The 53,990-nt window shown below is 45.6% G+C and overlaps 5 protein-coding genes and 1 pseudogene across 5 annotated transcripts; all 6 read left to right on the top strand.

The window, feature by feature from the left end:
- The first annotated feature begins 1,306 nt into the window (after positions 1–1,306).
- Positions 1,307–6,008, top strand: LOC134393413 (disintegrin and metalloproteinase domain-containing protein 20-like). The gene is made up of 2 exons (XM_063118441.1): positions 1,307–1,526; positions 3,862–6,008. Exons 1-2 carry the CDS (start codon positions 1,307–1,309, stop codon positions 6,006–6,008), a joined length of 2,367 nt encoding a protein of 788 aa, XP_062974511.1.
- A 1,318-nt stretch (positions 6,009–7,326) lies between these two features.
- LOC134393412 (disintegrin and metalloproteinase domain-containing protein 20-like) lies at positions 7,327–19,618 on the top strand (annotated as a pseudogene).
- A 77-nt stretch (positions 19,619–19,695) lies between these two features.
- SYNJ2BP (synaptojanin 2 binding protein) lies at positions 19,696–29,357 on the top strand. The gene is made up of 4 exons (XM_063117595.1): positions 19,696–19,826; positions 22,347–22,483; positions 23,834–23,929; positions 27,113–29,357. The coding sequence occupies exons 1-4, from the start codon at positions 19,763–19,765 to the stop codon at positions 27,251–27,253; spliced, it is 438 nt and encodes a 145-aa protein (XP_062973665.1). The 5' UTR covers positions 19,696–19,762; the 3' UTR covers positions 27,254–29,357.
- A 3,983-nt stretch (positions 29,358–33,340) lies between these two features.
- On the top strand, positions 33,341–36,332 carry LOC134393762 (disintegrin and metalloproteinase domain-containing protein 21-like). Its single transcript, XM_063118853.1, has one exon. The coding sequence runs from the start codon at positions 34,035–34,037 to the stop codon at positions 36,219–36,221; it is 2,187 nt and encodes a 728-aa protein (XP_062974923.1). The 5' UTR covers positions 33,341–34,034; the 3' UTR covers positions 36,222–36,332.
- A 4,369-nt stretch (positions 36,333–40,701) lies between these two features.
- Positions 40,702–42,897, top strand: LOC134393411 (disintegrin and metalloproteinase domain-containing protein 21-like). The gene has a single exon (XM_063118440.1). It carries the CDS (start codon positions 40,702–40,704, stop codon positions 42,895–42,897), a length of 2,196 nt encoding a protein of 731 aa, XP_062974510.1.
- A 3,530-nt stretch (positions 42,898–46,427) lies between these two features.
- LOC134393410 (disintegrin and metalloproteinase domain-containing protein 21-like) lies at positions 46,428–48,623 on the top strand. The gene has a single exon (XM_063118438.1). It carries the CDS (start codon positions 46,428–46,430, stop codon positions 48,621–48,623), a length of 2,196 nt encoding a protein of 731 aa, XP_062974508.1.
- The last annotated feature ends 5,367 nt before the right edge of the window (positions 48,624–53,990 follow it).

The raw sequence follows: 53,990 nt of genomic DNA, 5'->3' as shown, positions 1-53,990 counted from the left end.
ACAGATCCATCTGTTCGGAGCTGAAAATAGCATTGAGGGTGTGATATGCGGAATGTGTGGGTCCAGAGACCTGTTGGGATTGGCCCATGTTTGTCATGGATGACATGAATTCCCGAGCTGCACCTGCCAAACTGGTCTCGAATGGGATGTTGAAGTCACCCAGGACCAAAAGCCTGGGCGACTCCAACACCAACTCCGAGACCAGTTCCGCGAGGTCAGACAGGGAGTCTGATAGGCAGCGGTGTGGCCAGTACACTAACAGAATCCCCAGTCTATCCCTGGTCTTTAGGCTCAGTTACTCATGGTCGATGTGATTCAATTCCCAGACAGGAATTCTGGTCAGGTTGAGATTGTCTTTGTAGACCACAGCTACTCCGCCACCCCCCATTTCCCTCACCTGTTCACTAACACAGTACACAGCTGGGAGAGCCTGGGCCCATGTTGGGCCACTGTCATCTCCCAGCCAGGTCTCTGTGATGCATGCCAGGTCGGCCTCCTTCTCTATAAGGAGGTCATGGATGATATTTGTTTTGTTTTTAGCTGACCTGGCATTGGATAGGAGCAAGAAAAGGTTCGGGGGGGGGGCTTCGTTCTCCGAATTCCCTGGGGTGGCAGGGGTGTCCCCCCTTCCCCTGCAATGGCATGTCACCTTGCTATCGCCATATCTCCCTCTGCCCTGCACAACACATGTTGCCGCTCCCTTTCCCATGCACATTATGTTCAACTGGGCTCCCGGCCACCCGTAGACCTCTCAGAGGGGCACGGTGGAGGTGGCACTCTGAGCAAGCTGCTGTTGTCCTCCTTCCAGGCCCCTTCCCCCACAGTTCCTGGCAGCCCCACCTGAAGTACTTGGTGTTGCTGGTGGGCGGGCACAGGAACAGATCAGGCTGAGGCGCAGAGTCCACTGGTGCAGCTGGACTGGCAGCTCCTTCCTGGGTGACACTTCCAGGTACCTTCCCCCACAATTCCTGGCACATACCCTTGAGTGGACCACTGCCCTACCCTGAGAATGCTGGAGTAGATTCTGGAAAAAGAAGCAGCAGCCCAGCATGGGCAGCCCAGCAGTCAAAGCACGACCCCATGGTGGCGGAGACATCCTTCTGGGGCTTGCAGGCCAGGCAGGCCAGCAAAGAAGGGGCACTGAGCCTGGCCACTGCAGGGAGGAGCAGAGGCCCAGGCACAGCCCGAGCATAAACCAGGCTGCCTGTGTTCGGGGCAAGCAGCGTGGCGGCTGAGTGCACGACATGAGGCACCAGCCTGGCACTGAATCAACGACCTGGAGGTGAGTGTCATGCCCTGCATGGACATGGAGGAAGGGGATGAGGAAGTGGAGGAACCTGAACCCAGTGCCCAGGAGCCCAGCCCAGGGAGCGTGGAGTCTGGGTCGGCAGAGCTTCCTGCAGAGCCAGAGGGAGAGGAGCTGGACTCAGGCATGCCAGCGGGGGCCTGTGCCCATTCAGATAGCCCTGATGAAGGGACGAGCGTGCCCGCTCCATCGTTTCGGCAGCAGCACGCGGAGAAGGAATGTAGGCGGCGGTCCCACAGGCTTTATCTGAAACGCCGAGCAATTAGGGAACAGCTGGGGGAGAGTGACTCAGCATAAATACGCAGCTGAAAGCCAAGGAACTTTGTCAGAGGTTAACTGAGCTTGCTGGCGAAAGCTTCTGTTCCTGAATCTCTTGACCTCGGCTCCTTGCATCGTGATTCCTGCTTCGTGCTTCCTGTTGTGACTCCGGACCGCTTCGTGACTACCTCTCTCTCTGTTCCTGACTCCTGCTTTGACTTGAACTGGATTGTGACACCGTTGCCTGCTCCTGCCCTGTTGAACCCTTGGACTGCTGTTTGGACTTCGCTGATTGCTGGTTGTGCTGACCCTGGACTGAACTCTCGACTACGTCTCTTGCCAAAGCCCTGGAACTCGGATGGGACAATAACTACGCTCTCTGTCATAAGCCTGGACTGCTGCCTTGTTTTTCCTTCCAGTTGCATCCAAGCCTCTTGCGTTTCCCCTCCTCACCTGCCTGTGTTCTTTGAATAAAACAAACCGTTGCTTTGCTTTCAGTTTCCAGCGTTTATCATTGTCAGCCTTTGGCTGCTTTCCCGGACAGTGAGTAGGAAAAGCGGGGAGGACACATCAAACCATCCGCCGCCACCGATATACTCTAGGGAGCAAAAGATCCCTTTGCTTCTTCTCTCCCTCGCTGCTGTTTCTCGTGCCTCTGACGGGAAGCGAAAGAGCCCAGGGAGCATGCGTTTATAGGCTGTCCCCCAGCCCACGCTTAACACTGTACACATGCCCAATGCACATGCAGCGTTATCTCTTTTTCCTCCCTGCCTGCAAATGCCACCTCCTGCCGGAGTCATGCTGAAAGGGCAGGAATAGAGTTTCTACTGAGAGCAAACACCTTAAACAGTATCTCTAGGATCCAAAGTTCTGGTGATAGCAGATGTCATGTACAATATCTCCAAGGTCCAAGCAAGAGGCCCATGTTTGGATCGCCCAAGATTGTTATTTTTTAAATGAAAGCAGTGACAAGATCCCGCAAATTGGATCTATTTATTATTTATTTTAAAACATTTGCGAACCACTTACCATCTTAAAATGCTGAAGCGCTTCATGACAAACTACAGAACAGTGCATCATCCAATGCATAGCAGCAGTTAGATGGGTTGGGGGTGGGGGAAAGCCAGGGGAAGCAAGTAGGTTTTTACTAACCATCAAAAAAAGCACATGGACATTGGTGCCTGACGTATTGCAGAGGGGAGGTCGTTCCAGAGGGAGGGTGCTACCACAGAGAAGACCGGCTGCTCTGTGGGTGCCAGATGTGGCTCTGCGCAGCGTGGCCTCTCCTGATTATCGCAGTGGCCTAATGGTTGTATGTGGGGGCAGACAACCTTTCAGGTATTTACGTAGGTAGAAGGGATTTTCAGCCTTCATCACAGGCTTATTTCCTGAACTGACCAAGGCAATTGCATGTGTTTTACTGGGAGTCAGTTCACTTGGAGTGGCCAATCACAGAAAAAGGAAAAAGGGAGCTCCAGTCATTGGACGGTATAGAAAGGAAATAAATAATGCTTCTAAAATTGCCGCTCAAGTCATTTTTGACAAGTTGAAAGTATTTCCATACAACTGGACATTTCACATTTACTACTGATGAGCACTAAATCACCTCTTCTCAACCAAAGGAAGGCCAGCAATTGGCACATGCTTTGTGAACTCTGTATCCTAGGTTCAACATGAAATGTCTTACCAAGGGACTTTGAATTTTCTAGTGGCAAGGTCAGAGGAGTATAACTTCACCTTTAAAGGAGATTACTTTTACCTTTAAAATGGGGTTGGGTGAATTCCGGGAGGTGAAGGCTCTCAATGGCTATGTGCTACCTCAAAAATTATATGCAGTAAGCCTTTATATGCCAGTTATTGGGGTACATGAGTGGGAGGGGGCTATTGCATTCATATCCTACTTGTGGGTTCTGGGTCAATAGCTGATTGGCCACTGTGTGAGCGGAGTGCTGGACTAGCTGGACTCTTGGCCTGATCCAGCATGGCTTTTCTGATGTTCTCATGTTCTTACCTAAAAACATCAATGAGGCAGAATACCTTGATAATAAGTTCCCATCCTTTGGTAGCCCTTTTAGCCAGCCACTTCTGGGGGATCATTTCATTCCCACCATAACTCTGCCATTCTGTTCCATTCTTGACCTTCCAAGCTCCTCCCCCATTCCAAAGGAAGCCCATAGATTGTTGCTATGTATAGAATCCTCCTCCTCCTCCTCCTCCTCCACTGCTAACTACAGACAGGCCCCTTCCACATTGTCAACCGCTGCAAGCGGGCTTCCCTTGTGGGGATGTGATGCCAGTGGACGTACATTGGAGGAAAATGACTAGAGGTTTCTCATGTCTACTCATTTGGTTCTTGAGAAATATCCTAGCTGACATGACTGCTCATAACATTCCCCAGGGTTTTAAGTATGCTTCGTATGAGGTGACCATCCCAAGGAAACTGACCCCCAAATATGGAGGATGGGGACCCCAGGATGTCACCTACCTACTACAGCTTGAGGGGGAGGGCCATATGGTGCACCTCAGGCAGAAGAAGGGATTTGTCCCTAAACATCTCCCCGTCTTCACCTATAGTAAGGAGGGGGAACTCCAGGTGGACTATCCTTTCATCAGGGATGACTGTTTCTACCGTGGCTTTGTACAAGGTAAACCCTCCTCTCTGGTCACCCTCAGCACTTGCTCAGGGGGACTCAGGGGTCTCTTTCAATTAGAAAATGGGAGCTACGAAATAGAACCTGTCCAGGCATCTGCTACCTTTCAACATGTGGTGTATCGCTTGGAAGAAAAAGAGGGTGCAGTCCACATGAGGTGTGGGCTAACAAAGGAGAACCAAAGACGTCAAAAAGCCATGATCCAGAACGTAGATAATGTAGCAGCCCAAAGTGTTCCTGAAACAGAGTGGTGGTCACACATCAGGTATGCAGAGGTTGCAATAGTGGTAGAGCATGAGCGATATGTTCAGTTTGGCAAAAATGAAAGCTTTATCACCTTACAAGTTCTGAATGTCATCCATCTTGGAAACTCAATGTATGAGCCACTTTCTCTTCAGTTGACTATAGTTGGTCTGGAGATCTGGTCTGAAAAGAACCTCATAAACATTTCTGACAGCATAGAGGACACACTTATGGCTTTCAATAATTGGAGAAGAGATTCATTACTCATACGTGTAGAGAATGATGCTGGTCACTTGTTTGTATATAAGAGTTATGGTCATAGACTTGGATTAGCATTTGTAGGAACAATTTGTAGTAATTGGGCATCTGCCGTTGAATCATTTATTACTTCCAGTTTGTTCTATTTTGCTGTCACATTTGCCCATGAACTAGGACATGTTCTTGGCATGTCTCATGATGAAAATTACTGTACTTGTAGTCGAAAGAAGTGCATTATGGCTGCAATTCAAGAAAACACAGATAAGTTTAGCAATTGCAGTTATAAGGAGTATTTTGCAAAAAGGAACACCGCTTGCTTGTTAATTCCACCAGACCCTGATAAAAAAATTAAATTCAAATACTGTGGCAACGAAGTTGTGGAACATGGAGAGCAATGTGACTGTGGTTCAAAATGCGAGTCGGATCCCTGTTGCCAATCCAATTGTCAGTTCCGTTCAGGCACCGCTTGCGCTTTTGGACAGTGCTGTGCCAAGTGTCAATATCTCCCAGCACGAACGCTCTGTAGACGGCAGACTGGCGTCTGTGATCTCCCCGAGTACTGCAATGGGACTTCCGAGGAGTGTCCTGAAGATCTTTATGTGCAAGATGGTGCTCCATGCAGTGATGGTGCATACTGTTATCATGGATATTGCACTACTCACAATGGGCAGTGCAAAAAGATCTTTGGCAAGAAAGCGACAGTTGCTTCAAATGCTTGTTTCGAAAAGATGAATGTCCAAGGTGACCGCTTTGGCAACTGTGGCCTTACACATGGGGCTTTCAGGAAATGTGATGCCAAGAACATCCTGTGTGGCCGAATCCAGTGTGAAAATATTGATAAATTGCCTTCTTTGGAGAAACACAATACCGTAATACAAATGACCCTTGGCACTAGGCAGTGTTGGGGTGCAGACTACCAGAGTGGAACGGAGACCACTGATATCGGAGCAGTGAGAGATGGCACTCCTTGTGGCACTGACATGATGTGTATTGATGGACAATGCGCAAATGTGTCCCTTTTGAAGTATGATTGTGATGTCAGAAAGTGCCATAATCACGGAATATGCAACAACCACAAACATTGTCACTGTGATTATGGCTGGACCCCTCCAGACTGTTCAGAAAAAGGCCTTGGGGGCAGCACTGACAGTGGGCCACCTCCGCCAAAGAAGCATACCATGAGTTTTTTCAGAGTAGCAATTATTGCACCAACTGTCTATTTCCTTACTGCTGCTGCTATTAATGTCGGCCTGGCTGTGTACTACAGTCATGGAATAATGCAGCGGTTTTGAAGATACTATCCAGCTGAATCAAACTGGAAAGCAACTCTACAGTAGATCACAAAAGTAAACATTATGGAAAGTGTCAAACATGTATCCAGGAAATAATCAAGAGAAGAGTGCAAAAATGCCTTTGAGTTTGCAAGTTTTTTTCATTATTTTTAAAGCTGCTCTTTTAATGCAACTTGTTTCCAAATTTTGGTTTCATTAATAGGGAATTTGCTTTATGTTGAGAGACTGTGTGTATCTAATGGCTCACAGAAATCTCTGTCTTTAGCTGTCTGGGGGAAAGACATTGTCCTCTCCAATGGAGGACCATAGTCTCTGAGAAAAAGCCCGTTCCCAAAACTGAGTTTATTCCCACCAAACCTACACAAGCAGTGACATTGTTTGAAGGAAGGAGTTCCTATACTCAAGGTTTGCTGGCATTCCAGAGTGAGGGAAGACCCATTGCTCTGTGGGTGCCAGATGTGGCTCTGCAGAGCGTAGCCTCTCCTGATTATCGCAGTGGCCTAATGATTCTATGTGGGGGCAGATAATCTTCAGGTATTTACATAGGTAGAAGGGATTCTCACCCCTCATCTCATGCCTTTTTCCTGGACTGACCAAGTGAATTGCATGTATTTTACTGGCAGTCAGTTCACATGGAGTTGACAACCACATAAAAAGGGAGCTTTGACTATTGGACAGTATAGAAATGTAATAAATGTCTAAATAAACAAATAAATAAAGCTTCTAAATTGCCACTCAAGTCATTTTGAGGGGATTAAAATGGGATCAGCCACATGCCTCCCGAGTACTGACAGCTGAGTGGAAACCATGCACTTCATATAGGAAGTAGCAGAAACAGACATTGTTTAAGTCAGGGATGGCGAATCTCAGGGCTGAGGGCCACATCTGGCTCTCTTGAGGTTCCAATCTCCTCCCCACACACACATGCTTCCTCAGATGCGCATGTTCCATTGCCCCGGCCATCAATTGTCTACCGGCTGGTGTTTTCACAGATTTCGCACAGAGCTGAAATGGCTCGTCTAAGATTTAGTTACTGGCAGTAAACTAAAGTGTGCTGCTAATTTTGATATTTTTTTAGAGAATTGCTTGATTGCTTCAGTTCTGTGTTTTAACAAATTAACACCATTTCAGGGGGGAGGGGAGGGGTCTATATGCTTTGGAAGCCCCAAGATGCTCCACAGTACAGCAGCCACCTCAAAGCCAACATGGGGCTTTCCAGAGAAGCTCTGCGTTTTTAAAATCAGGGACTTATCCTGATTTTTCAGGATGGAGTAAGGTAAACACAGCCCTTCTGCCATCTAACCTCGCTCCATCTTCGATGCGGAGGGATTCCCCGGTGGAAAGCGGGGTTGCCGTCTGCCTGGGCAGAGGGCAGGGCAAGCCAGCAAGCTGAACAGCCACTGGAAACCCCCCCCCCCAACTGCATTCAGCATGGGGATTAGCTGCTGCCGTGGCGCAGCAGCAGCAAAACCACAGGGTTTTGGAAGAAGCAGCGACAACTTGGCGCCGTCAAGGCACCCCTAGGTGACAGGGATTTGTCAGGAGTTAACACATCTTCACAGGGAGGGGAACTTTGCTCAGCCTCCCTTTCAACATAAACTCCACTGACCAGGTCACTCCTGAACAAGTCCATGCCTTGCTGCTAACTTAACCTTTCATCTGTGGACAAATCCATGGTGTGGAACTTGGGGACGAAAGCAGGCATTACTAAGGGCATAGCTGCACTTGTTCTTTTACACAATAGCGTAAGCATACAGCCCCCAATCTGGATTGGGACCCTAGCATGGGGGTAGGGGGCATTTATGCTTAACTGCTGTGGGCCAATCCAGAATGGGCACATCCCCACCTGAAATAAATAGTACCAAATAGTTATCCTTTGAAGCAACTGGATCACTATTTTGCAATAGAAATTGCAGATGTAGGGGACAATCTGGATCAGGCTAATAGCAGGGAGGAAAGGTTAAAGCTGCCCTCTGCCACACACTAGGGTCCCAATCCAGATTGGGGCCTCTGCACTTACACTAAAGTAAAAAAGAAAAATGTTGTAGGTGCTGGCTATGTCTTTAAAGTAGAGGTGTACACATCAACCTTCTTGCATTGACTCAGGCCCTGATTCAATGCTTTGGGAAATGGCACTGCTTCTCCTCAGACCCATTTAGAGAGGGTCCGCTTCATCTTGGTACCAAGCTCAAGCCAAGGTTCAGAAAACCGAGGCTTTCTGCTTCCTATTTCACTAGCATGGGAAATCCATAACTGGCTATAACATCTTTTCTTTTGGTCAGGATTGGATTATAATTGAAGGAACAGCAGTCCTTTAGAAGGGAATGACATCTCTCTAATGTAAAAAAAAAAAAAGTGCAGGATCTTTTACATTTTGATTTATTTTTCAAATGACTGATGACTTTTATATTTCTTGGGAAAGTTGGATGAAAATTGAGAAATTGCTGTCTGTTCTGAGGGGAAAAGTCTATAAACTTTTTTGAATGATAGCCTGCAAGAGCAGCCTTGACATTTTGAGGGAGACCTGCTATTTCCCCTATGTTGCTTGTGGAACACTGCGCTGTAAGTTTCAGAAAGATAGGTGTAGCAGATCATCTAGAAGGGGAGCTCTCCAATTTGTTGGGGTTGGGGAACACATAATTTACTTCTCCTTCCCTCGTCCTGTGGTATTTTGCTCAACTTGTATGAAAATGGCATGCATTCTAGGTGTCCCTAAGCAAGAAACCTGCCAAATTTCAGAAGGATAGATGCAAGTGCAAGAACTCATCGGCATTGGGCCGAAACACTTTCCCTGTGCAGCTCAGTTTTGCCATTTCTGTGACTTTGGTGCAAAACAATCAGGAAACAAAATAACTTTTAAAGAAAATCAAATGGTTTTTTTTATTCACAGCTCCCTAAATTCTGCACCTATCCTTCTGAATTTTTGCAGTAAACTTACCCCAATCTAAGTAATATTTCAGGTTCATGCGAATTGCCCATAAAACCACAGGGAAGAGCACCAATCTTTTAAAAAGAAACCCACCTCAAAATGCCAAGGTGCTTAGCACAACCCCCATCCCCTGCACCTATTTGTGTGAAATAGTCAGCCTTCATCCATTTAGAACAGACTACTACACGGGCAAATTTCATCCTTAAAAAAACAAGGTGAAGCAACCTTCTGCCTCGGATCTTCAGTGAATCACAATTTTAATATGAGGCACTGAGCAACTCCTTATCTGAGACAACATGGTGGGTTCCAAGGTGAATATTTTTTCTGTGCACAAACAACATCAACTCCCAGTATATTCAGAACAATCCCACAGGAGCCTCCCCAAAAATGTGTGCCACACATGGCTACTAAAGCATACCACATACTCCTCTCATGCCACTGCCTCTTTGTTGGATGAGCTTCTATTTCCCTGCCCTCTGCTCCTCAAGTTCCCATCACACCGACCTCTTCTTCTTGTAGCCTCTTCCAGTCTTTGACTTTCTTCTTACCACTTCCTTGGCCATTTGGCCTCCATCCTGTTCCCTCCCTGACTTGCCTAGCCCCGCCCACATTCCAAAGGCAGCCCCACGGATGGTTGCTAGGGTCAGAATCATCTTCCATGTCACTGCCAGGAGCTATAGGGAATTCTGTGATTGGGATGAAAAGCCAGGGCAGAGTGCTCTGGAGGATTCTCTCCTTTATGATGGAAAATGACTAGCAATCTTGCATGGCTGGTGATGTTATGGAACATTCTGTATTGGACTGCTGCCCAGAAATGGCCTCTGCTGATCTTAGGAAATGTCCTGAGAGAGACTAGAGGCCAGATACAACTGTTGGGATTTAGGTATGCCTCTTATGAGGTGACTATCCCAAGGAAACTGATGCCCAGATATGGACAACAAATTTCACAGCATGTCAGTTACCTGCTACAGATTGAGGGGAAGGCCCATCTAGTGCACCTCAGACAGAGGAAGGGATTTGTACCTAAACACTTCCCAGTCTTCACTTATAGTAAGAAGGGTCACCTCCAGGTGGACTTTCCTTTCATTAAGGATGACTGTTTTTACCATGGCTTTGTACAGGACCAGGATTCCTCTATGGTTGCCCTCAGCACTTGCTCAGGAGGACTCAGGGGTCTACTGAGTTTCAGAAACAACACCTATGAAATCGAACCAGTCCAAGAATCTGCTACCTTTCAGCATGTGGTGTATCACTTGCAAAGAAATGAAGGAGGTGTCCTCATGAGGTGTGGGCTAACAGAGGAAGAGCAAAGACGTCAAGAGGCCATCATTCAGAACACTGAGAACATAGCAGCCAAAATTGTATCTGAAGAAGACTGGTGGACACACACTAGATATGTGAAGGTTGCAATTGTGGTGGAACATCAACGATATATCAGGTTTGATAAAAATGAAACTCTTGTTATTTTTCAAGTTCTCGATGTTATCCATATTGCAAATTCATTCTATGACCCACTTCGTGTTCTTGTCACTATAGCTGGACTGGAGATATGGTCTGAAAAGAACCTCATTGTGATTGCTGACAACATAGAGGACCTGCTTAACACTTTCAGGATTTGGAGAATAGACACGCTAGTTAAACGTCTTGAGAATGATGCTGGTCACTTATTTGTCTATAAGAGGTTTGGCGCTAACCTTGGATTAGCTTACGTAGGAGGAATTTGTAGGACTGAATGGGCATCTGCTGTTGAATCATTTGTGACTACTAGTTTGTTCCTTTTTGCTAACACATTTGCCCATGAATTAGGTCATAATCTGGGAATGCAACATGATGACAAACACTGTAGTTGCAGTCGATATCAGTGCATTATGTCTGCACATCAGGCAGTCACTGATAAGTTTAGTAACTGCAGTTATCAGGAGTATTTTGAGAAAAGGAACACTGCTTGCTTGTTAGTTCCACCGGACCCTGATAAAATGTATAAATTTGAATACTGTGGGAACAAAGTCGTGGAAAATGGAGAGCAATGCGACTGTGGTTCAAAAACTCAGTGTGACTCGGATCCCTGTTGCCAATCTAATTGTATGTTGCATTCAAATGCCACTTGTGCTTTTGGACAGTGCTGCGCCAAGTGTCAACATCTTCCAGCTCAATCTATTTGCAGAGAGAAGACTAGCATCTGTGATCTCCCCGAGTACTGCAGTGGGACTTCCGAGGAGTGTCCTGAAGATGTTTATGTTCAAGACGGTGCTCCATGCAGTGACGGTGCATACTGTTATCATGGAAATTGTACCACCCACAATGGGCAGTGCAAAATGATCTTTGGAATGAAAGCAACAGTTGCTTCAAATGCTTGTTTCGAAAAGATGAATATCCAAGGTGATCGCTTTGGCAACTGTGGCCTTACACATGGGGCTTTCAAGAAATGTGATGCCAAGAATATCCTGTGTGGCCGAATCCAATGTGAAAATATTGACAAATTGCCTTCTTTGGAGGAACACAATACCGTAATACAAACGGCCCTTGGCACTAGGCAGTGTTGGGGTACGGACTACCACAGTGGAATGGGAATAGCTGATATCGGAGCAGTGAGAAATGGCACTCCTTGTGGCACTGACATGATGTGTATTGCTGGGCAATGTCAGCATGTGTCCCTCTTGAAGTATGATTGTGATGTCACAAAGTGCCAGAACAGGGGAATATGCAACAACCGCAAACATTGCCATTGTGATTATGGCTGGGCCCCTCCTGACTGTTTAAAGGAAGGCTATGGTGGCAGCCTTGACAGTGGGCCTCCTCCGCCGCAGAATAGAGATGCTAAAGCAGCAGTTATAATTGGAAGTTTCCTTTTCCTTTTTGCTGCTGTTGTGCTTTGCTTTTGTTTTTATTTCAGATACGTACTGATGCAGCACTTGAGAAGATTGAGGGAAAGGTTCCATCCGATGAAATCAAAACAGGAAGGAATCTCAGAGTAGATCACAGTATTATGCAAAATATTTACAAAGTTTTGATTATTTTTAAAGGTGATTTGTAATGGAATTGTCTCCTAGGTATATTGGTTTATAAAACGCTAGTGAATAAATCTGTTTTCACATGGTTTGGAATTAGGGATGTCGGGGGAATCCATCCAGGGGTCAATTTTGTGACACTTTCATCAGCTCGCACCCTCCCTCCCTGATTCCAGCTTGCTTACCCACAAGTTGCCCCAACTTGAGCTCTACTCACATTATATATTGCATAAGATTTTATGGGCTAGGATTAAGGATGGCCATCGTGGGGAAATCAACCCTGTTGGGTCTCGTTGGATTTCCCCAGAGCACCTGCTTGGTTTGCATTGGTGAGTTGAGTCACAGGCTTTCCCCCGAAATCTGGGAACTTGCTTAGGGCTTTTCCCCCTTAAAAGTGCAGTTTACGCTAATTGTGCTTGCACTGTGTGTAATTTATACCAATTTTACCATAATTTGCCTAATTTGCACAAATTGCAGCCAAAATATGCTCAGTTTTGCACAAATTGCTCTAGTAATTTGCACAAATTTCACGCACAATTCATGCAAATTAAGCATATTACAGATACGAATTGCTCAAATTTTGCAAATTGCAACTGAAATTTACGTAAATGACTATTTTGAAGAGAAACTCCCCTTCCTGCCCAAATCCGCAAGCTGGCCCTACTCAGTAGAGCTCAAGAGAGGACAATTTGCTGTACTTTGGAGCTGTTGCTGCCCTGTAACCCTCAGATATATTGTACCTCCCTCTAGCCTACAGTGGGCAGGACAATGTGTGTTGCAAAGTTCCATTGGTAATTGTTAATACTCAGATTTGAGGATTCAAGTATTATTGAATCAAATGGGGAAATATATGGGAACGCTGGGTTGTGGTTTTTTTTTTGTTTGTTTTTTTACAAAGTCTGGCAGTGACTGCGAGAATATACTGAAAAATAATAGGTGCACGTAACTCGAAAGTGTTTTTTTTAAGTCACCAGTGGTATTTTAACCCCATATGCATTAAAATTAAGTTATGGATTCGTGCCTGATAATTAGGTGCATTCCACCATTGGGAAAGTGAGGTGTTTAAACATGTGAGGAGAGGGAGTGCTCCAGCCAATCCTCTACGTGTTGCTTTCATTTCACTGTACATGAGGACAATGAAAGATCTGCAAAGTTTAAGGCTCCCATAAGCATGCTGCTACTTCCTTGTTCTCAGTCGGTCCATTTTGGTTCCATTTTCTAGTTCTTACTCCCCATATGAAGTTTCTCTTCTTTCAGATTTCCCTTGTGGAGCATATCTCTATATGAGACACTATAGACTTCACTCGAGATGGTAACAAATTCTCCTGGAGGTTGATTTCAGGAGCTTATAAAAAGCCCAGCTCTAACAGATTAAATTGAAGGGTATTCTTAGTGTAGGGGCTGTTGAAACCCTATTAGTATAGATACTGGCTAGAATGTAGTGCACCCCAGACTCTTTCCTGTCCTGTTCCACAAGGCGTCAGTGCCCTACCAGAGTCCAAAACGTTGTCAAGTCAATTCCAAGGGTCAGGAGCCAGAAGACTGTGAAGCCAAATGCCACCATCGAGTCAACCCAAAGGTCAGGAGCCAGAAGGTTATGTAGACAAATGTTGAGCCGGTCCAGGTTGTTGAAGGGACTCGTCCAGAAGAATGCCAGGGTTTTAGAAGTCCGAGTTGCCAAGAAGAACACCAGGAAGCCAAAGAGCAAAATGGTTTGTCTTTCCCAACCTTATAGCCTCCAGATGTCTTGGAATGATGGGAGTTGCAGTCCAACATATCTGGAGGATACCAAGTTTGGGAAGGCTGCTCTACAGTTTCTCTTTCCTAAACACATTATAACTTCTCTTCCCTCTCATCCAACTGCCCTCTTTTAACTATGGGTTAATTCCCTCCCTCACATTCTTTCTCATATCCCTAAGTGTTTTTCCCCAGTTGACATATTGAATAAATATTATCCAAAAGAGATTAATGGACTGGTATGTTCTAGCTGTTTTATTTGGGGTAGAGGGTGTTCTTCATGCTTTTATCCTGTTAAGTGCCTTTTACAGTTTTTTCTGGGCAACAGCATTATTGAAGGCATAGTTAAATAAATATTTTAATCCTGTTGCCAAACATCAGTGACAGGAAAACTACATTTGATACCACTTCTGCAATTTACCTGCTACTGCTATTTCTTTCAGTTTTCCCCTCAAGGTAGCTCACACAGTCCTCCTCCTCTCTGTATTCTCCTCACAAACAACACTGTGAAGTAGGTTAGGCTGAGAGTCAATGACTGGCCCAAATTCACCCAGTGAGCTTCCATAGCAAGTGGGGATTAGAGCCGGAGTCCCAGTCCAACACTTTAGTCACTCCATCATACTGGCTCTCAGTCCTATGCGTGTCCCTCAGTGCTACCTGGAAAACATATTAGTAATAAGCGCAATGATGCCGCCTCTGAATGCATGTCACCCAACTCTCTTATGCCACTGACCCTTTCTTGGATGATCTTGCATTCCCCTGCCCTCTGCTCCTCAAGTTCCCATCACACCTACCTCTTCTTCTTGTAGCTCCTTTCAGCCAGCCACCACTCTGACTTTCTTCTTACCACTTCCTTTGCCATTCTCCCTCCATTTTGTTCCATCCCTGACTCGCCTAGCCCCGCCCACATTCCAAAGGTGGCAGTTGCTATTGACTGCATCTCATCTAGAGCCACCTTCCCATTCTGCTTCTGGCCCACCAACAGCTACACAATAGCTGTAAAGCTGTTGTGACTGGTACAAAAAGCCGGGATGGGGAGTTCCAAGCAATTTTTTCCTGTCAGAGAAAATGACACACCGTTTTGTACAGCTGGTGCTACTGATTTTACAGAGTGTGCTTGGTGAGATGGCTGGCCAGAAACTTCCTCTGGGTTTTAGGTATGCCTCATATGAGGTGACCATCCCAAGAAAACTGACCCCCAGGTATGGAGAACAAAAACCTCAAGATGTCAGCTACCAACTTCAGATTGAGGGAAAGAGCCATATAGCGGACCTCATGCAGAAGAAGAACTTTGTCCCTAAACACTTCCCATCTTCACCAATAGTAAAACAGGAGAACTCCAGCTGGACTATCCTTTTATCAGGGATGACTGTTTCTACAATGGTTTCTTTCAGAGCAATCCTCACTCTTTGGTCTCCCTCAGCACTTGCTCAGGGGGACTCAGGGGTCTGTTGCTATTCAAAAATAAGACCTATGAAATTGAACCTGTCCAAGCATCTACTACCTTTCAACATGTAGTGTATCAGTTGGAAGGAAAGATGGATGATGTCCACATGAGATGTGGGCTAACAGAGCAAGAGCAAAGTCACCAAAAAGCCATGATCCAGAACACAGAGAATTTAGCAGCCAAAGATTCTGAAGGAGACTGGTGGACACACACCAGGTATGCAGATGTTGCAATTGTGGTTGAAAATAACGATATCGCAAGTTTGGCAAGAATGAAACTTTAGTTGCTGTACGTGCTCTAGAGATTGTCCACACAGCAAACACATTATATAAACCACTTGGAGTTATTGTGTCCATAGTTGGGATAGAGATATGGTCAGAAAAGAACCTCATACATATTGCTGACAAAATCATTCCAGTGCTTAATTATTTCAATTCTTGGAGGACAGACACACTAAATAAACATTTACCAAATGACGTTGGTCATTTATTTGTACACAAGTATTTTGAACAGGTAGCTGGATTAGCATACACAGGAACAATTTGTAGTTCCCTTTGGGGATCTGCTGTTGAATCATACCTGGATTATGATCTGTTCTTTTTTTCTGGCCTATTTGCCCATGAATTAGGACATAATCTTGGCATGAAACATGATGAAAAATACTGTCATTGTGGCAAAGAAACCTGCATTATGGCTTCAGCTCCGTATGAAGCTGATAAGTTTAGCAATTGCAGCTATAATTATTATTTCAAGCTAAGGAACTCTTAACTGCTGGTTAATTCAACCAGACCCTGAAAATAGGTTTAAATACTGTGGCAATAAAATTGTGGGAAACAGAGAGCAATGTGACTGCGGTACCAAAGTTCAATGTAAATGGGATCTATGTTGCCAATCTAACTGTATGCTTCGTTCAGGTGCTACTTGTAATACTGGACGGTGCTGTGCCAACTGTCAGTATCATCCGGCTGGAACTATTTGTAAAGAGAAGATGGGCAACTGTGATCTTCCTGAGTACTGCACTAGAGCTTCTCAGTGGTGTCCTGAAGATGTTCATGTACAAGATGGTACTGAGTGCGACAATCATGCATACTGTTATTTGGGGAAGTGTGCTTCTGCTGTTGGGCAGTGCAAAATGATCTTTGGCAAGAAAGCCACCGTTGCTGCAGAAAGTTGTTTCAGAGTAATGAATGCCCGAGGGGATCTCTTTGGCAACTTGGCATTCGAAATGGCCATTATGAAAAATGTAAGGCTAAGAATATCCTGTGTGGTCGAATTCAGTGTGACAGAGTGCAGACATTAACGTCTTTGCAAGAAGATAGTACCATAATTCAAACGGCCATTGGCAGCCATCATTGCTGGGGTACAGACTACCACACTGGAATGGAGACAGTTGATATTGGAGCAGTGAGAGATGGCACTCCTTGCAGCCAAGGTAGGATGTGTATTGGTGGGCAATGCAGGAACCAGTCCTTCTTGAAGTATGAGTGTATGCCCCAAAAGTGCCATAACCGGGGAATATGCAACAACCGCCAACACTGTCATTGTAATTATGGCTGGGCCCCTCCCAACTGTCTAAAGGAAGGTTATGGTGGCAGCCTTGACAGTGCCCCCCCCCCCCGCCAAACAGGATTAGTTTCATTGTGGGAACTATTGTAGGAATAGTATTGGTAAATTTCTGCTTCTGTTGGGCTGGCCATATATTACAGGACAGCACCGAAACACCATTTTAGACGTTTAAGTTCAAGAATCCATCCAACAGAATAAATGGAGGGTGGAAACCCGCAGCAGGCCACAGAAATGAATAATTTACAATATGTCAAAAATGGTGTCCGGATATACAAAACTATATTTGAATCTGCATGCTTTTCATTAATGATTTTTTAAAAGCTGCTTGTTGATGGAATTTGTGGAAGTTCTTTTTATACGTGGAAGTTCTTGCTATACATAACCCAAGAAACCACACACTTTTTCACACTGCTGCCTGGGTGGGGGAATATATCCTTTGACATGGAAGATTACACACCCTGAGCAATCACACTGTTATCAGATAGGACATTGCATACTCTCTTCAGCCACATTAACATAGATGCTATTTAAGTACCTGAGATCCTATTCCCATGTTGCACTAGGTGCCATGGGGATAGGATCGCACCCAAATCCCCTAATGCCAGGGGATTAAAGAAATGTAATATATCACAGTGAAAATGATATTGATGCCAAAACATTCCATTGTGTGATGACAAAACATAAAGCAATCTACATACTACATCCAGTGTATAATTTGAAACGTCAAAATCTATAATCCAGTATGTATGTAAAGTTACTGCAAAGTCCATCAGTGCAGATGAGATCTCTTAGAATTCTGAGTAATTCCTTCTGAATAAATCCTGATGCAAGGCCAGTCTGTTAATCTCTCTTGGACTATATTTATCAGAAATATATATTAACAGAAAAAGCATTCATTTCTTTCCTTTTTATTCTCCAAGTGCCTTATATAGCCAAAAATACACTATTTGCACAAATGTGTGAGAGATTTAGGAGAGCCCCCAAGGTTTGCAAAGATCCTCCCACCCCCCCAAAAAAAGCTTTAGGGAAAACTTTAGCCTCATTAGAACAGAGTCTGCTCAATAGCCACAGAATATTGACTGACTGAGTGGAGGGTGAGGAGAATGGAGTATCCTAGAAGAAAGCCAAGCTGGCTGAAACTCTGAAAAGGAGACCTTTACACTGCAGGTCCTCTATCCCAGTGGTCTTCAACTGGGCCAGAGCCGACACCCATCTTAGACTCTCAACCTGCAACATGGGACCCACTTTCACAATTTTCTCCAAGCCCAACATGGCGGCAACAGCTTTGCTGCAGCCCATCTGGACTGATCTCACGACCCACTTTTGGCTTGCAACCCACCAGTTGAAGCCCACTGCACTATACTGCCTTTTGTTGTAGGTCCCACTTGTATATTCTGATAGCAAATTCAGCTAAATAAATGCCTGTGTGTTCAAAATGTGGCTACTGAGAAACAAGAGGGAAATATCAACACACTGGGGGAAACATCAAGTTTGCAGAAGAAGAAAGATCTTTGGGGGGAGGGGGCAAGAACCTAGGTAGGTAACCCCCTCCCCCCAAAAAAGCCCAATACGTGAGCATGCTCAGTGACCAACGTGTCTGTTGCTGAGAGTCTGTTGTGGGGTGGGGGGCAGTGGAGGCTGGTGGCTCTTTTGTAAGTACGGCTGTGAATCTGCTCCAACTTTTAGTCAGAACTCTAAAGTAGCTATTTATTCCATTTCTATACCACTGGTTCACAAAAACTAAGGTGCGGAAAACCTGGAACGGATTCACTGCCTTGTTGACAGCAGGAACAGTACAGCACCATGTACATTGATGGTGCTATATAAATAAATAAATAATAATAATAATAATAATAATAATAAGATGGGGGAAACAGATTCGAACGGCAATGGAGCACTGGGGAAGAAGACATGGCTGGCTTAGAGTGGCTGGAACAGTGAACAGGAATACTGCACACACTGCATTATTTTGTTGCATATCTCTCTATTATTATTATTATTATTATTATTATTATTATTATTATTATTATTATTATTATTCCCACCTTCTTAACCTGATCTCCCAAGGAAATCCCAAATGGTTCTCCCACCTTTAATTCTCTCAACAACCTGTGAAGTAAACTAGGTTGAGAGACTAGCAATTGAAGGGGCGTCAGGGGGTGGTGGTATTTTCCTGTGGGGGTGGCCCTGTCATACAGAGGGTCTTTGGTCATGTGAATGGATATCATTAAAAGAGGGGGGGTTCTCACCCCTGCTGCTTCCTTTGCCCACCCTCCTCTGGGCAGGTCTGTTCTGGAATTGAACCATGGCCTCTGTGCTGAATAAGCCCAACATTTTGATCATTACACCTCACTGGCTCTCAGTGCTTAAGGATGGACCGTGCATGTGCAAACTAATACACACTGAAAGTTATGTAAGCACAAGTTAATCATTCCAAAATTCGCGCACACCTGGGGCAGCTGGAGGACCAAGCCAAATAGGGAAGGGAAGAAATAAAGAGAAACCTTCTCCTTTCAGCTTTTTCTTTTATTGTAGGCCAGCCTTCCCCAGGTGCTGGCAGGAGCATCCCGGCAATTGTAGACCAACACACCTGGCGGGCACGAAGTTGGGGAAGACTGTTGCAGGAAATGCTTTTTAGAAATTTGAAGAAGAGGAGGAGCACAACTCATGAGTTGAACCCTCGCGGGTTTCTCCCATTACAACTCCAAGCGTTCCCCAGTCAGCGATGAGGAATCGTCGGACTTTTTTCCTGTCTAAATACGCACAGGATCGCAGCCTACGCAAAACATCCCCCTTTTCCTACAACAAACAAGGTATGAGGGGGCGGGGAGCGGGGTCAGAGTGCACGTTGAACGAAGCCGAGAAGGACTACAGGTCCCAGGATCCTCAGCGGCCGCCGCCTTTCTTCCGGCTGGGCGGCTGATGAAACCGAAAGCGCAGCAGCCGTCGCCCCCGCCCCCTTCGTGTAGGTCTTCGTCTTTCACCTTCAGCGCGTACGGGAGAGCGCGCGAGAGGAGCGGGGGGCCGGCCGTGGCGTGGGAGGCAGAGCCTCGCAGGACGGCGCAGCATGAACGGCGGCGTGGACTACCTCCTCTCTGAGGAAGCGATCAATCTCACCCGAGGACCTTCAGGTACAAAGTCAAAGAAAGGGGGCGGGAGGGCGGCAGTCGCCGCCTGCATCGCTGCTTTGAGCAACACGGAGACTGGATCTGCTGCTGCTGCTGCTCTTGCTGTACATCCCCGGGCAACGATCAACTCTCGAGTTGGCAGGAAAGCACCAGGCTCAGGCCTATAGAGTTGCGCTCCTCGCTTCGCTTGGAAATCAACAGAGCGTGGGAAAGAGCCCTTAAAATGTTATTAACTTTTTTAAAAATAGTATCCGTGGGAAGCGGATGCAGCTTCTCCCTCCCTCGTGCAGCTGGTGGAGAAACAGATTAAAGCTCACTCTGCACTGCGCTCTGGTTCGCCATCCTATGCCTTAGAAAGGCGGCTGGGTTTAAGTTAATGCGTAGGACTGGCAGGTGGCTAGTGGATGGGAGGTCTGGGCTCGGATGGAAGGACCGGGCTCTCTCCCCTCTCTGAGGAAGTGATGAATCTCAGCCGAGCACCTTCCGGTCCAAAGTCAAAGGCGGCCTGTGCTTGTGCATGGAATACATGTCTCCCGCCGCCTTCACTCCGAAAAGAACATTTGTGGTTTAACATGAGAATTCTCTTTCTCTTTCCTTTTACTATAAAAGGAGAAGTATGTGTATGGCTCATTTTACAGTAAAGTCGCAGTAGAACTTTCTAAATACCCTCACTGTACACACATCCTCCCCATGCAAGCAAATTCTTCAGTTAAGAAAAATAGAAAGCAACACTGAAGCAACAATCCTGTACACACTTACCTGGGAGTAAGACTCGGTGAATTCGATGAAGCTTACTTCTGAAGTCTGTATAAGTTTGCACTGTAAATGGGAATGGAGTGCTTTGGTGGAAGGAGTTTGCGGATGTGGCAATGTGTGTGTTGAGAGAGGACATGCTTTCTGGTGGCCTTTGTTGAATAGGGGTCTTCTCATTATAGAGGGCCTGCGTCTGACCTTTAGATCTGACATTGGAACAGGCAGATGGCCTGGCTTGGACCTGGGTTCAAATCCTTGCTGAGCTACGCAGCTTGTTGGGTGATCCCTGGGGTCACCTTAACCTGCCTGAGCTGTTCTGAGTTTCTTGGGAAGAATTGTGTATGTGTATGCTGTTAACAAATAATCCAGAAGTTTAATGGCACTGCTTTAATAATTACCCAATGTCGCTATCTAATATTCATGTGTCTAATATTCTAGGCTTCAGGAACTTGTATGATGTTTAAAATAAAAAGTCCAATGTTGCTGGTAACTGCAGATTTTGAAGAAGACTTTTCAAATCTTTTTCAGGTGCTAGTGGCATTAAGCCACCTAGAGCGGTGAACTTAATTGCCACTGGCCTTATGCTGCTTAGACCAATGAACTATGTTCCCAATTTATCAGTTTTGCTATGTATTGGAGCCTGGAGGAGAAAGAAAGAAAAAAAGAAAGAAAGAAGTATCTTATATCTTGGGTACAGTTCAAGCCTTGCCTTTAATTAAAGGGCAGATATTCTTAATTCCACTAACCCTTGGCTTCCTTGGCTCCCAAGAAGCATGCAGTGCAAGGCACTTTTTTTTTTTTTTTTTGGCAGCTTTGGATCACTTTGATTGCTTTCCGATTGAGCATCTTTGCTGGTTTCATAGCTGACAGTCTTGATAATTTCTCTCTCATCGTTTCTTCTGTATTATAGAAGAATAATTTGATTGTTATTACATTTAATTTATTAATTGAATTTGTTTATATCCCACCCTTCAATACCTGTATTTCCAGGGCTGATAAGGTAGAAGGTTTTGTTTTTTGAAATGATATGAGTGTTGTTCTGTAGTTCAGATTACTTTTTGTGGCAATCAGTATTAGAAGAAATACTCACTGACACCAGTGGTACTTTTTCCTTAAGTCTAATTGCCACACTGCGTTGTGTGAGTGTTTGCTGGCATCATAGCTGGGCAAGTAAGTATTAAACCTGGACCAGGGCAAATAAGAGGAAGCACTTCTTCACATAGCGCATAGTTAAATTATGGAACCCACTACCACAGGATGTAGTGATGGCCACCAATTTGGATGGCTTTAAAAGGAGGTTGAATAAATTCCTGGAGGTGAAGGCTATCGATAGCTACTAGCCTTGATGGTTGTGTGCTATCTCCAATATCAGAGGCAGTAAGCCTGTGTGCACCACTTGCTGGGGAACATGGGTGGGAGGGTGCTGTTGCACCATGTCCTGCTTGTTCATCTCTGGCCGATGGCTGGTTGGCCACTGTGTAAACAGAGTGCTGGACTAGATGGACCTTTGGTCTGATCCAGAATGGCACTTATTTTCTTATACGTCCCCTTCCTACATTCTTTGATCCCAGTTAAAAGCCTCCCTCCCATCCCATTTTTTTTTTAAAAAAACAACAGACATGGTTACTTACCACACAACGTAACGCCTACCTCGGCTCTTTGGGTTTTACTGAAGCAGAAGAGAATGGCCTCCAGTAGGTGCTTTTGATTTGCTGGTTGACTTCTAATTGTGCAGGTTCTCATGTCTCTGTAACTTGTTCATGTTCTTAGGCCTGGGATTTAATATAGTTGGTGGGACTGACCAGCAGTACATCGCGAACGACTCCGGCATCTATGTCAGTCGGATCAAAGAAAATGGAGCCGCTGCACTTGATGGACGCCTGCAGGAGGGAGACAAAATTTTAACAGTACGTAAAATTCATGTACTGCAGAACTTGTTTCAGGTTGAAGAATAATGTTTAGAAACTTAGTACATTTCCTCCAAAACTAGGCTGACTCCACAAGGGATCTTTCAATTTTCAACTCTTGTGCTTTTTTGGGGGTGGGGGGAACCCAAGCCGAGGTTGTGGTGGTTTGTGTGTTTTAAAAGGTTTGTTCCTTTTGTAAGCATCTGCTCCGGCTTTGCCTCATCTCCACTGTGTGTGTGTTTTATGACAAGTGCAAATTTTCACCCCTTTCTAGAGGCAGGTGACTTAAAGGCATGACCAAATCTATCCTGCCTGTGACTTGTCTGTCTCTGGAATGAAGGAAAGGACATTCTCGGATAAGTTAATGATGCCCTCCTTCCACCTTTCTAGAGGCTTGGGCTGTTTGCCTCTAAGGGGGAAATGAACCTTACTGGTATGTTGCAAGTCTTCCTCTTTCAGTGAATGCTTAAAGCAGTGAACATCACCTCGCAACTAATGGTGGTCTTACGAATGGAAAATGTCCTGTGTCCCCACTTCTTCCCTGAAATGGCCACACATCATTTTTCGCCATGTGTGCACAATGTGCAATGCACTGTAAGGATCCACAGTTTCCCCTCAGCTAGCATGTTCCACAGTACATACCTGGGGCTTGCCTTCGATTGTAGCAACTGTTTACTTATATAGCATCATCTGTGTATGAGGTGTGTTGTTGATATTTTCATTGTTGTTGTTCACATTCACAGGCTACTTTTCAAAATAAATTTCTTTCAATGTGGCTTGCATAATAAAATAAAAATATTTTAAAAATTCAACAATAGCAGCAAAAAAAAAATAGCATGTAAAACCACCAAATACACAACAACAAAAAAGTTAAAGAATTAGAAGCCATCCAGAAAAAAAAGTAACATCAGCATAAAACCAGGAGCCAGTCTTCACCAAAGCCAGACCTGAAAAGAAAGGTGTTGTGGTCTTGTCTACAACAGATCAGAGAGCTGAATGTATACCAAGGGTATACAGTCTTTTCAGCCCTGAGGGCTGTGTGTAATGCCCATGGTGCATGTCCCTGTGCACACACACACACAATGGGCTACTTCAGGGTCACTGGGATTGCTTCCCTTCTGTAGCCCCTCCATTTGCTTCCCCTCAATCAGCTCTGGAAGGTCACCCAGACTGTAACATATAGGGCTCATACGTTCTGCCAGTGATGTCCATTCTGGATGGATACCACTGGATTCTCCTGTGTGGATAAGAATATTCTTAGGCACCTGGATACTCACATTTCAGGTGGCGTGTCTGCTTATGCCTAAAATGATTATGATTAAATTGGCTTTCACATTTTTGTTTTTCCAGGTTAATGGCAAAGAGTTGAAGAACATGTTACACAAGCATGTTGTGGATCTGTTCAGAACCGCGGGTGACAAGGTATCGCTAAAGGTTCAACACAGGGTGTGTATTCTCTGTTCCTTGGTCCTTGACATTATTGCTTGTCGTGTCCTTCAGCTTTAAGGATAATCCTTATAGGTGATGTCTTATCAAGCTGGGGATGGGAGGGAATGAGAGACCCTTGTTGTGATTACAGAAATGTTGAACTTCAACGTTTCAGATGCTTATTATTATTATTATTTATTTATATAGCACCATCAATGTACATGGCAGCTCTGGAGAGAGGGGCAGAAATGCTTCTCATTGTTTGGGAGGGTGATTTATATAAGAGTTCACATTTTTCTTCACACTGTAAACCAGCCTTTCCCCAACTCTACTCCCTCCAGATGCTTTGGACTTCAACGTCCATCACCTCCAGCTAGCATGTATTGTGGTCCAACCCATCTGGAGGGAGTCAGATTGGGTAATGTTGCTTTAAGTGGTTGCTGTTGCCACATGCACATGGGCCGTTTCACACAGCACGATAAACCAGCCTAAAAATAACCCGTGGTGGGTTGTTTGCTTGATCGCTAACCCACATTACTCCGGACAGACGATCAGGTGTCTTTGGCTTGTTTCCTCCGTAGTCCTCTTGCCTGTTCCTGGCACATATCCCATTATCCTTTGCAGCAGAACCTCAGGATCCTACCTCTCTACTCCACTAATTGGTGTAGGTTTTTTTCTAGATTTTTTCCCCACCTTCGGGGAGATTTGTCTTAACGTACATGAATTACAGTGCTAATTCAAGTAACTACTACACTTTAGTGAATTTGCATTCATCACCCAAAGGTGTGTGTGTGTGTGGGGGGGGGAAGAGTAAATTGACAAGTATCATTTCTTATTGTATCATTTCGTATTGAGAGGAGGGAGGCGAGAGGTGGTGCCAGTGAGATTGTGAGGGGTGACTGGGTTTTCACCATTCTTCTCAGTTAGCTGTGCTGTAGCTGCATAAGCCACTTTGCCAGGTTTGCATATCATGACAAGCTACTCTGAAAGAAGCCAGCAACATGCCATGAGTTCTCAGTGTGGCTTGCGTGTGATTACCAAAACACGCTCAACGCTGCTGTGCTGGGTTCGCAGGACACAACAAGCCATGCTGACACAAATGTGGCTCACAGCCCGCTGCAGGTTGTTGTGTCGTGCTAACCAGGTCTATGTTAGATCACCAAACAAAAATGATGTCACGCATGACTTTACTATGAGAAGGGCTCGCCTGCAACGAAAGAAGAGCAGGACTTTCTTCTAAGCTGCTTCTGATCTAAAGCTTGACCGCAGGTTGAGACTGAAGAAGAGTAGAAATGGATGAATAAGAGCATAAACATTCATGTTTGTGGTTGGTGTGATTGCAGATGAAGGTAATTGGTCAGGGTGGTGGTGGTGGTGGTTAGGAAGGGTGTGACAATATCACCTGATTCTTAGGTTAACCTGTTTCAGTAACATGAATGTATTTAGTTTTTCAGGAGCTATATATACAGGTAAGAAAGGGTTAACTGTAGGCAGGAGGGGGCTTTTGTGTGATTGGCTGGTTTGGTTCTCCAGGGGGTGTTAGTGGGTGACGTCAGAGGAGGATTTTTCTGTTTTGTCTGTTTAGTTTTGCGGATGATAGGATTTGGTGTTTGGCAAAGCACCATCTTGATTTTGAGGGAGGGTTTAAGGGGCCGTAAGGCAGGCTGAGGCTATTTATTAATCATTTATGTAAATGTTCATAACATCTACAGCTCTGACACAACATCTTGCAAATAATACACTTTGATTTGGCGTTACTGCGTTAAATCCATGTGCCGGCTTGGTCTTTGTCTAGGCTACCACGTACATTAGCACTTGATCGCCAGCACCCACTTCCCCAAACTTGAAATTATAGCAACAGTGACAAATTTGACGCACGTGGCATTAATTGCGGTGGGGTAGAAAGTTAGCTAAGTCAGTATGTACAGCTGACTTGGCAGGGACATCCCAAGCCTTGGACTTAATCCTGGGTGGGAAGGGATAATAGGGGAAAGCCTGCATAAAGGAGGGGCAGACATCACAAAGGGCTTCATTGAAAAGGGGGGTGTTGAAGAAGGTATCTTCACGCCTACCATAAGCACAGGTGAGAGGCAATTCAGCAGAGCTGGGAGATTCTATCACTTCTCTCAAGCATAAAGATTATTTTTTTTTACATCACAATATTGTTTCTAAGTTTGCAAGATCTCATTAAAGTGTAAACCTACAGTAGTTATTCATTGTTAATCTGGAGCAGAATCTTCCCGTTTCCCAGCTGGGATTACGATTCCCATTAGTCCCTGCTGTGGGAGGGGTTGTGGCTCAGTGGGAGAGCACATGGCACTGAGGTTCAATCCCTGGCATCCCCAGTTAGGGGAGGAAAAAAATCCTGCCTGAAACCTTGGAGCAGGGTAGATAAAAATCAATGATATTTTAAAAAAAAAAAACAGATTTTTTTGATTTAAATTGATTTTTTTAATAAAATGCTTTTTGAGGAAAAATGTATCTAAAGATAGTTTTCTATTTAAGATACATTATAGTCCAAAGGTTATTGATTATGAAATAATGATTCGTTTTTAATTATGTAGCATGAGGCTATTTTAAGTTTTTGGTAAATGAATTCCATTAATCCATTCATAATGTCATGCTCTTCCAGAGGTTTCTGTAAGATTATTTTTCTCCTTCCAATAAAGTACAGCAGAAAAGTTGTCCAAATATGAATGATTAAACAATTAAACTGGAGATAGTTCACCTCGCAATAACTTCATAATTATCTAGCTATGAAATGTTTCTAATAGTATAACTAAATCAGTATTTTTTTGATATAACTGTAAAACTAATATGAAAAGTTGCTATTCTAAAAATAAAACCTTCATCTGGTTGTAAATATTAAGATTATACCAGCAAGAATGAGTCTTTGGTACTTCTGAGTTATGTAAATATAGCGAGGAAGAGTGCATTTGGGGGTGGGTGGGTGGAGTCCCATGATTAAATCGAGTCTTTCTGAGTAGTGATTTAAATCATGATTTAAATCAACGTGATTTAATCAAATCCACCCTGCCTTGGAGTGTGTCTGCCAATCAGTGATGACAATACTGGGTTAGGAGGGCCATTTCCTGCATCCTTTCGTTGGCCGTGCTCACTTTGAGAAGGAAGCATTACTTCGGAATGGCTGCTGTTTCATGCTCTGACTCAACCGTACCGTTGTTCTTTGCCCAACTGCAGCTGCTGCCTCAGAACGGTCCCTCAAGCCACCGAGGAGACGGAGAGCCCGGAGGCATTCCCTTGGGTATGATTTTGGTACCAGGGCTGGCTGTAGCTGCGGCTGCCATATGGGCCTTCCTGAAGTATCGGCAGCGGGTGTGACCACCACCACTTCTAGAAGACCTTGGTACATAGAGAAACCTACGGATCTCTGAAGTACTTTTCAAGAGAACAAATCGACGATCTTATTCTGGACTGGCATTGTGGGAGGGGGAGGAGAGAATCGTTGCCCAATGTAAAGTTGCTGCTGCTGCTGCTTATGATGTTGTGACTTCCATGCTGCATGGAGGTAAGATGATTGTTCATGACCTGGGATGTCCCACATCACTGGCCCTGCGGAAGATGGGTTAACCCTCTTCTGGTTTTCTTTTCTCGCCATGAATTCTCATTTGCTCAGTGTTTTTAAGAGGTGGGCTGTGATGCATTACCTTGTACAGTGAGCCCCTCCTGACCAGTGGGCTTTCTGACATCCTCTTTTTGCTGTCTGGCAAGCTGCTTCTGAAACTTGGGAGCCATCTCTGGGTCAATTGCCAGTATAGCTGTGGTTTTCATGGGGGCGAGAGTGGGACTGAGATGCCCTGATGTCTTTGCCTGTTAAAGGGGGGATCTCTGGATTGTAGCCACAGCCTCTAGCTGAGAAGGGGAAAAGGAGGCCTAGATGTTTTTTGGGAATTAAATCATATTTGAGGATTTGTCCTTACTTTCCTTTACATTCTCTTATAATAACCCAGAGATACGACCTTCCAGAACAGTAGTGGGAGATGAAAATAATGATGAGTATATCTGTCTCTTAAGGTCTTTTTATTTGTGGGGGATGGGTGGTGGTGTTCTTTTAATGATACGCCTTTAAGAAACAGAGTTTAATTGATGGCTTTCTAATTGGATGTTCCGGCTTCTGGAAAGTGTGGAATACCTAGGCAAAATGGCAGCCTGGTACTCTGCTAGAAGGCAGCAGCTTTCAGATTATTGAAAGCTACATTGGGTTCGGATATTACTTTTTCCTAACTACCTATGTAGAAGATGATGCACTATGCTCCGGTTGGTCTGTCTGTGCCACTGCTTTCACGTTGAAACACTAATGTTGATCGGGATTTTGTGAAATGCACCTGCAGCTAAATATAGGGAAATGGACATGGTAGCATGTTTCCATTGTAGAATTAAAGCTAACCTAAGCCATAGCTGTTGTGCAGGAGATGGCTGTGTTGCCACTGTGCGGCTTTAGGGGTGCTGTGGATGAAAATTTATTGAATGCACTGGCACAGTACAACTAGGTGTAGAGTATCCTGACCGTTCTGTTGAACCTGTTAATCTGTGCAGATGGGCCAGAAGGTCAATTTAAACTGAAGACCAGTGAGTGCAGACCAAGTGGATAAAAAAAGAGGCCAGCTACTTGTGGTCCTCCAGATGTTTTGGCCTGAGACTTCCATGATCCCGAGCCAGCATAGTCAATGGTAAAGGATCACGGGAATTGTATGCCAAAACATCTGGAGGGCCACAAGAGCCCCTCCCCCCAGGGATAAAATGTTCTCAGGTGTGCATCCACCTTTGTACAAGTATGCCCTTAACATTTTTAGGAAGCAGGAAAAACATTCTACATTGGCCCATCACACTTCTAAAGCAAGAGATAACACCAAGTTCAACTGACAGCTTTTCTTGGAGTGATGCAGGCAAAATTCAGTGTTTGTATCAATTGGACACAAGCTGCAATCGTCAATCCAGTGTGATGCAGTGGGGTTTCCTTCCAAGGAACTATATTTTGGTTTGAGCAGTCAGACTTGTTCGTACTCAGATTGCTGAAGCACCAAGTATGTCTTCCAAATGACAAAGAGTATGTGTTCATGCTACACATCCCTTGACCAGAGCGCCTGAACTGCAGCCTATAAATGCTCAGTGTGGTTTTTAAGCCACACGTCTGTGGACTTGTACAGTGAGGAAATCTTCATATAAAGGAAAATCTGTAAGAGGTTGTTGAGATGGAATTCCAAAGGAAAAACTGCAACAGCTTCAGTTTCATAATGGTAAACCTTCCCACGCTAATTCTGTGGGATCTTTTCGATGATTTGAGATCACTGGAGTAACATCACTTTCACTCTTCTCTAAGCAAATGTGCTTTTGTACCTTGCAAAAGAATATTGTTGTGTGAGGTCTGTATGATGCCAAAAACAAAACAAAAATCACACATGCAATATATGTATTGAAACTTTAACTTGTGTTCTGAAAGTTCTTTCATTTCATAATCTTGTAAAATTTCTTTACAGGATTTTCAACTAAAAGACTTAGGTGTTTTCATAACTGACACTCGCCAACTTAAGTTCCCTCTCCCTCAGTTTTACTGAACCTTTTCCCTCATCAGTGCAGCTCAGGGAGGCAAAATCTTATCCTCACTCCAGACATGCCAAGGGCATCTTTAGTGTTGTCTACCCACCCACAATGTTGTCACTACTTACCCGTTCTTCAACTTAGCTGGGTTTCATGGGTGTTGTAGAGAAAAGCACGTCTGGGCTCCAAATCTTTAGAGATGCCCCAATAACTGACCGTTAGAGCAGTATGACAATGGAACCAATTACCTAGGGAGGTTGTGGCTTTCCCACGGTAGAGGCATTCATGAAGCAGCTGGACAGCCATCTGTCGGATGCTTTAAGGTGGATTCCTGCACTGAGCAGGAGGTTGGACTCGATGGCCTTATAGGCCTCTTCCAACTCTATTATTCTATGATTCTTCTTCAAAGCTTCTGACAAAGTGCCCCATAATATTCTATTCAACAAACTAGCTAAATGTGGGCTAGATGGAACAACTATTAGGATTCACAGTTGGCTACAGACTCAGACTCAAAGAGTGCTTATCAATGATAGCTTCTCAAACTGTAGGGAGGTAATGAGTTGGGTACCACAGGGCTCAGTCCTGGGCCCAGTGCTCTTCAACATTTTTATTAATGATTTGGACGAGGCGGTACAGGGAATGCTTATCAAATTTGCAGGTGACATGAAATTGAGTGGGATAGCTAATACCCTGGAAGACAGAAACAAACTTCAAAGTGATCTTGATAGGCTGGAGTGCTGGGCTGAAAACAACAGAATGAAATTGAACAGGGATAAATGTCAAGTTCTACTTCTAAAGGGGGGAGGGAGAACCAAATGAACAGTTACAAGATGGGGGATACTAGGCTCAGCAATACTACAAACGAGAAGGATCTTGGAATTGTTGTAGATCACAAGCTGAATATGAGTCAACTTATTGGCTGCAAAAAAAGCAAATGCTATTTTGGGCTGCATTAATAGAAGTATAGCTTCCAAACCACACGAGGTACCGGTTCCCCTCTATTAGGCCCTGATTAGATCATCTTGAGTATTGAGTCCAGTTCTAGGCACCACACTTCAAGAAGGATGCAGACAAGCTGGAGTGTGTTCAGAGGAGAGCAACCATGATGATCAGGGGTCTGGAAACAAAGCTCTGTGAAGAGAGACTGAAAGAACTGGGCATGTTTAGCCTGGAGAAGAGAAGATTGAGGGGAGACATGATAGCTCTCTTCAAATACTTGAAAGGTTGTCACACATAGGAGGGCCAGGATCTCTTCTCAATCCTCCCAGAGTGCAGGACATGGAATAATGGGCTCAAGTTACAGCAAGCCAGTTTCTGGCTATACATCAGGAAAAACTTCCTGATTGTTAGAGCAGTACGACAATGGATCCAGTTACCTAGAGAGGTTGTGGGCTCTTCCACACTAGAGGCATTCAAGAGGCAGTTGGGCAACCATCTGTCAGGTATGCTTTAAAGTGGATTCCTGCACTGAGCAGGGGGTTGGACTTGATGGCCTTACAGGCCCCTTCCAACTCTACTAACCTATGATTACACAAACACGCCACCATCACCATCCCAATAGGGCATATGGACAACTGTTGCCTCCTCTCAGCCCTAGCCAGCATGGCCAAGAATGCTGGGAGTTGCAGTCCAAAACATCTGAAGGGTACCAAATTGGGCAAGGTTGGTCTCTGAGGTCTAGGACTAGCTTTTAGGAGGAAAAAGTTCACATTTTAGATACCTTAAGAAAAACCATTGACTTCCCTCTGTGTTCAGCACCCTTGCAGTGACTAGGTGCAATCCTATGAAGATGCCCACTAACCTTTGAACTCCGAGGCTGACAGGCTTCCAGCTCAGAGCTTCCGATTTGTGCACCTCCTGCTTTGCATTTTTGCTAAACAGCCATTTTCGCCCATCTAGCTGGGGCTCTGCAGAGCAGTTGGGAAGGAGGCTGGGGAGACTGGAGGTCCCCTCCCTGCCCACAAACTGCCCTCCTTTCCCTCCTCTCTCAGGTTGCTTTTGGGACTTGAGAGAGGGAGCCAGCGTGGTCCCCTCCATGCTAGCTGCAAGGCGGAGGGGAATTCGGACGCCTGAGTCTGAGGTTGGAGTGCTCCCTCCCACCTCTGATCCAGGAATTTGAAAAATCCTCTCTCTCCCCCCCTCCCCAAATACTGTCTAGGAGCCATAGGACTGGTCCCTATGTTGAATTTTACTATATTCAACAGTATATAAATTCCACAAATAAATAAATACTCGCTCGCTTGGCAGACCAAGATAGGTACATTCATTCCAAACGTGATGACAAGATTTGCAATCGTGAAGAAAAAACAACAGAAATGCAAATTGTATACAGATAAGAAGACCGGTGCTTAAGCTCAAACAATTCAAGCAGGAGATTTGTTCACGTCCAACTGCCCTACAGAGTTAGAAAGGCACAATCTAAATATTGAACTGAAACAAATAGATCATAGGATGTTCTGTAATATTTAGTGGTGGTAGGAAACGGGGCAAATGGAAATTGTCCAAATTATACACGACAAAACAAGGCGCGTAGGAGTTTAATCCTTTTTCAGATTTGGACCTTTCAGCTGAGAATGGCGAAAGCTCAGCAAATATCATTATAGGCAGATCAGTTGTCAGAGTCATGTCAAGAGAAGTTGCCAAGACAGAAGACCACCAAAAGCATTACAGGACTTTATTACATTGGCCATCAGCTTATGTAATGTTTGTTAATATAGTAAACAGGGATGTATTGCACCCTTTTAACTATTAGTTTGGGTTCTGAGATGTTTGTCCTGGTAGGTCCCAGGAGAGAGAAGGGAACCACGATGGAAGGAAAAAGGAACTGCACTGAGGTCTGGGGATGGAGCACGAGATAATGAATAAAGTATTCTTTAGAAATACTGGAATTGCTTTCTTATGGAGCATTGAGGAGACCAAAAACCAGCGTCCCTGGGATGATGTTAAAGACCCATTTTCGCTGCTGCTTTTGGCTGGGTCCAGCAAGGAGAGACCAGAAGCCTCCACAAACCATTCCGGTTTTCTGCCATGGTTTAACAGTTTAAAAGAGGAAGAGCGGAACCTTCCTTGTATCAAGCAATTCCGTTGGTCCATCTTGCTCAATACTGTCTACGCAGTGTTGCTATTCTATTCTGTGTTAGATCCCTGTTACAGAGGAAGACTTCAGCAAAGCATCCAGGTGCTGAGTTGTTCAGGGCATTGATTATTGGCACCAAAGCCTTGAACATGGCTGGTAGCTCATAGGCAGCCAGTGCAGTTCTCTTAAGACAAATGTAATGCATGTATATCTAGGTGCTCTTCTGAGCATCCCAGCTGTTGCATCGTGTACTAGGTGAAGCTTCTGAACTAGGCACAAGGGCAGCCCCACATAGAGTGCACTGAAGTAGTCTAATTGTGAGGTTACCAGTGTAGGCATCACCATGGCTATCCAGCAACAGGTGTAGTTATGCATCCATCAAAGTTGGTAAAGGCACAACCCTTCCATTACTGTGATGTCAGATTCCTTGATTATCTTTCATTTCCCTGATCCTCGGCCCTTGCAGGGCTTAGTCCTGGGCCCAGTGCTCTTCAACATTTTTATTAATGATTTGGACGAGAAGGTGCAGGGAATGCTGATCAAATTTGCAGATGGCACAAAATTGGGAGGGATGCTATTTTGGGCTGAATGAATAGAAGTATAGCTTCCAAATCATGTGAGGTACTGGTTCCTCTCTATTCGGCCCTGGTTAGGCCTAGAGTATTGCATCCAGTTCTGGGCTCCACAATTCAAGAAGGACGCAGACAAGCTGGAGCGTGTTCAGAGGAGGGCAACCAGTGTAGGCATCACCATGGCTTTCCAGCAACAGGTGTAGTTGGTGCATCCACCAAAGTTGGTAATGGGCAATCAGGGCCACTGAGCTCTTCTGGGCGTCCAGTGGCAGGGGTAAATCCACAAGAATCCCCAAACTTCGTACCTGCCCCTTCAGAGGAAATGCAACCCTACCCAGAACAGGCAGGCAGCTCAATTCCGGGATTTGGGAACAGCTCCAGCTTAGCCGATACTGCTGTATCTTGCATTCCATCATCATCTGGACAGCACAGGAGGCTACTACTGTCCATGTGTCGTATCTTCATCTTCTTAGAGATAGTATGAAAAGTACATATCCTTCCAGTATATCAAGTATCAAACCCTCAGGAGATGGTGGCACACCCCTTCCATTACTGTGATGTCAGATTCCTTGATTATCTTTCATTTCCCCGATCCTTGGCCCTCAAGTTCATGGCACATGTAACTCTTCTTCCTGTAGCCCTTCCAGCAACCACCCTTCAGCCATCTTTTCCTTCCTATCCATTTCCTGCCATTCTTTCCTCATTCTATTCCATCCTTGATCCTCCAAGCTCCACCCCATTCTAAAGATAACTGTATTGACTGTTGTTATGGAGACAACCTTCATTCTTTATCTCAGTGAAGCCCCCTTCCAATCCTCCTTTAGGCCTAGCTGGAACCAGCTGCTTCAGGGGTGTTTGATGTCCTAGATAAGGAGACCGTGTGGGGTGCTCTTGTAGATGCCTTCTATGAGAGGAAATGGAGAACATTTCTACCAGGCTGCTGCTGCTGATCTTATGGAATGTCATGAATGAAACTGCAGGTCAGATACCACCTCAGGGGTTTAGGTATGCCTCTTATGAAGTGACCATCCCAAGGAAACTGACCCCCAGGTATGGACAACAGGAGCCTCATCATGTCAACTATCTGGTACACCTTGAGGGGAAGGGCCACATGGTTCACCTCAGGCAGAAGAAGGGATTCATCCCTAAACACTTCCCTGTCTTCACCTATAATACAGAGGGGGAACTCCAGGTGGACTACCCATTTATCAGGGATGACTGTTTCTACCTTGGTTCTGTAGAAGGAACGCCTTCCTCTTTGGTCACCCTCAGCACTTGCTCAGGGGGACTCAGGGGTTTGCTTCGATTAGAAAATGAGACCTATGAAATAGAACCTGTCCAGGCATCTCTTACGTTTCAACATGTGGTGTATCGGTTGGAAGAAAAGACGGGCGCCGTCCGTCTGAGATGTGGGCTAACGGAGGAAGAGCAAGATACCGTGATCCAGAAAACAGAGAATGAAGTGGACAGAAGGGCTTCCAGAAGAAACTGGTGGTCACATACCAGGTATGTCAAGGTGGCCGTTGTGGTAGAACATGAGCGATATGTGCAGTTTGGCAGAAATGAAACTTATACTGCTATACAAGTTCTGGATGTCATCCATACTGCAAATTCATTTTATGAGCCGCTTTCTCTTCAGATATCTGTGGTTGGTCTGGAGATCTGGTCAGCAAAGAACCTCATAGAAATCAATGACAGCATGGCGGTCACACTTAATTCTTTCTGTTATTGGAGAAAAATTTCATTACTTCCACGGCTAAAGAATGATGCTGGTCACTTATTTATATATAAAACATTTGGAATTTTGCTTGGATTGGCATACGTAGGAACTATTTGTAATAACGATCATGGAGCTGCTGTTGAATCGTTTATGAATTATAGTTTGTTGCAGTTTTCTAACACTTTTGCCCATGAATTGGGACATATGCTTGGTATGAGACACGACAGCAAATACTGTCTTTGTGAGAAAGAAGACTGCATTATGGCTGCATATCAAGCAAGCACAGATAAGTATAGCAATTGCAGTTACATGGAGTATTATCCACATAGGAACACTCCTTGCTTGTTAATTCCACCAAACCCCAATGAAATTTATAAATCGAAATTCTGTGGCAACAAAGTAGTAGAAAAGGGCGAGCAATGTGACTGTGGTTCAAAAGCTGAGTGTGATTTGGATCTATGTTGCCTATCTAATTGTAAGTTGCGTCCAGGTGCTGATTGTAATATTGGACAGTGTTGCCTCCATTGCCTTTATCGTTCACACCGAGACCGTTGCAGAGGGAGGACTAGCGCCTGTGATCTCCCTGAGTTCTGCAACGGGACTTCAGCATGGTGCCCTGAAGACCTTTATGTGCAAGATGGTACCCCATGCAGTGCTAATGGATATTGTTATCATGGGGTGTGTACTACCCATAGCGAGCAGTGCAAAGCCATCTTTGGCAATCAAGCAACAGTTGCTTCAGAGAGTTGTTTCAGAGTACTGAATTCTCAAGGTGATCGCTTTGGCAACTGTGGCCTTAGACATGGAGCCTTTAAGAAATGTCATCCTTTGAATAGCCTGTGTGGCCGAATCCAGTGTGAAAATGTGCATAGCTTACCTTCTTTGGAGGACCACAGTACCATAATCCAAACACCTATTGGCAATACAAAATGCTGGAGTATTGACTACCACAGCGGAATGGAGATTGCTGATATTGGGGCAGTGATAGATGGAACTCCTTGCGGCACTGACATGATGTGCATTAAGAGGAACTGTGTGTCCGTGTCCCTCTTGAACTATGATTGTAATGCCACAAAGTGCCATAATCGGGGAATATGCAACAACCGCAAACAGTGCCATTGCGATTATGGCTGGGAACCTCCTGACTGTCTTATGAGAGGCTACGGTGGTAGCATTGACAGTGGACCTGCTTTTGATCACAGGAGCGTTGTCATTCCACAAATTATTGTAGGAACTGTATCTGTCCTTTTTGCTGCAATTGTAGCTGTTGGCCTGGGTGTATATTATAGGAGTGTCCTGAAGCACCAGTTTAAAAGACTGAGTTCCAGAATCTCTCCTACAAAAACAACAGAGGAAGGAAATCCCCAGAGAACAACTTATTAAGTATTCCAAATATATGGGGAGAATAATGCAGGGTTCGATGTAAATCATTTATTCAAATTTTGAATTGATGTTATTTAAACTGGTTTCCAGTTGCTTTTATTTCACAATAAAATCTTCAGTTTATCCACAAGAGAGAAATATTTTCCTGTATTTTCTGGCTGTCTTTACAAGTTAACCTACAGGGATCTCTCCATCTATCTCACCCAGGAGGGGCATGGGCATGGCAATCTGTCCTCTGAAAACGAAGATTACACACCTTGAGGAAAAGCCCTGTCTCAAACAACCCCCTAGCTATGGAAACAGCAGTGTAAACATTGGCATTATTTAAATAACTGCGACTCCTGTTCCCTAGTGCTACCTAGTTATTGATTTTATTTATTTATTGCATTTCTATACCGCCCAATAGCTGAAACTGTCTGGGCGGTTTACAAAATTAAGACAATTCAAGTATGAAACAACAGTATAAAACCATAATATAAAATACAATATAAAAGCACAACCAAGATAAAAACAGCAGCAATGCAAAACGACAAATTTAAAAGAGCAAGTTAAAATAAATTTATAGACTGTTAAAATGCTGGGAGAATAAAAGTTCTTCACCTCGCATCTAAAAGAATATAATGTAGGTGCCAAGCAAACCTCCTTAGGGAGCTCCTTCCACAACTGGGGTGCCACAGCAGAGAAGACCCTCCTCCTGGTAGCCACCTGCCTCACTTCCTTTGGCAGGGGCTCACGGAGAAGGACCCCTGAGGATGACCTTAGGGTCCGGGCAGGTACATATGGGAGGAGGCGTTCCTTCAGATAGCCTGGCCCCAAGCTGTTTAGGGCTTTAAATGTCAATACCAGCACTTTGAATCGGGCCCGGACCTGAACTGGCAGCCAATGAAGCTGGAAAAGGACTGGTGTGATGTGGTCTCGTCCGCCAGTCCCTGTTAGTAACTCTGCTGCCCTGTTTTGTTCCAGTTGAAGTGTCTGGACCGTTTTCAAAGGCAACCCCACGTATAACACATTGCAGTAATCCAAACGAGAGGTTATCAGAGCATGGATAACTGTAGCTAGGCTATCTCCGTGCAGATAAGGGCGCAGTTGGTATATCAGCCTAAGCTGATAAAAGGTGCTCTTTGCCACTGAGTTCACCTGTGCCTCAGATGACAGTTCTGGATCCAAGAGCACCCCCAAACGATGGACCCGATCCTTTAGGGAGAGTGCAACCACCTCCAAAGCAGGATGAACATCACCTCGCCAGACAGATGAACCACCCACTAACAGTACCTCCAAGATTGTCTGGATTGAGTCTCAGTTTGTTAGCCCTTATCCAGTCCATTACTGTGCCCAGACACTGGTTCAGAACAACCACTGCCTCACCTGGATTTGATGAAAAGGAAAGGTAGAGCTGGGTATCATCCGCATATTGATGACACCTCAGTCCACATCTCTGGATAACCTCCCTCAGTGGCTTCATGTATATTAGGAATGTGCTCCGCTTCTAATCAGACCGGCGAATTAGAAGCAGAGCGGGGGGCTTCGCCTGCCCTTAAGGCAGAGGCGAAGAGGATTGGGGGGCCGGCGGAGCGTGGCAAAGAGGATCAAGGTGAAGGCGGATCCTTTGCCTCGATCCGGAGCTCCGCTGCAAAGGTAAGTGGGGTCGCTGTCGCCCATGCTTCCTGGTTGAACCGCGGGGTCAATTGAAGACGCCGACGGACCGCGGACGGAGGTAGGTAAGGCCCCCCTCTCCCTTGGTCCCTTACCGGGCTCTGCCGCCATCGCTGCATGGGCGGCGACGGCGGCAGGGCCCGGTAACTCCCCCGCCCTCCACTCCCTTACCTGCCTCCATCCGCGGTCCGTCGGCGTCTTCAATTGAGCCCGCGGTGTCTTTAATTGAGCCTGCAAGCGGCCCAGACTTCCTGGTTGAACCACGGGCTCAATTGAAGACGCCGACGGACCGCGGATGGAAGCAGGTAAGGCCCCCCTACCCCTTGGTCCCTTACCGGGCTCTGCCGCTGTCGCCGCACGGATTCTGGATCCAAGAGCACCCCCAAACCTCCCGCCCTCCTCTCCCGGCCTTACCTTATTTTCGGATCGGCCCGCGGGGCGGAGCGGGGGTCCGTGCACACCCCTATTCAACAGTATATAAATTCCACAAATAATAAATTAAGACTCGCTTGCTTGGCAGACCAAGAGGGGTACATTCAGTCCAAACGTGAAGACAAGAAAAACAAAACTGCAAATTGTATATAGATAAGAAGACCGGTGCTTAATCTCAAACAATTCAAACAGGAGACTGTTAGGGTTGCACCCGAGGAAGCCTCCTCAGATGAGGAGGAGGCAAACTTACAAGAAGTAGAGGGCGTTTCCTTCCCCACAGCCGGACCAGAGACCGGTGCACAGTTGGAAGGGAGTCGTGCAATGGAGGAGGATTCAGGTCCCGTGGAGGAGCCACGGGCCAGTCCGTTGCTTCCTCTGCCTGTCTCTCCTGAGGCTGAGTCAGAGACGGGGGTGGTTCGACCACCTAGCCCCCGCGAAAGGAGACGTAGGGAAAGGGCAGAACAAATGCAGGGTGTCTGGTCAGGTGCCTGCAGAACAGGCAGGGAAAAGACGCCGAGCTGAAGTAGGGGGTTGGGTCAAAGGGTGGAGGAATGAGGCACAGCTGGGAGCTGGGTGGAGTCATGCTGGCAGGGCTTGAAAAGGGGAAATCTGACCGCTGGTCCAGTGTAGCAAACACCTTTCGTTCCTCCGGTTGCTACTGTGCCCCCACGCCTTGCCTCTTGACCGTGACTTTGGATTCCTGACCTGGACCGACTTGATTGACTCCGCTTGAACGTTTATCCCTGGCATTTTGGATGACTGACTTGGCTCTTGATATAGGACTGGACTTGACTTTCGCTTGCTCTTGGCTCCTTGACACCGGCACCCTCTGTTTGGTTCTTCCACCTGGATCGGTAGGCTTGAGCTTCAGAACTTGTCTCTGGCTAGAACTATTGGACCCTATGTAAGGGACTGCGTTTCTCTTAAACAGCAGCAGTCGCCTCCTGCATGCTTGGCCAGAGATTTATAGCTGCGTAATTGGCAATAAACCACTAAAGCAATAAAGCATTTAGCAGAACGCTTTGACTCACGGCTGGTCTCTGAAAGAGACCTTGCTCAAGTCCAACTTCCCTACAGGGTTAGAAAGAGACGATCTAGTTATTGAACTGAAACAAATAGATCATATCGGATGTTCCGTAGTATTTAGTGGTGGTAGGAAATGGGGCAAGTGGAAATTGTCCAAATTATACACAGCAAAATCAGGCGCGTGGGTGTTTGAGCTTTATTCAGATTTGGACCTTTCAGCTGAGAATGGCGAAAGCTCAGCAAATATCATTATAGGCAGATCAGTTGTAAGAGTCATGTCAAGAGAAGTTGCCGAGACAGAAGACCACCAAAAGCATTTCAGGATTTTATTACATTGGCCAACAGCTTATATAATTTTAAAAACATATTTAAAAGGGGATGTATTGCATCCTTTTAACTATTAGTTTGGGTTCTGAGATGCTTGTCCTGTGTAGGACCCAAGAGAGAGAAGGGAACCACGATGGAAGGAAAAAGGAACTGTACTGAGGTCTGGGGATGGAGCACGAGATAATGAATAAACAATTCTTTAGAAATACTGGAATTGCTTTCTTATGGCGCATGGAGCAGACAGAAAACCAGTTTCCTTGGGGTGAACTGTTGCATTGTGTACTAGGTGAAGCTTCTGCACCAGGCACAAGGGCAGCCCCACATAGTGTGCACTGAAGTAGTCTAATTGTCAGGTTACCAGTGTAGGTATCACCATGGTTATCCAGCAACAGGTGTAGTTAGTTGTTGCATCCATCAAAGTTGGTAATGGGCGCTCAGGGCCACTGAGCTCTTCTGGGCCCCAGAACAGGCAGGCAGCTCAATTCCTGGATTTGGGAACAGCTCCAGCTTAGCCGATACTGCTGCATCTTGCATTCCATCATCATCTGGGCAGCACAGGAGGCTACTACTGTCAATGAGTCATATCTTCATCTTCTTAGAGATAGTATGAAAAGTACATATCCTTCCAGTATATCAAGTATCAAACCCTCAGGAGATGGTGGCACACCCCTTCCATTACTGTGATGCCAGATTCCTTGATTATCTTTCATTTCCCCGATCCTTGGCCCTCAAATTCATGGCACATGTAACTCTTCTTCCTGTAGCCCTTCCAGCAACCATCCTTAAGCCATGTTTTCCTTCCTATCCATCTGCTGCCATTCTTTCCTCATTCTATTCCATCCTTGATCCTCCAAGCTCCACCCCATTCTAAAGATAACTGTATTGACTGTTGTTATGGAGACAACCTTCATTCTTTATCTCAGTGAAGCCCCCTTCCAAACCTCCTTCAGGCCTAGCTGGGACCAGCTGCTTCAGGGGGCTTTGCTGTCCTAGATAAGGAGACTGTGTAGGGTGCTCTGGTAGATGCCTTCTATGAGAGGAAATGGAGAACATTTCTACCAGGCTGCTGATGCTCATCTTATGGAATGTCATGAATGAAACTGCAGGTCAGATACCACCTCAGGGGTTTAGTTATGTCTCTTATGAAGTGACCATCCCAAGGAAACTGACCCCCAGGTATGGACAACAGGAGCCTCATCATGTCAACTATCTGGTATACCTTGAGGGGAAGGGCCACATGGTGCACCTCAGACAGAAAAAGGGAATCATCCCTAAACACTTCCCTGTCTTCACCTATAATATAGAGGGGGAACTCCAGGTGGACTACCCATTTATCAGGGATGACTGTTTCTACCTTGGTTCTGTAGAAGGAATGCCTTCCTCTTTGGTCACCCTCAGCACTTGCTCAGGGGGACTCAGGGGTCTACTTCGATTAGAAAATGAGACCTATGAAATTGAACATGTCCAGACATCTCTAACTTTTCAACATGTGGTGTATCGGTTGGAAGAAAAGACGGGCGCCGTCCATCTGAGATGTGGGCTAACGGAGGAAGAGCAAAGTCTTCAAGACACCGTGATCCAGAAAACAGAGAATGTAGTGGACAGAAGGGCTTCCAGAAGAGACTGGTGGTCACATACCAGGTATGTTAACGTGGCAGTTGTGGTTGGACATGAGCGATATGTGCAGTTTGGCAGAAATGAAACTTATACTGCTATAGAAGTTCTGAATGTCATCCATACTGCAAATTCATTTTATGAGCCACTTTCTCTTCAGATATCTGTGGCTGGTCTGGAGATCTGGTCAGCAAAGAACCTCATAGAAATCAATGACAGCATGGAAGTCATACTTAATTCTTTCTCTTATTGGAGAACAATGTCATTACTTCCACGGCTGATAAATGATGCTGGTCACTTATTTATATATAAAATGAATGTAAATACAGTTGGCAACGCATACGTAGGAGCAATTTGTAATGACTATTATGGAGCTGCTGTTGAATCATATGTGACTTCTAGTTTCTTCCTGTTTTCTCACACATTTGCCCATGAATTGGGACATTTGCTTGGAATGAGACATGACAGCAAATACTGTCATTGTGAGAGAAAAGACTGCATTATGGCTGCAATTGAAAAATTCTCAGATAAGTTTAGCAATTGCAGTTACATGCAGTATTTTGCACAAAGGAACACTCCTTGCTTGTTAATTCCAGTGAACCCTAAGAAAATATATGAATCGAAATTCTGTGGCAACAAAGTAGTGGAAAAGGGCGAGCAATGTGACTGTGGTTCAAAAGCTGAGTGTGATTTGGATCTATGTTGCTTATCTAATTGTAAGTTGCGTCCAGGTGCTGATTGTAGTATTGGACAGTGTTGCCTCCATTGCCTTTATCTTTCACACCGAACTATTTGCAGACGGGGGACTAGCGCCTGTGATCTCCCTGAGTTCTGCAATGGGACTTCAGCATGGTGCCCTGAAGACCTTTATGTGCAAGATGGTGCCCCATGCAGTGCTAGTGGATATTGTTATCATGGGGTGTGTACTACCCACAGCAAGCAGTGCAAAGCCATCTTTGGCAATCAAGCAACAGTTGCTTCAGAGAGTTGTTTCAGAGTACTGAATTCTCAAGGTGATCGCTTTGGCAACTGTGGCCTTAGACATGGAGCCTTTAAGAAATGTCGTAAAAAGAATATCCTGTGTGGCCGAATCCAGTGTGAAAATGTGCATAGCTTACCTTCTTTGGAGGACCACAGTACCATAATCCAAACACCTGTTGGCAATACAAAATGCTGGAGTATTGACTACCACAGCGGAATGGAGATTGCTGATATTGGGGCAGTGATAGATGGAACTCCTTGCGGCACTGACATGATGTGCATTAAGAGGAAATGTGTGTCCGTGTCCCTCTTGAACTATGATTGTAATTTCACAAAGTGCCATTATCGGGGAATATGCAACAACCGCAAACAGTGCCATTGCGATTATGGCTGGGCGCCTCCTGACTGTCTTATGGAAGGCTACGGTGGTAGCATTGACAGTGGACCTGATTTCGATCAAAGAAGCGTTGTCATTCCACAAATTATTGTAGGAACTGTATCTGTCCTTTTTGCTGCCACTTTAGCTCTTGGCCTGGGTGTACATTATCGGAGTGTGCTGAAGCACCAGTTTAAAAGACTGAGTTCCAGAATCTCTCCTACAAAAACAACAGAGGAAGGAAATCCCCAGAGAACAACTTATTAAGTATCCCAAATATATGGGGAGAATAATGCAGAGTTCGATGTAAATAATTCATTCAAATTTTGAATTGATGTTATTTAGGCTGGTTTCCAGTTGCTTTTATTTCACAATAAAATCTTCAGTTTATCCACAAGAGTGAAATATTTTCCTATATTTCTGGCTGACCTTATAATTTAACCTACCGGGATCTCTCCATCTCTCTCACCAGGGGTGGGGGGTAATCTGTCCTTTGAAAGGGAAGATAACACACCCTGAGTAAAGGCCCTGTCTCAAACAGAACCCCATAGCTCTGGAAACAGCAGCGTAAACATTCGCACTGCGACACTGTTCCCTAGTGCTACCTAGTTATGGTAAGTAGTGAATTCACACTATTCTGGCTAGATGTCTTTCAGCAATGATACTGATGACTTTATCCTTATTGCTCTTCCCCCCCACTGTGCTCCCCAGTGAGGTTAGGCTAGCTTCCTGCTTAGCGTTGCTTACATGACTGATGGAGACAATAGTGTTCACAGGTGGGCAATGCTCTATTCCCGGGCCGCTTCCAGTCCAGTTTCTATGTTGATGTTGTCAGTGGCATTTCCTCCTGCAGTTGGCAAAAGTGGTGCGGCTGCAGTCTTCTCCTATTACTCAGCAGCTGTGTAACATGGGGGACCCTGGGAAAGGTGATGTTTAGCTCTCTCCCCATTGATGTAATGCTTCGGGATTTTTTTCCTGCAATGTCTCTCTCTCTCTCTCCCCCCCCCCCCCCATAAACACCACTGAGCTTCAGCAGGGAACAGCTGAGCAGAACAGCTGAGCCTTGGGGAAATGGGGCTGCATTCCAGATAAATGAAGTCCTTAGCTGACGTCCATTCCCCACCAATGGGTTGAGCAGGAAGAGTGTGCAAACACCACACACCCCATCCCCATTGTTCAGTTTGGATGGGGGCTGAGGGTGCATGTGAATCTATTCTTGTGCATGTACACATGCTCGAGCCAGCCGTTTGCAAACAGTGTGTGTGAAAGTGAATGGATGGAGAGGGTGTGTTTTTGTGTGAAAGCATGCAGACCTCTCATACACCCTTGCAGTGATGAAGGGTGCAATCATGGAATAGTAGAGTTGGAAGGGGCCTTCCAACTGACAGGCTTCCAGCTCAGAGCTTCCGGTTTGTTCTCCTCCTGCTTAGCATTTTTGCTAAACAGCCATTTTTGCCCATCTAGCTGGGGCTCTGCAGAGCAGTTGGGAAGGAGGCTGGGGAGACTGGAGGTCCCCTCCCTGCCCACAAACTGCCCTCCTTTCGCTCCTCTCTCAGGTTGCTTTTGTGATTTGAGAGGGGGAGCCAGCGTGGTCCCCTCCATGCTAGCTGCAAGGCGGAGGGGAATTCGGACACCTGAGTCTGAGGTTGGAGTGCTCCCTCCCACCTCTGATCCAGGAATTTGAAAAATCCTCTCTCCCCCCCTCCCCAAATATTGTCCAGGAGCCATAGGATTGGTCCCTATGGTGAATTTTACTATATTCAACAGTATATAAATTCCACAAATAAATAAAGACTCACTCGCTTGGCAGACCAAGAGGAGTACATTCAATCCAAACGTAAGTGCAAGAAGATTTGCAATTGTGAAGAAAAAACAAAACTGCAAATTGTGTACAAATAAGAAGTCCGGTGCTTAATCTCAAACAATTCAAACAGGGGACCTTGCTCAAGTCCAACTTCCCTACAGGGTTAGAAAGGGACGATCTAGTTATTGAACTGAAACAAATAGATCATAATGGATGTTCTGTAGTATTTTGTGGTGGTAAGAAATGGGGCAAGTGGAAATTGTCCAAATTATAAACAACAAAACAAGGCGTGTAGGTATTTGAGCTTTAATCAGATTTGGACCTTTCAGCTGAGAATGGCGAAAGCTCAGCAAATACCATTATAGGCAGATCAGTTGTCAGAGTCATGTCAAGAGAAGTTGCCAAGACAGAAGACCACCAAAAGCATTTCAGGATTTTATTACATTGGCCAACAGCTGATATAATTTAAAAAACATATTTAAAAGGGGATGTATTGCACCCTTTTAACTATTAGTTTGGGTTCTGAGATGCTTGTCCTGTGTAGGACCCAGGAGAAAGGAGGGAACCATGACGGAAGGAAAAAGGAACTGCACTGAGGGCTGGGAATGGAGCATGAGATAATGAATAAAGAATTCCTTAGAAATACTGGAATTGCTTTCTTATGGAGCATGGAGCAGACCAAAAACCAGCATCCTTGGGATGAAGTCAGAGACCCAACAGCCCTGGTGCCCCCAGCTCTGACACCAATCCGAGGTCCCTTTCTGTCGTACATCTCTGCAACATCCTTCTGCACCAAACTTACGTCAGAACTTTTCGCTGCTACTTTTGGCTGGGCCAACAAGGAGGGACCAGAAGCCTCCGCAAACCATTCTGGTTTTCTGCCATGGTTTAACAGTTAAAAAGAGGAACAGCGGAACTTGCCTTGTACCAAGCAATTCCATTGGTCCATCTTGCTCAATACTGTCTACGCAGTGTTGCTATTCTATTCGGTGTCAGATCCGTGTTACAAAGGAAGACTTCAGCAAAGTATCTTGGTCCTAAGTTATTCGGGGCTTTGATTATCGGCACCAAAGCCTTGAACATGGCTTGGTAGCTCATAGGCAGCCAGTGCAGTTCTCTTAAGACAAATGTAACGCATGTATATCTAGGTGCTCTACTGAGCATCCCAGCTGTTGCATTGTGTACTAGGTGAAGCTTCTGAACCAGGCACAAGGGCAGCCCCACATAGAGTGCACTGCAGTGGTCTAATTGGCAGGTTACCAGTTTAGGCATCACCATGGCTATCCAGCAACAGGTGTAGTTGTTGCATCCACCAAAGTTGGTAATGGGCAATCAGGGCCACTGAGCTCTTCTGGGCCTCCAGTGACATGGATAGATCCACAAGAATCCTTCAGAGGAAATGCAACCCTACCCAGAACAGGCAGGCAGCTCAATTTCTGGATTTTGGAACACCTCCAGCTTAGCCGATACTGCTGCATCTTGCATTCCATCATCATCTGGGCAGCACAGGAGGCTACTACTGTCCATGTGTCGTATCTTCATCTTCTTAGAGATAGTATGAAAAGTACATATCCTTCCAGTATATCAAGTATCAAACCCTCAGGAGATGGTGGCACACCCCTTCCATTACTGTGATGTCAGATTCCTTGATTATCTTTCATATCCCCGATCCTTGGCCCTCAAATTCATGGCACATGTAACTCTTCTTCCTGTAGCCCTTCCAGCAACCACCCTTCAGCCATCTTTTCCTTCCTATCCATCTGCTCCCATTCTTTCCTCATTCTATTCCATCCTTGATCCTCCAAGCTCCACCCCATTCTAAAGATAACTGTATTGACTGTTGTTATGGAGACAACCTTCATTCTTTATCTCAGTGAAGCCCCCTTCCAAACCTCCTTCAGGCCTAGCTGGAACCAGCTGCTTCAGGGGGCTTTGCTGTCCTAGATAAGGAGACTGTGTGGGGTGCTCTGGTAGATGCCTTCTATGAGAGGAAATGGAGAACATTTCTACCAGGCTGCTGATGCTCATCTTATGGAATTTCATGAATGAAACTGCAGGTCAGATACCACCTCAGGGGTTTAGGTATGCCTCTTATGAAGTGACCATCCCAAGGAAACTGACCCCCAGGTATGGACAACAGGAGCCTCATCACGTCAACTATCTGGTACACGTTGAGGGGAAGGGCCACATGGTGCACCTCAGGCAGAAGAAGGGATTCATCCCTAAACACTTCCCTGTCTTCACCTATAATACAGAGGGGGAACTCCAGGTCGACTACCCATTTATGAGGGATGACTGTTTCTACCTTGGTTCTGTAGAAGGAACGCCTTCCTCTTTGGTCACCCTCAGCACTTGCTCAGGGGGACTCAGGGGTCTGCTTCGATTAGAAAATGAGACCTATGAAATTGAACCTGTCCAGGCATCTCTTACATTTCAACATGTGGTGTATCGGTTGGAAGAAAAGACGGGCGCCGTCCGTCTGAGATGTGGGCTAACGGAGGAAGAGCAAAGTCTTCAAGACACCGTGATCCAGAAAACAGAGAATGTAGTGGACAGAAGGGCTTCCAGAAGAGACTGGTGGTCACATACCAGGTATGTCAAGGTGGCAGTTGTGGTAGAACATGAGCGATATGTGAAGTTTGGCAGAAATAAAACTTATACTGCTATACAAGTTCTGGATGTCATCCATACTGCAAATTCATTTTATGAGCCACTTTCTCTTCAGATATCTGTGGTTGGTCTGGAGATCTGGTCAGCAAAGAACCTCATAGAAATCAATGACAGCATGGTGGTCACACTTAATTCTTTCTGTTATTGGAGAAAAATTTCATTACTTCCACGGCTAAAGAATGATGCTGGACACCTATTTATATATAAAACATTTGGAAGGACTCTTGGATTGGCATACGTAGGAGCAATTTGTAATAACGGTCATGGAGCTGCTGTTGAATCTTATGTGACTTCTAGTTTGTTCCTGTTTTCTAACACATTTGCCCATGAATTGGGACATTTGCTTGGAATGAGACATGACGTCAAATACTGTCATTGTGAAAAAAAAGACTGCATTATGGCTGAAAGTCAAGAAAACACAGATAAGTTTAGCAATTGCAGTTACATGGAGTATTATCCACATAGGAACACTCCTTGCTTGTTAATTCCACCAAACCCTAAGAAAATGTATAAATCGAAATTCTGTGGCAACAAAGTAGTGGAAAAGGGTGAGCAATGTGACTGTGGTTCAAAAGCTGAGTGTGATTTAGATCTATGTTGCTTATCTAATTGTAAGTTGCGTCCAGGTGCTGATTGTAATATTGGAGAGTGTTGCCACCATTGTCTTTATCGTCTACACCGAACTATTTGCAGACAGAAGACTAGCGCCTGTGATCTCCCTGAATTCTGCAATGGGACTTCAGCATGGTGCCCTGAAGACCTTTATGTGCAAGATGGTGCCCCATGCAGTGCTAATGGATATTGTTATCATGGGGTGTGTACTACCCACAGCAAGCAGTGCAAAGCCATCTTTGGCAATCAAGCAACAGTTGCTTCAGAGAATTGTTTCGGAGTACTGAATTCTCAAGGTGACCGCTTTGGCAACTGTGGCCTTAAACATGGAGCCTTAAAGAAATGTCATAAAAATAATATCCTGTGTGGCCGAATCCAGTGTGAAAATGTGAATAGCTTACCTTCTTTGGAGGACCACAGTACCATAATCCAAACACCTGTTGGCAATACAAAATGCTGGAGTATAGACTACCACAGCGGAATGGAGATTGCTGATATTGGGGCAGTGATAGATGGAACTCCTTGCGGCACTGACATGATGTGCATTAAGAGGAAATGTGTGTCCGTGTCCCTCTTGAAGTATGATTGTGATGTCACAAAGTGCCATAATCGGGGAAAATGCAACAACCGCAAACATTGCCATTGCAATTATGGTTGGGAACCTCCTGACTGTCTAAACAGAGGCTACGGTGGTAGCATTGACAGTGGACCTGCTTTTGATCACAGGAGCGTTGTCATTCCACAAATTATTGTAGGAACTGTATCTGTCCTTTTTGCTGCCACTTTAGCTCTTGGCCTGGGTGTATATTATAGGAGTGTCCTGAAGCACCAGTTTAAAAGACTGAGTTCCAGAATATCTCCTACAAAAATAACAGAGGAAGGAAATCCCCAGAGAACAACTTATTAAGTATCCCAAATATATGGGGAGAATAATGCAGAGTTTGATGTAAATCATTTATTCAAATTTTGAATTGATGTTATTTAAACTGGTTTCCTGTTGCTTTTATTTCACAATAAAATCTTCAGTTTATCCACAAGAGAGAAATATTTTCCTATATGTTCTGGCTATCCTTATAGACTGGAAGAACTGGGCATGTTTAGCCTGGAGAAGAGAAGATTGAGGGGAGACATGATAGCACTCTTCAAATACTTAAAAGGTTGTCACACAGGGGAGGGCCAGGATCTCTTCTTGATCCTCCCAGAGTGCAGGACACGGAATAACGGGCTCAAGTTAAAGGAAGCCAGATTCCGGCTGGACTTCAGGAAAAACTTCCTGACTTTTAGAGCAGTACGACAATGGAATCAGTTACCTAGGGAGGTTGTGGGCTCTCCCACACTAGAGGCCTTCAAGATGCAGCTGGACAAGCATCTGTCAGGGATGCTTTAGGGTGGATTCCTACATTGAGCAGGTGGTTGGACTCGATGGCCTTGTAGGCCCCTTCCAGCTCTGCTATTCTATGATTCTATGATAATTTAACCTACAGGTATCTCTCCATCTCTCCCACTTGGGGTGGGGGTGGAAATCTGTCCTCTGAAAGGTAAGCTAATGCACCATGAGTAAAAGCCCTGTCTCAAACAGAACCTCATGGCTATGGAAGCAGCAGCATAAACATTGGCATTTTTAAAATAAGTGCAACTCTGTTCCCTAGTTCTACCTATTTATGGTAAGTAGTGAATTCACACTAGTCTAGCTTGATGTCTTTCAGCAATGATACTGATGACTTTATCATTAGTGCCCCCCCAACACAGTGCTCCCCAGTGAGGTTAGGCTAGCTTCCTGCTTAGCGTTGCTTACATGACTGATGGAGACAATAGTGTCCACAGGTGGGCAATGCTCTATTCCCGGGCCGCTTCCAGTCCAGTGTCTAAGCTGATGTGATCAGTGGCATTTTCCCCTGCAGTTGGCAAAAGTGGTGTGACTGCAGTATTCTTCTCCTATTACTCAGCAGCTGTGTAACATGGGGGACCCTGGGAAAGGTGACGTTTAGCCTTCTCCCCATTGATGTAATGCTTCGGGATTTTTTCCTGCAAAGTCTCTCTCTCTTGCCCCACCCCCGCCCCCCATACACACCACTGAGCTTCAGCAGGGAACAGCTGAGCAGAACAGCTGAGCCTTGGGGAAATGGGGCTGCATTCCAGATAAATGATGTCTTTAGCTGAAGTCCATTCCCCACCAATGGGTTGAGCAGGAAGAGTGTGCAAACACCACACACCCCGTCCCCATTGTTCAGTTTGGATGGGGGCTGAGGGTGCATGTGAATCTATTCTTGTGCATGTACACATGCTCCAGCCAGCCGTTCACAAACAGTGTGTGTGAAAGTGAATGGATGGAGAGGGTGTGTTTTTGTGTGAAAGCATGCAGACCTCTCAAACACCCTTGCAGTGATGAAGGGTGCAATCATGGAATAGTAGAGTTGCAAGGGCCTTTAAGGCCATCGTGTCCAACCCCCTGCTCAATGCAGGAATCCACAATAAAGCGTACCTGACATCTGTAGCATACCTATCAAGATGCCCACTAGCCTTTGAACTCTGAGACTGACAGGCTTCCAGCTCAGACCTTCCGGTTTGGTCTCCTCCTGCTTAGCATTTTTGCTAAACAGCCATTTTTGCCCATCTAGCTGGGGCTCTGCAGAGCAGTTGGGAAGGAGGCTGGGGAGACTGGAGGTCCCCTCCCTGCCCACAAACTGCCCTCCTTTCCCTCCTCTTTCCGGTTGCTTTTGGGACTTGAGAGAGGGAGCCAGCGTGGTCCTCTCCATGCTAGCTGCAAGGCGGAGGGGAATTCGGATGCTTGAGTCTGAGGTTGGAGTGCTCCCTCCCACCTCTGATCCAGGAATTTGAAAAATCCTCTCTCCCCCCCCTCCCCAAATACTGTCTAGGAGCCATAGGATTGGTCCCTATGGTGAATTTTACTATATTCAACAGTATATAAATTCCACAAATAAATAAAGACTCACTCGCTTGGCAGACCAAGAGGCGTACATTCAATCCAAACGTTAAGTGCAGGAAGATTTGCAATCGTGAAGAAAAAACAAAACTGCAAATTGTGTACAAATAAGAAGACTGGTGCTTAAGCTCAAACAATTCAAACAGGGGACCTTGCTCAAGTCCAACTGCCCTACAGGGTTAGAAAGGGACGATCTAAATATTGAACTGAAACAAATACATCATAGGATGTTCTGTAGTGGTGGTAGGAAATGGGGCAAGTGGAAATTGTCCAAATTATACACGACAAAAGAAGGCACGTGGGAGTTTGATCCTTTTTCAGATTTGGACCTTTCAGCTGAGAATGGTGAAAACTCAGCAAATATCATTATAGGCAGATCAGTTGTCAGAGTCATGTCAAGAGAAGTTGCCCAGACAGAAGACCACCAAAAGCATTTCAGGATTTTATTACTAGGCATGTGCTCCGCTCCGATTAGAAGCGCAGAAGCTGGAGCGAATTGGCCTGCTCCGCCTTGCCCAGAGGCGGAGTAGAAGCGGACCGTGGACCCCTAGAAGCAAGGCGAAGAGAAGCGGCCATTTTCGCAGCGCTCCTCCTTCCGCGGAGCGATCCGATCGCCATCTTGAAACATTTCGCCCATAGGATTGCATTGCAGAAAAGAATCGTGGATAACTGTGTTGTTTTTGAAGCTATCGTTCTGAAAATTCTTGTGCTTAGAGAGTCGTGGATGGGGGTCATTTTGAGCCTACTCTCAGCTCAATGTGTGCTGTGGTTCACATGCTATATTTTTTAAAATATCGGGTAAACATTACAAACAGGGACCGCGGGTAAAACGGCGGCGGTGGGTTTTTTTTTTTTGAAGTGATGACAGGCACATTCAACTCCCAATCCTGATGAGAATTGATCACCTCATGAAGCATCCTCCAATCCCAGCGTTCGAGGGGGGGACTAAGGCAGAGTCACCCTCAGAGCTATGAGCTCTCAGCGTCTTGTGGGTTTGGCGTTCATGGGTGCTGCTGCTGTGTTTGGACTTTGAGATAGATTTGGCTTGGCGTGTGTGTGTGTGTTTGTTTGCTTCTTTCTGACTTTTTGCTTAGTTTGCTCTGTGTTTTTCCCTTACTTTGATTTAATATTAACTTTATTTTTAAATTTTGGAGTGTGTGTTTGTTTGTTTGTTTGGTTGTCCCCCCCTTCCCTCTCTTAAAGCCTGATTGTGTTCCATCTTCCTTCTTCCTTCTATATACAAAAAAATACCAAAAATAAATAAATCTCTATTTCTTCTCTGTGTTACTTGGACTGTGAGTGTGACTGTGTTATTGTGTGAGTGTTCTGTGTGCACTGTTTTTGTGAAGTGCAACAGCCACAGATTGAGCATTTCAAATCCTGTTTGGGCAAAGCATACACACACTTCTTGTCCCATTTCCCTACATATAGTATATATTATTATTAATATTAATATTATATTCTTATACATATTATTAGTAGTATTAGTATAATATCATGAGAAGAGGGAGCAGGCACATGTCTGTGGTGGGGCGTGCTGAAAGCAGCAAGGAGGGTCAGGCTGACAGCAGCAGTATGCAGGCTGCCTCTCCTGCTGTTAAAATCAAACGGGCAACTCCTTGGCTGGCTGCTCCACAACAGAAGCAGGAGAAGCAGCAGGCAGAGGCAGTCTCTTCTGCAACTTGTGCCCGGTGTTCTCTTTTTGAGGGTGGGAATGGGAAAAGTGCCCCTTTGCAAGAGACAGGTGGCAGGAGTGCCATTAGAGGAAGAGGAGTATCCCCAACTCCTTCATTATCGTTTGAGGCCATGAGCCCGCTGCTGGACCTGTCTCCAGACCTCCTAGACGAGCGCCTCCTTAGTACAGTGGAGGGGCAGCAGGAGGAGGAGGCGGTGGTCCTCCAGGATGTGGGGGCTGAGGAGGAGCAGCAGCAGGCCGAGGCTCTCTCCCCAGTCTCATCCCACCCCTCTTCTGCTGCAACCCCTGTTTCTGTGGCAACACCAGAGAGCTCAGGCGGGCAATTGGTGTCACCATGGAAGTGAAAGACAAGTATAGTGTGTGACCACTTTGAGGTGGGAGTGGATCCCCACTTTGCTGTCTGTCGCCACTGCAAACTCAAGCTAAGCAGGGGTTCATCTATAGGGCATTATGGAACCAGCAGCTTGAAGATGCATCTTCAGAGGCAGCACCAGTCGATCTTGCTGGGGAAAGAGGCGGGCAAGGCGACTGGTTCCATGGGAAAGCCGAAGGCTGCTGCTGCTGCTGCTACTGCTGGCACTGCCACTCTAAGCTCTCCATCTCCCATCCCCACAAGGGTTAGGCAGGCAACCCTGCAGGACATGGGGTGGGGGAAGTATTGACCCACAAGATGGCGTTTTCCAACGCCCACCCAGGGTGCTTCTGTGGTGGGGCATCTGCCGGGACTGACTCCTCCCCATTACTAGATCTATGACATGTCACTCTGCCTGCCCCTCTGCTAGCCTGTCCTCCTCCTCGGTGACCGACTCGCTGGGATGGTTTGCATTTGCAATGCGTGACTAACTGCAGTGCTAGCTTAGAAACCAGCCATCCTTGCCTCACTTCCTTGTGCCCCCAGAAATGCCCGCAGCCAGCCTGCCTGCCTGCCTGTCTGTCTGTCTTCCCACCTCCCCTGGGGTGCTGCTGCGGTGGGGCATCTGCCAGGACTGACTCCTCGCCTGCTCTGTCTACCCGCCTGGTGCCTGGGAGATGGGCTTTGTGGTTCGTGCCCAGCACCTCCAGCACGCTTGCTCCCAGTCGTCCTCCTCTGTGCCCCTCAATGCGTAACTGCTGGCTTAGAAAGAAACAACCAGCCATCTTTGCCTCACTTGCTCCTTGCGCCCGCTTATGGGTTGGTTTGCTATGCGTTAGTGCTCAAGCCATCCTTGCGGCACTACAATGCATGCTGCCTGCCTGCCTGGCTGCCTGCCTTCCCTCCCTTCTCCCCTCCCTTCTCCCCTTCCCGCCTCGCAGGGATGGTGTCTTGCTTTGACTCAGGGGAGAAGTCCTTTCTGCGCTCACTTAGACTTTATCAAGTTCAAAAATCCATTTTCAAGTGTGGAAGAAGATTTAGGGATATCTCATGGCATGTTGGGATTTCCTTTGAACTGGCCCCATTGAGCTGTCTGCATTGCAACTTTAAATCCCTGAGATACTGGAGTGTCCGATTTTCGAAACTTCCCCTAACATCAGGGGATGATGGGATTGGCTTGAAACTTGGCGTCCATGTGGACACATGGATAAGCTGTCATGGGACCGAATGTGAGGTTTCTGACATGCAAATTGACGTAGTTCTAAAATGGTACTTGATTTGG

Source organism: Elgaria multicarinata, chromosome 2 (assembly GCF_023053635.1).
Source record: "Elgaria multicarinata webbii isolate HBS135686 ecotype San Diego chromosome 2, rElgMul1.1.pri, whole genome shotgun sequence".
Classification (NCBI taxonomy): domain Eukaryota; kingdom Metazoa; phylum Chordata; class Lepidosauria; order Squamata; family Anguidae; genus Elgaria; species Elgaria multicarinata.
This window is presented reverse-complemented; position numbering and strand designations above follow the sequence as displayed.

Bases quoted from the DNA above. Each gene is read 5' to 3' on its own strand.
- LOC134393411 (XM_063118440.1), top strand. From the start codon at position 40,702: ATGGAGAACATTTCTACCAGGCTGCTGATGCTCATCTTATGGAATGTC.
- SYNJ2BP (XM_063117595.1), top strand. From the start codon at position 19,763: ATGAACGGCGGCGTGGACTACCTCCTCTCTGAGGAAGCGATCAATCTC. The intron at 19,827-22,346 runs GTACAAAGTCAA...TCATGTTCTTAG, and splicing joins TCTCACCCGAGGACCTTCAG to GCCTGGGATTTAATATAGTT. The intron at 23,930-27,112 runs GTGTGTATTCTC...GCCCAACTGCAG, and splicing joins CGCTAAAGGTTCAACACAGG to CTGCTGCCTCAGAACGGTCC.
- LOC134393413 (XM_063118441.1), top strand. From the start codon at position 1,307: ATGGAGGAAGGGGATGAGGAAGTGGAGGAACCTGAACCCAGTGCCCAG. The intron at 1,527-3,861 runs GTAGGCGGCGGT...ATGTGATGCCAG, and splicing joins GCAGCACGCGGAGAAGGAAT to TGGACGTACATTGGAGGAAA.
- LOC134393410 (XM_063118438.1), top strand. From the start codon at position 46,428: ATGGAGAACATTTCTACCAGGCTGCTGATGCTCATCTTATGGAATTTC.
- LOC134393762 (XM_063118853.1), top strand. From the start codon at position 34,035: ATGGAGAACATTTCTACCAGGCTGCTGCTGCTGATCTTATGGAATGTC.